Source organism: Aristolochia californica, unplaced genomic scaffold (genome assembly GCF_029961685.1).
Source record: "Aristolochia californica isolate CCGP_79_NKW_82.1479 unplaced genomic scaffold, dmAriCali1.0.hap1 SCAF_14, whole genome shotgun sequence".
Taxonomy (NCBI): Eukaryota; Viridiplantae; Streptophyta; class Magnoliopsida; order Piperales; family Aristolochiaceae; genus Aristolochia; species Aristolochia californica.
Window position 1 is genome coordinate 26,641,137 of NW_027181815.1, and position 72,089 is coordinate 26,713,225.

The following is a 72,089-nucleotide window of genomic DNA, read 5'->3' on the forward strand; positions in this document are numbered from 1 at the left end:
ATAATTCCTCGGAATGTCAGAAACAGGGTTTGCAGATTTCCCTAATTTGCCTCCTTTGACTACTTGGGGATGAGACTCTTTTTCATGAATTTCGACTAAATATATGATCGATTTGTTAGGGTCTACGCTTCTGCTAGGGTTTTGAAGTCTATCTAATTCCAAATACTGGAGGAAAATGGAGATGCAGAATCTCATTTCGAGTGAGCAAACTTCTGATAAGAGTATTAATAGCTATCTCGGCGATGATCTGTTGACGGAGATCCTCGCTTGTTTGCCTGTTAAGCCTCTATTCAGATTCAAGTGCGTATCCAAATTGTGGAATCGCTTGATATCTTCTGATCGGTTACAAAGAAGGCTGCAGCTACCACCTGGCCTCTTCTACCGATTTCAGGTTCGTGATTCTGAGCCTGAGGAATACAGTTACATTTCATTGTCAGATGCCAACTCCGATGATGGTGGAATTCAAGATATCAGCCTTAGTTTCTTGCCTCAGTATCCTAACATTGAAATCATTGACTCTTGCAACGGTTTAATACTTCTTCTTTGGTTGGAGATGGATGAAGGAACCTGTCAAATGGAGTATTATGTTTGTAATCCACTTAATAAGAGATGGGTAGCTTTACCAAAACCTCGTGGAAGGGTGGGTTTTGACTTGGCAAGATTGGCTTTTGATCCTACTGTTTCTCCTGATTTCCAAGTCATCCATATAGGGAACCCATCTGATTGGGAAGTTACTAGCGTGATGGCTGAGATTTTCTCCTCATCTACTGGCCAGTGGGTGGAGTCAAGACATCCGTGTGAACCAGTCAGCCCTCTCTTTCTCCCACAAATCAGTGTTTTCTTGAATGGAATTCTATATTTTCTGATTTTACCATGGCATATTTTGGGCTTCAATGTCAGAGGAGGAGCTTGTCGCCTGATCAGACTACCAGAAGAGCGGCGCCATCATGCATTTTTGAAACTCTCTAAAGGTTGCATTTATTACGTTAACAATGACAATTCTGTGATCAATGTGTGGACAATCGAGGATACTTCTACTTGTGACTGGAGTTTGAAGCATACTGTCACTATGAAGGCCTTGGAGCAACAGGTTTCCCTACCTATATGCGACCGCTGCTGGTACGATTTATATCACCACTCATTCCATCCATTTGATGTTCATCCAGAAAGAGAAACTGTTTTTCTGAAAACACACTGTAAAATATTTTCCTACCATTTCATGAGTTCGACATTGGAGGAGCTTTGTTGCGCTGAAGAGTGCACTGGTCTTTTCTCTGCCTCTGTGTGGTTCTTTGAGTCAGTCTCTACTTATAAACCATGTCCAAATGCATTGGACTGGACACTCTCCTGTTCACAGAGTATGCAATTAGTGGATGTTGACAAGCTCTTGTAATCTGTAAGCCTGATGTTTTTCAGTGACATATGAACTAAGATGTTTTGGCCCAGATCTGGATAAGTTGCTACTGTATTATCACTTAGAAGAGGAGATTATACCTGTTTGTGTTGAAATGGCTTCTGTATGCATAAGCTTGATGTTTTAGTTAAGATTGGATCAGTTCTGACCCATTCTGAGGGAAATTAGAAATGGGATTTGGTCTGTTATAGTTGAAATTTTTTTTTTTTTTTTTTCAGTTATATAACTTCTATGCCTATCTCAGAAAATGGAAATGCCTTGGTGATTGGGAGTGAAACTGCATAGCTTTTGGTGATTTTATTTTTCTGTTGTAACAGTTTGCAACATTGTATATTTATGGTGTGTTTGTGCCAACAGGAAAGTGTAGGAAAAATATCATCAGAAAATTTTCTTATTGACCAAAAATTTTCCTCTTGAATTTTTTTATTCCTTTTACTTTTAAGAAATGTTTAAAAGGATAAGAAAATGAGTTTCCTATTGTTCCAAGAAAACTAGTCATAGGGAATTTTTTTCAAAAAAAAAAAAATTAATGAGAAAATTAATCAAAGAAAAATGATTTTTTTTGTCATTTTGCTTTGGGCCTCTGCCTCTAGGTTTCTTTGTGCCTCTTTCTGTGCCACATAACAGCTTTATTTTTATCCACAAAATGGGTACAGATGGTCATTGATGTATCGTACTCTTGCTGGTTTAACATTTCTGAAGTAACAAGGAACAGAGTTAGAGAGTAGCAATCTTGATGACGAGTTCCTTGCCTAAACCAATTATTTTGTTTCTATGCTCTTTTTGTACATTAAGTATATAGAGTAGTTGTCTGTTCATGAAGTTTTATTGATAGCTTCTATATATTGTGTGGTGTCAAACCTACTTTATGATCGTATTTTTCTTTTTGACTTAGTTGAAAGTTCAAATCTATAGTTTTTTCTTTGTCCAATTGTGGCCTATTATCTATTGTTTTAAAACTACCCACTCCCCTTTCAAGGAGTAGGATATTGATTGATAAACCTGATTGTTGTCTAACCTAATCGACAAACTATGGTCAGTCACAAAGATTATGTAAACATGGTGCTTATGAAGCTCAGAGAAACTTTATGTTGAAAAAAAAAGTTATTTATACTTGGGAAGATTAATAAGCTTGTTTCAACTTATCGAAGGTTTTATCAATCTTATCTAACATGAATTCTACAACTTTAGCATAAGAGAAAAGTTACAAACTATTTTCGTACGCATAGTCTGCTTCTGTCACGAATTGCTTACCTGTTTCTTCCATCCCGAAGTATTACACTTTGAGAATATATTCAAATTCCCATACTCATTTTGAAACAACACATGGTTAGGGGTGGCATCGAGCCGAGCCCAAACCAACCTATGTTTGAACTGAGCTTGATTTAAATATTTCGAGCCGAACTTTGAGCTGAACCTCATCTCGAACCTAAAATTTTTATTGAGTTTGAGCCCAAAAATTTTAACCGAGTTCGAGCTTCAACATACATTTAAAATTTTTCAAAAAATATATATAAAATAAATTATATATAAAATTATGCATATATTTTTCATAAAATTGGGCATGACCTCTACATATAATAAATGTATAAAATTGGGCATGACCTTTACTTAAAATTGAGATTAATCTATGTATATAATACTTATATAAAATTCGGCATGACCTCTACTTAAAATTGGAAATAGTCTATATATATAATACCTGCATAAACACTCCATAAACACTCCATAAAATTATCTATACATTCCATAAACACTTCATGAAATTGTTTATACACTCCATACACTCCATAAAATAGTCTAAACACTTCATACAATGCATAACATTATGAATAAACTACATACAATAATCAAACACAACAAAATTAAATGAAATATCACTATCAATTTACAATCACCCAAATAAGAACTATAAATCCTTTAAATAAAATCCTATTACTATTAGAGACTTACTAGAAAATTACAAGAAATATTTTAAATTTTTCTTAGGAAAGTTAAATGGACCTCTTATTGTCTTTTCTAAGGAAATAAATAAAAATTAATAATTAATCTAATATATTACTATACTTATCGATAAATTTTTAATCAAATAAAATGTCAAACACAAAATTGCTATGAAAATTGCCTCATGCTAAAAGTATTATATCATCAACTGTCAAATACTTATTCAAAATTTTTCTATACGGTTTTCTAGCTCATATTGGCAAGAAAATCTTACTTAGAAAATTATATGATTTTTTAACAAAAATTTATAATTAGAAAAATATTTTAAAAAAACATTAGGCACTAATGGTCCCTATATTTCTACTAAAAATATCTTTTCAACATTTATTGAAAAAACCACTAATAGTCTCTAGATACGTATTTCTACTAAAATATCTTTTCAATTTCTTCAAGAGCCATGAGGAAGGGACAAATAATTTTTTTTTTCCTTGTTTATGATCTCGCACGTAGGGGTGGCTTCGAATAAATTATATATAAAATTATGCATATTTTTTAAAACAAAGAATGATAGGGGAGGTTCATGATTGAATTTCAATAATGGATTAAAATGCATCAATATTAATCTTTTTTACTCCAATTGTTGTCTAGCTTGTTTCGTAATTTTTGAATTTGGCCATAAATTTACTATGGCCTCCTTAGTGCCCCTAGATGAAAATTTATATTCTAGGAAAAACTAGAAATATTTTTCCTATGATACATATTCCCAAAAAAAAACCTTTAAATAAAATCCTATTACTATTAGTGACTTATTAAAAAATTACAAGAAATATTTTTAATTTTTCTTAGGAAAGTTAAATGGACCTTTTATTGCCTCTTCTAGAGAAATAAATAAAAATTAGTAATCAATCTAATATATTATTATACTTATTGATAAATTTTTAATCAAATAAAATATCAAACACAAAATTGCAATGAAAATTGTTTCATGCTAAAAGTATTATAGCATCAACTGTTAAATATTTATTCAAAAAATTTCTATACAATTTTCTACCTCATCTTGGTAGGAAAATCTTACTTAGAAAATTATATGATTTTGAATAAGAATTTTTAATTACAAAAATATTTAAAAAAAACATTTGACACTAATAGTTAATAGAAACTTATTTCTATAAAATGTATTTTAATTTTTTTTCATGAGCTATGAGGAAGGAGAGTTTAAGGAAAAAGTTTTTTTTTACTTTATGATCTCGCACGTGCGAAATCATCTTTGCGCGCGGGGGAGGGGGGAGATTATTTCTCCCCTAGTTTCTCCCCTGAACTTACTGGTTCTGGTTTTTCACCGAAACGATGCGGAGGGAAGGGGGTTATGGCGCCAGGGAGGACTTGTCGTTGGGGATGACGGTTGCAATGAAGGCGGAGGTGACAGCGAGGAGAGGAAGAAATCAAATGAACAACCAAAGAGGCTACCGACGAGCAGTTGTCGATGGCCGTAGAGGCGGCATCAACAGCCGACGGGAGGGGCTCGACAGTGACAAGGGGAGCAAAATTTTCTCGCTCACGCTCCTGCTCCCCCCGCTCCCGATCTCGATCCCAATACCGATCCTGACTCACCTCGAGCCGGCTCGCGAGTTGACGAACCGAACCTGTCTTCGGTTGAGCTCGGCTCATTAATTTAAACGAGCTGATTTCGGAGCTCGAGCTCGAGAGATAACGAATCGAACCTAGCTGATACCAAGCCGAACTCGAGCCGCACGCGAACTAGCTCGGTTCGAAGCCACCCCTACACATGGTCAAGTGGACATGCACGTATATTTAATATTCCAACACTCATTCTGAAACCATCTTCTTGAGTCATACCAACAACTATGTAGTATTAGTAGGTAATGTATGTTTAAAAAGTGCAAAGATAGCATAGAATATTTGTTGCTACAATTGTACAAGTACTTTATCTGAAACAAACGAACTATAAGAGTTAATTTTAAGTACTTTTTGCAACTGATATAAAGTAGCTTCTTCCTAGGGGTTTTCAATTAGTTTTCCAAATTTTCTCACATTTAGAATAGGCTCTTGCGTTTGGATTTCATCACCAATGGACTACCACATAAAAGTATAGGTCAAGATCCTTGTCATATCATATTTAGAACCAATAGAAGTGTTTCCCTCCTCTCAAGGTGTCTTATGAGATTCTCCATAAAATACGACATAGTGTATCTTATAGTAAATCTCTCTCTAATGATATGAAACTTGATGGTATTGACATCTGGTAGATACACTGAGCAACAAACCTAAAGGGGGATGATGCTTAGGTTTATTTTGTTGATAAATTCTGATTTTTATATTTTATTTATTTGTATCCACACTTTGACCGATTGTAATGTACAAGGTTGATTTCAAAGTCAAGTATAAAATACAAGTAATAAATCACACAAAGATTTATAATGGTCGCAACCCAAACTTTAGCTGTTAATCTACTCCTAAATGCCAAAGAGTTGATTTACTATGTTCAGGTTGTCAAAATGACATTTACATCAAATTATCTCAATAGCCAACTACAGTGTTGTCCACACAAGGACTTCTTGTTGACCTAGGTTGACTCATTTCCAATTTTTTTATCATAACAAATTTTGAGCAAGGGGGGGTTAGTGCACAATGTAAGTGCAAGGGAAAAGTAGAATGGAAAGTGAAGAATTTTCCTAGGGAAAGTGAGATGGAATGCAAATTACTGTTTGTGTTAGTGTGCGCAATGAAACATGTAATGTAAAGTATTTGTGTTGTGTTAGTGTGCACAATGTAAAGTACAGTGCAAAGTACTTGTTTGTGTCAGTTGCACAATGGAAAGTGTAGTGTAAAGTGTAGATAGATTATTTATTAAATAAAATATTTTGATATATCTAACTTTCAGAAAATTAAATTAATATTAGTTAATAAATAAAATATATTAAATATAATAATTAAACAAATGTTTATTTTTATATTATTAAAATTTTAATCAAATTTTAATTTTGTAATATCTAAATATGAAATAATTATACAAATATCGTAATAATAAAAATAAAAATAATACAAATATAACTCAATCACCTTTTTAATATAAAAAATTATATATGTTCATACAAAAGTACAACACAAAAAATATTTAGTGGCATTAAAACATAATAGTCAATAATTTTGCCACATCTGAATTGCTAAAACATCTTGATAATATGATGCTTTTGTAGATTGTATTGCGGACTCCCTCTGAGTACTTTTAGTATCCACATCATCCTCAACATCATCACTACTATCACTGTCTTCATTTTCACTTCTATTGTTATCTTCACAATGTTCTCCACCACAAACACACTCATTTTCACTACAAATGAAGCATCAATACTTATATAGTAAACAAAAATTACCATAGTGAAACTCCTTATTCCCTGTTCAGTCAAGCCAACCATGGATGAGGAGCAAGTTATTGCAAATTAGAGACATACCCCCATACATGCTTAACTATGTAAAATATATTGCTTTTATTAAATACTAATAATGATTTTTAATAGCTAATGCTCTAAACAAAGACCTACAAGATCAATTAACCATCGATGAATAGGAAATTTTTTTTATCCTACTTTCTTCCGAATCGAGTCGGAGAGGTTGCAGAGAGGAGAAGTCGTTGACGGTCGTCGGTGCTGGGGTTGACGAGAGGAAGAGAGTCAGGCACCGGGGAGAGGTCGCAGAGGGGGCGATTGAAATCGCCGACGGTCTCGAGCGAGGGAGGATCCGAAGAGGTTGTAGAGAGGGGAGAGATGTTGCCGAAGGTCGTCGGTGTTGGGGACGGCGAGAGGATGGGAGTTGAGCGCCGGAGACAGGTCGCACAAAAGGCGATTGAAATTGCTAAAGGTTGGTCGCGAGCAAAAGAGAAATTTTTTTTTCTCCAAACCTTCGTTTGACAAAACATTCCTTCCCGATAGCCCGAGTCCGATGTAATTGAGAGAGGGAAAGTGAATTCAAAGGAGCAAATGAGAATTTTTTTTTTCTCCGAAACCTTCGTTCGACAAAACCTTCCTTCCTGACAGCCCGAGTCCGATGTAAGTGAGGGAGGTAAAGTGAATTCAGAGCTCGACCCCTCTGAATTCACTTTCCCTCCCATTATGCCTAAAACGGGAGAAAGTGAAATATATTTGTATTTTACTTTCCCCGCTGGGCACTAACGACTTTTGGCTACTTTTAAAATACGCTGCGCAAGCTAATAAATTTGAAATTCATAGCTGAGATTGAGAGCCAGTTGAATGGAACTCGGCCGGAACAGAACAGTCAAGTCTCACCTTTGGACTCAACTCTCCAGTCTTACATCATATCTGACTCGACCGATTCACGAGCCGACTCGACCAGTCGGAAAACCCGAGGGCGTGGCCGCGTGAGGTTTTCTTTCTGGGTATGAACCAGGAGGTGTCTTCCGATTAAGGAGTGAACGAACTCTCAAGGTATATTGAATTTTGCTGTGTTTCTGTCTTTTCGCTCCCAATTCCAAGTTGGGCATTTGGTGATGGGCGAAGTCGAGGGTGAGGATGATTTGCTCCTCAAATCCTTCTTTGCTGAAGTTAGCGAAGTCGAGAGAGACAACGAAGTCGTACGGTGAGTGTAATCTTTTTTTCATCATGTTCATTCTTTAGCTCTTCCGGATAAAATATATTTGTTTTATTATCATGTCACATATTGGCAGTAGACGGGTACTTTTCTTTCTTAGTTCTGCAAATATCGTCGTGGAATGATGGACGAAGCGGTTGCGTGAACACTAACTTCTGAAAGACGGAGTTTTATGGGGTTAAGAATTACAAAATTTTTGTCTCTAGGGAAGCAAATCTTTATGGAAATTCTGGAGTTCTCGTGTCTCTGTTGTTGCACTCCTCAAAGCACTTGTTTCGTCCTGCTTTTCTCTTTACATTTAGTCTTTTATGTCATGTACGCTTCTGAATTCGCTCGTCTCAATAGCGACCCTGATGGATATCCACCTCCTGCATAAAGTTGTTTGCTGAAAATTCAATGGGAATGATGATGAATACTGCCTTGAAAATAAATTATGAGGTTATGTTTGTAAATAAAGAAGTACTGCCTTATTTTTCTCAATGCCGATTCCTCTAAGACAATGAGACAAATTATGGTCTCTTTATCACTTGAAAATTGATTTTTTTTTTCAGTTTCCCTTCCTTTACAGTTTTCAGCTGCAAATGTCAAATAGTAGCTCCGTTCAAGAAATAGATATTATAGAGTTGTTCCAAACTCTTCAGACAGTGACTCTTAGATGCTTAATCTTCTGTCAATTTTTATTATTTATTTATTCTTATTAATATTATTTTATCTTATTTTTATTATCTATTGCTTAGTTATTATGTATTTATTATTTATTATTTTTGGAACCATGATCAAGTACCCCATTTAGGTAGTATAGTCTGTTTTTCTCATATTCCTCACCAATCATCGTTGTCATTTGGAGATTCTGAAAAACACACTAAAAGGAAGGAAAGAATGTTACTGGACAGTTAAGTGTTTGAGTTAGTTAAAAGGCTAGTAAGAAATTTGGGAATGAGCGATACCAAGGAAAAAGACATCTAAGTAGTAGTTCAAGTTGTCCCTTCACCCACAACATGAGAGTCAAGCCCATCTGCTAATGTAAAAGAGAGATAACAGGTAAGAGTTATGCCGTGTAGAAAAAAGTTGAAGAATATTTGTCATATGAGCTGATGCACCAGAATCCCCTATTTTTGAAGGGGAAGCAAGAAAAACAGAAGCAGTTGGTTAGGTCAGAGTACCATTAGTTGTGGAAGATGCAACTCGCAGTCCAGATAACCATTTAAACATCTGGCAACATGCTATAATAGCTTAAAGTGATCCTCTTTCGTCACCATGACTGTATTTTGTCTCTACTCCAACGGTTAGATTCGTGCTGCTATTTTGGGCTACTTGATTGGCCCATGCTATTTTACCAAACTTATTCCAATAACATTTGGAATTAAGACTGTCTCTCCCTAACTCAATACAATGTCTGTCGCCTCTGCCTCGACCTCATCTTCCACTTCTTCCTCCTCTTTCATGATCATCGCCTCTCTGATATCCTCCATGATCTCTAGAATTCTGTGTGGATACAGTATTTTTAATGTAGAGGCATCAGTCTTGCTACCTAACTCAGGAGCTGAGATCACAATATTTTCTGCCCTATGAACCCTAGTAAACATTTTGTGATGAGGGTTCATCAGTATATGCAAAACATTGAGCTGGAATGGCCTCATATTCAGCATCTAGCCCATGTAGAAAATGAGCGACATTCACTTCTTGCTGTCCTCTCATATCTTCCTCATCCTCAGTAAAAGGACACATTTGCTGTGATATTGACTGTAATATTCCGCAATACATTTCGTCCCTCTTTTTAAACTAATCAGTTTCATGTAGAATTCTTTGATGTGAGGGAGGTCCCTTCCTGCTAGATACACTTATTAAGTCTTCCAAATGTCTCTAACAGTATTGCAACACATAATTTGGGTGCTAATAGTTGTTTCCATATTCTTAAGCAGCCAAGACATAACCAGAAAATTCTCCTTCTTCTGCTCTTTTGTCATTCAAGAAGGTGTTTCATCATTAGTGATGTTAATCATTAGCAATGAGGTATATCTTGGTTGCTCTATAATATATCACATAATTACTCCCATTTAACTTTATGGTGGTAATCTGAGCAATAGAAGTATCCTTCTCCTCTTTATGAACTCTTATGGGGGGTATGGCGATCTCACTAGCACCTTCCAGTACACCACATAATTATACTACACAGCAACATGAAAAGATAATACTAAACAACCCCAAAGTAGCACTAATTCAGTAAGAAAAATATTGTATTCTGGTTCAAAACACAATCCTGCACAGAAAAGTCACCATATAACCCCAAGATAGGGAGTAGTGCTACGCAGCAATTACAAGTAATTAATCCACTAAGCTCTGTGCTCCCAGCACTCAAAACATCTCTGCAGTGCCTCCGTCTTTGTACCCAATCATTGTAGGACATAAAAATGAACACAGAAATGTCAATTTCTGCACATAGATTCTTGCACACCTTAGCAATTTCATATGCAGCACAAATGGTTACATAACTTATTTTATAAAAAAAATAGTTAACCGAACTTACAGAGTAACAGAAAATCAAGTCAAATCTTTCATCAAGAATAGGTCTGTGCAGGTCCAAAGAAGAAAAAATTGAGAGAAATGGGAAAGATCTTATAATAATTCTCAATCACGCTCTCCTATGATGCAAAATTTGATTATAATTGAGATTTTGAGGTGAAAAATTAAAAAAACCAGGACTTTTTGATGCCAGAAAAACAAGCAGACTAGGGCAGAAATCAACCCCTCTTCCTCTTTATTTTCATTCACCATATTATTATTAGTGTTCTGCTATTGTTAATATTACTTGTTACTTCTTGTCAAATGATTGGAAATCCTGTCAATAGTTAAATGCTATCTGTGGAAGTTTAATAAATTACAATCTTGGTACTGGTTGACTTCATTAACAGTTATTATTATTACTGTTACTGTTTTAATTAATGTTATTTGTCACTTCTGTCAAATGATTAGAAATTCTGTGGCTGGTTAAATTTACACCATACAAAAATGGCTAGGTGATTATACAGGACATAAATTAGAAATGACAGAAGATACAAGGCATGACATACAATCCTTCCAAAAAATAAAAAGACTGATATGCAAACCCATTATGGTGAAGTAAATAAGCTTTTTTAATACACGCTAAAATTATCAAAGCTTCAAGCATCTCCTAGGGCTCAAACTCAGGCATAGTTGAGGGACTTCCATTGCTTGGCCTGAACTGCTCAGTTATCTTATGATATGTGCAGTACTTGTTAGGTCTGAAGGGAGTTTATTTGTTTATGGTGTGAAGCCCTGGAAGGAAGATACTTGGTTAGGTTTCACTACCTGTAGATATGCATGACTACAAATGATGATTTATTTTTTACAAGGCACCTTGACATCTTGGTCTTGAAATGATGGAATGTATATGTAATAAGTTAAGAAGTGGAGTATAAGTCTTTTTTTTTTTTCAATGTTGATTACAGACACACACCGGTAAGACTAGAACCCAAGACTACCAGTGAATCCCCCTCCCCTCCCTCCCCCTCTATGCAGCCATTGAGCAAAGGGCTGACCCACTTGTCTTTTTAGCTGAGAATCCCTTATGTTAGAACAGTTCATCTATTTTAATCTATTTATTTTCATTGACAATAATTGCCCATCACCCTATAAAATTTCTATTGTTATTGGCTGGATAAGTACAATCTTGACCCCCCTTGGAGGTTGTTATATTAATGGATGAGCTCTTGGGATTGCTGAGTCTTTTACTGTTACATGTGTAAAGTTGGGTCCAAGGCCCATCCCAAAATGACTAGCCAACTTATGAAACCTCTTTCCCAACTAATAAACTCATGATCTTTGTACTCACTAATCCATGTGAAACTATTCCTTAACACTCCCTCTCTCTTGTGGCTCTACAAGTGGATAATTTTAGGTGTATGCCTCTTTTGTGGCTTTACAAGTGGATAGTTTAGGTGTGGGCCTTCTTTTGTGGCTCTACAAGTGGATAGTTTAGGTGTAAGCTCTCTTTTTGTGGCTCTACAAGTGGATAGTTTAGGTGTAGGCCCACATATGAGTACCTGTTCTGATACTATGTAAATTTGGGTCCAAGGTTCATCCCAAAATGACTAGCCAACTTAGGAAACCTTTTTCCCAACTAATAAACTAAAGATTTTTATACTCACTAATCCATGTGGGACTATTCCTGAACAACTTGGAATTACACCGTCTGTGCACGTAACTATAGCTACAGTGCTGATTCTTTTGCTAAAGAAGGAACTAGTTGTCAACTCCTTGTAGGCCGTCCCCCTTTGATTGTTGTTTTTTTTTCTTTTGGGAGTTGGCTATAGCCTCCCCTGATATATGCTTGCTCTCTTGGGCAATGGATTTGTGGAAATTGTAGGTATCTAGAGAAGAGAGAAAGCTTGGATAAAGAAAAACATAGAGATAAGAGAGACAATGGTAGAAAAAAGAGTGACTAGATGGAGTTGAAAACCAAGTGTGGGACCAACTAGGGTTTGGATCTCCTCTCTCCTATTTATAACTTAAAACTTTAGTTAGAAGACTATAATAATGCCCCTGCTCTCCATTGCACCTAGGAAATAAGATTCCATAAGAAAATATCTTCTTAGAAAGCTAGGAAACTGAGTAAACTCGGATTACAACTTTTAACAAAGTTAATTCACAATTTGGCCTTGGCTGTGGACAAAGTTATGAATCTTCGAAAGGTTTCGTATCAAATGAAATGTCTACACATAAATTCATTTTTGTGTTGAATATTGAGTTTTTTATATTGTTGTTGTGTCTTTTTGTTTGCCGAACAGATTGCATCAAGTGACTTCGTTTTTTTTTGGATAATGTGCATCATGCAACATTAATGAATTCAATACGAGAATAACTTCTATTTCAGGGATAACGTTCTGATTGGAATCTATGCACCAAGATAGCTTGCTTTTAGAGCTACTTGAATGTTCTTATTTAAAGTGACTGTTGACAACCGCAGGATTCTCTCATGTTTCAAGTTGAATGCTTTTGAGCATCTTAACCTACCTTTTGATGCAACTCCAGAAGATGTAAAGAGGCAATACCGAAAGGTAAATTCTGTGTTTTAGAATCCCAAGATAATGCCTTTTGAACTCTAAGTGGATGTTTATGTTCGTGTTGCTGGATGTTTGCTAATGCTAAACTATTGTAGTTGTCGTTGCTTGTTCATCCGGACAAATGCAAACATCAACAAGCAAAAGACGCATTTTCAGGTATGTGTTGAGTTATATGACAAATTGATTTTTTTGTAGATAAGGGAAAGAGCCATAAACTCTTGAGTATTGTTGAATTTATGGAAAAGAGAAATACTTCATTGACTTCATTGACTTATTATAATCAGAGTATATGAACCACTATTTATAATAGAGGAAGGTAGTAGAGTCCAATTACAATAAAAGTACATTTGTCCCAATTACACCCAAACTCTAAGATTTAAGGATAAGCCTTAGCATAATTAAATAACTCAATATAAATAAAAGACAAACATAACTCAAACTAGAACTCTTCTATGACGTGACCATAAGATAAAAATGCCAACTCGTGGTTATCTTTGTGAGTCCTTCTTGATCTTCTAACCAACTTGTGGTTATCTTTGTGAGTTCTTCTTGATCTTCCAACTTATGTGATGAGGATGCCAACTCGTGGTAATCATGGTGGGTCCTACTTCTTATGTGCTTGGGCCCATCTTGTGGGCCTTCCTTGGTCGTGTGGCCCATCTTATAATACTCTTAGATATGTGGGCCTTCCTTGGTCATGTGGGTTAGAACCCATCTTCCAACAAGTATGTTTTGTGGGCTTGCCTTAACTATTTTGTGGTAATCTTAACTTACAAAATTTCAACAGAAATGATGTGTGTAAAAAGTGAGAAAATAAAAGAAAGTGACAGAAGAAAGAGAGAAGAGAGCAGGAGAGAGAGGAGAAAAGTTCCAACACTCATTGGGAGGTCAATAATCAACCTCTTTTCTATTCAATACTCAATTAAGTGAACAGGTTAAAAGTACATTAATGCCCCTTTACACTAAAAACACTATAACTCCCTATTACATCTCGATGTAAAACAAAATCGAACCATATAACTCCTATACAAATATCGACTTACTGATACTCTAGGGGAACAATATGATACATGTAAAAAGATCAAAAGACCCTTTTTTACATAATTCAACACTCCCCTGCAAGTTAGAGCATATATATATATATATAAAGAAGCCTGAACTCATTACAAGAACTTCCAAATTCTTGCTTTCTTAAGGCCTTAGTAAAAACATATGTAATCTAATCAGCAGATTTAACATATGGAGTGACTATTAGACCACTCATCATAGCATCATGAATGAAATGACAACTGTTCTCAACATGCTTTGTTCTTTAATGAAAGACTAGGTTACTAGCAATGAAGATGGCAACTTGATTGATATAATGCACACCCCTAACACCTTTGGTGAAGAAGTTTAACTACTGCAAAACTGATCTCACGTATTGAAGTTCATTAATTGTCTCAATCATTGCCCAATATTTTGCTTGGGAATAGATCAGGCCACAACATTCTATTTCTTGCTCTTCCAGCTGATCAAATTTCTTCCAAAAAATTACACAATAATTAGTGGTGAACTTCCGATCCAATTTGGACCCACATAATCAGCATCTCAATATCCCCTAATTTGCAAATGACAATGAGGTTCATCCAAGAAGCCCTTGTTTGGTTCTCCCTTCAGATATCTCAATATTCTATGAGCAACTTTTAAATAGATCTTTCTAGGATGTTTCAAGAATTGGCTGACCATACAACATCGAGATGTCAAACTGAGTAACTGTGGCATAAATAAGTTTACCCACTAACCTTTTATACACGGGTCTTATCCTTGAGTTATGCACTATCATCTTCATGAAGATTATGATTGACTTCCATGGGTTTCTGAATGAGCTTTGCTCCTAGCAAACCATACTCTTATAGCATATTTGTGATATATTTATTTTGTGTCAAAACAATTCCTGTGTTGCTTATTGCTATCTCGATCCCTAGAAAATATTTACTGGAAGTCCTTAGTTTGAAAATGTTTTGCAAGATTTTCCTCCACCTCTTTGATACCCCTTGCATCACTTCTTGAGAGCATTATGTCATCTACATGCACAATTAACACCATAACTCTAGAAGGCCTCTACAAAACAAACAATGAGTGGCCATTATGACTTCTACTAAAACCCAAGGACAACCACTTTGCTGAACTTATCAATCACGCCCGTGGAGCTCTATTTGAGGCCATAATGGCATTGTTCAATCTACACACTTTTTTAGTTTCTCCTTGAGCAATATACCCAAGAGGTTACTTCATGTACACTTCTTCTTCCAAGTTCTTATATAAGAACATTTTTTATGCCTAATTGAGACAAGGACTAACCCTTATTTACTGCCTCAAAAATTAAAGTTCAAACAGATGACAACCTTATTACATGAGTAAAGGTCTCAAAGACACCTATTCGATAGGTCTAAGTATAGCCCTTGTCTATCACCTTTCTATTGACCCATCAACCTTGTACTTCCAGTATACTTAGTTGGACCCCACCAAGGCAGCATCTGAGGATGGATCACATAATGTCCAGATCTATGGCCTACTTCCGTTGAGGAGACAAGTCATCCTACACTGAAGAAGAAATAGTACAATAATACAAGGATAACATAAAAGTCTTAAATGGACCAGACAAGGAATCAAAGGACACACACTTAGAGATAGGATGTCGAATACTAGCACAAACGCCCTTTGCGAAGAACAAACGGAATGCCCAAATCACTTACCTTAGGAGTTGGCAATGATGAGGGATCTAACAAGGATATAGGAGAAGGAGCTTTTAAAAGAAAGGTGAAGAAAACAATTCATAGTTAAGCATGAAATAGAGGAAGTCATGGGTTATTTTGATATCTTTCTGAAGCTGCATGAGTCTTATCTATAGTGTTGCTCTGTGTGCTAAATAAGTCACTTCTTTAAACTTGTTTTTTTTTTTATTGATTTGATGCCCGAATCCCAAAGTTTTGACAGATTTACCTTCTTCCAATTTGTTGAATTTACTTTAAACAAAATAAAATAAGGTGTACTGATTGCAAGATGAGACATCGGCCAAACAAGGGAGGAAACAATTTGATTTCCTCATTTATATGCTTCATTTCCTTGACTTTCACTACCCTGAATAGTCAGAATGACTTGCTTCACCCTCACCAGTCCAGTACACAATAGGTCTTTAAGCCCTTCAGCTAAAATTGGAGGATGTGGGAGGTAAAATAGTATCTTAACAGTCCTTTTAAGAGAGCTCAGACTTTTGCTTTCTTATAATTATTTAATTCAAGGGCAACAAAAAAGGTGTTTGTATTTACATTAGTGTATTTTGCAGTAATCTAGTACCTTCTAGTTAACTAACATAAATACAATACATCAAGGCTCCTCACAAATGTACTGAGAGGTGTAGAATAATTCGGTTCTGCACATTACTGCTTCGTGACAAACAAGTTTGGAATTATTTAGAATAAGCTCTTGAGTGGTATTTCCCTTTAAATATCGACTCTCGGGATGATGGAGGTGGTGGAAGATTCAATATTTATGCTAAGGCATGCTTGATTTTGAGGATTCAAAACAACCAGAAAGAGATCCTTGTGCAGAAGCTTGACAAAGAGTCCTGGTGAATTCCATGTAGGCCTGTTGGTTTTATAACCTTTTCATCTAACATAGCTTCTTGAGCGTCCTACCTCTAGTTGCTTGTCAGTGAGATTAGAAAGACGCTAGGGAAGAGGCTGAGTGTAAACAAACTTAATGTAGTTTGTCCATGATGGAACTTAGATCAAAGTGTCTGTAAATTTTCTTTTATAATATAGTGTTGAGTGATTCATGCTGTTATGTTATGTTTGTTTGAGAAAGAGTGTGCTTTATTAAGAGAGAAATCAGAATAAAAGCCGAGGGGAGATCCCATACAACAAGGGATTGGAGGATGTCACCTCTCTAGCCAAAGAATTAGCCATCCAATTAGCGGATCCAGGAACATGAATCCAACACAAACTTGAGAGCAAAGGTCATGAATTTCAAGAGAACAATTCCAAAAACTGGGGGGGGGGTCTCTTCTGACCGAACACCAAGAGATGACAAGCGTAGAGTCGCCTTCAACAACCAAGGAGCTTTGGAAATGGTCTTTGTAAAGAAAGATGTTTGAGGGAGAAAGAAGGAGAGAAAAGTTGAGAGAAGAAGAAGGGAAGAAGCAGCCTTGGCTGCATTGGAGTTTGTTCCTGAAAAGCATGAGCTCTCTCTTTTAGTAGGGGTTTGTGATAATTACAAGAAGGACAAAAACACCATTAGTTACCAAAAATCACATAACTCCTTCAATACAACCGTGTTTTGAATGAACTTGAAACATAAAAGTGTAATGTAATTATTTTAATAACAAACATAAGCTAAGATAAATCAGATAATGGGAAATGGCCAAAATAGCCCTGAACTGGTATTTTAACTGTCTTTTAAGGTCACTTAAATTCATGCCTTAAAGCATGTAGCTCGGCTGCGGTAGAATCCGTCGTGCCAAGAGGGCTTACATTAAGAGGCAAGAATGGACTTGGGTTCCCAAGTGCAGAACCATCAAAATTAAGTTTGATAATGCCTTCAAAGTTGGGGTGGGGGTGATTGACTATTCCAGCAGGTAGCTGGCTTTGAATGAAAGAGACTTGCAACAGCAGACCAGCCATTCTTCCAAGAACTGCCTCTGATGTCGTTGAAGGTCTCTGAGTGTGAGCAGCCAAGAACTGCCACTGTTATGCTATGTGATGAGCACTTTTCATTTTCCCTTTTGTGTAAGGTCAAACGATATGTGAAAGCAAATTAATTAGTTTCTAGAGAAATGCTCAATTCACAAGTTAGGCAGGAAACCAGCACAAGCTGTGACATATGGGAATTCTTTGTATCATTGATTGTTGTCTTGATCTCATTTTTAATCTGGTTCTTGGTTTCTAGAAAAATGCTTAATGCACAAGTTAGGCAGGAAACCAGCACAAGCTGTGACCAAGGACCCATATAATCTGGAATTCTTTGTATCACTGATTGTTGTCTTGCTCTCATTTTTAACTTGATTGTCTAGTCTAATTCTTGTGTGACATTTAGTTACTGACTGAATTTGAAATAACTGTGCGCAGCTTTAGCAAAGGCCCAACAACTGTTACTTGATCCTGAGGAAAGGCAGTATATTCTCAATCAAGTTAATGCAGCAAAGGGTGGGAACTAAGATTTGTACGCTTCTGTTCTGTTCTAATATTTATTTTTGCCATTATCATTTCAACAACCACTCACTTACTACTATAGAAGTTTTTATTTAACTTAAGATTTTATTTTGAGAAAAAAAAGAATTATATTCAAGGTAGAGGGAGAGTAGTCAGTTAAGGAGTTAGCTGATCTTGGAACATGATTCCAATAACAATCAAACAAAGAAAAATGTCTGACCTTCCAATGATGCCAAGGGGGGGGGGAGGGGGTCTAATTCTTAGGAGCACCAATTGATCATAACTTTGGAGTCACCTTCAATTAGGAGCTTGTCGCTCAAATGGTCTTGGAATAGGATTAACCCCTGAAGAGCTTGAGTTTCTGCTGAAGTCGAGTCTGACATACCTAAAGGACTAGAATATGAGATTAGGACAATGCCTTCATTATTTCTGATAGCACCTCCAATTCTTGCTTTGTCTGGGCTGCCAAGAACACACTCATCAAAGTTTAGCTTTAAGACAACACGGGGGGGAATCGGGTGTTTGCATTACTCAATGCCTTCCGGGTGTGAGGGACTAGACGTTTGAGTTATTGCCCGCCAATTGCCTCGAAGGGGGAGGTCTTGTAGGTATTTGAATTCCTTCTTGGTGTGGATCCAGGTTGTATTGACTGGATATACGGAGAACAACTTCCTCTATAATAGAAATTTTGTTGCTGAACCTTCGGCTATTTTGCTCCATCCATAGTGCCAAGGTATATGAGCTATACACGCTGAGAGAAGGGCTTTTCCCAGGCTAGGGAGTAGCATACCTTTGCTCATCATGCTAACAACAATGAGGTTGTTGGGGATGCAACACTAGAGACGATTTATATTGAAGAAGTTGGTCTGAATCTTCCATGTGAATGGACAGAGAAGAAGAAGAAGGTGATTAGTGGTCTCTTCCTCCATACCACTAAGGGTGCATTGGATGCTTGGGGCAGAATTTGCTCTATGCTTGAGATTATTCGCTGTAAGGCTTTTGTTGAGGAGGGTGCTCCACATGAAGAATCTAATTTGGGGGGGCCAAAGAGCTTACAAGATAGAGCTCAACTGTGAGCGTTAGAAGTGGTACTCCACTCTTTGATTTGGTTGTAAGCGAGGAAACTATGAATTTGTTACTATCATCACAAGTCCATATTAATCTATTCTCCATGTGCTCCCTGACTTTGAGGTCACCCAAAGCTACTAGTAATTCATTGGCTGCATGAGCCTCAACATCATTTAAACCCCACCAAAAGTGGAGACCCCAATTTAAATGAGGTCTCCACGAATCAGAGATAGAAATAGCTGAATTGATGGTGAGTACAAAGAAGACAGGAAGGTTCCTTTCAGGGGACCATTTCCCATCAACCAGTCATTCTTGAAGTCAAAACCTTGAGACATTCCCAACATAGTATCTCGTTGCAGCCACAAACTTAGGAAGGATCAGGATAAGGATTGCCATAAGGGGGAGAGTCTCACTCTCGATCCTCCAGCTATCCACCAACTAGATCTCCAATTGAGTTTAGTGACCACCATTTGTTTCCACATGGTAGTTCGCGGAGAATTGAACCTCCATATTCATTTGAGAAGCGTGGCCATATTCATTTCCTTGACACTTATAATTCCCAGCTCACATAATTGCTTAGGCTTCCAAACATCGTTCCAATTGACCACGTGGTACTTAAACCTACTATTAGTGCCTTGCCAAAGAAATCTTTTCTCCAAACTTTCAATCCTTTGGCTAATGAAAGTAGGGCATGGAATCCAAGGATAGATGGTAATTTGGAAGTACTGCTAAACTGGAGTTGAGAAGGACAATTCGACCAGCCTTTGAGAGAAGATGCCTCTTCTAGGTGGATAGTTTGCACTCAATCTTTTCAATTATCAGGATCCAAATGTTCTTATTTGGCCGACAATCAAATAGAGGGAACCCCAAATATGTTGTTGGCAGGTTGGCGTGTGAGCAACTCAGGTAGCTGACCATTATGTGCTTTTCTCCCTCCTCCATCTGGAACTCCATCAACACAGTTTTTTCCCAATTGATGACTTGGTTTGATACTAGTTCAAAAGAGATTGAGAAGGGCCATAATTTTGTGAAGTTGCTTTGAAGTCCCTTTGTAAAAGCTTATAGTATCATATGCAAATTGAAGGGGGGGAATGTCGAATTCAGGATTATCAACAACCGGGTTGATTCATCCTTCCTTTGCTGAGTAAATCATGGAGGAGAGGTATTCAACCATTAAATTGGCTCATCACCTACTCCGACCAAAATGGGGATTTCTGATTCCACTTCAACCAAGCTTTATGCGCTTCTTTAGGGTCTCATTATCTTCTTTGACCATCTCAGTGGTCTCCTCCTTATTGAAGGCGACTCTAAAGTGGTGACTGACCGGTACTCCTCTTCTAATCCTCCATGGCGTCATTGGGCAGTTTTCCATGAAATTACTGATATTGTACCTTTGTTTGATGTCCCTAGGTCGGTTAATTCCTTTTCTGACTCTCTTGCAAAGCAAGGAGCCTCCCTCCAATCACTTGTTGTAAAGGGGGTGCTCTTTTTATTGTTCCTTGGCCTTGTTTTTTGAAATAAAATCATCATCTTTTTAAAAAAAATTAATTTAAGAGAAGGGAAGTGATTGGGCCACCTTGTTTGATTGGGCCACCTTGTTTGATGCCCCTTGAGTTTCTAATGTAATCACACTATGCCATTTAGGAGGAGAGAATAGGAGGCTGACGAGACACAACTTCAAATCCAAAGTTGCCATTTGTCACTGAAGGCCATGGATCTGAGGATATTATCTAGCAGTTGCTAATTCACTCTGTAAAAGACTTTTTCAAAATCTAATTTGAGGATTGCTTGGGGCTTTGTAGATTGTTTAAATTAATCAGCTGTCTCGTGGGTGGCCATTGCTAAATCTAGGCTCCTCCTCACAAAAGCACTTCGGCAATTGTTGTTGTTGATGAAAATGAAAGTTTTGTTAAGAAGAGAAGGAGATACACAGGCTGGTGGGGCACTCTCACAACGAAGAGAGTTTGAAGGGAGGCACCTTGCTTAGCCAAAGAGTCAGCCAAAGAATTGGGTGAATGGGGTTCATGAGTCCAGTTACAATGGAAAAGGCAGACAATGTCCATAATTTGGTGATATACCGACCAGTGCCTCCTAGGTGGCTCCTTGAAGGAGGAACACCATCTCATCACAATTTGAGAATCACCCTCAATGAGGAGGGGCCTGCCGAGGTGGTCATGAAAAAGGATGAGGCCCTAGAGGAGCCCAAAGAGTTCAGCCTCTGTGGAGTTAGTAATGCCCATTGGACCTGCATAGGAGATGAGAGTAGCACCCTGGAAATTCCTGAAAATGCCTCCAAATCTCGCAATGCTGGACAACCACGAGCATTGCCATCAAAATTGAGTTTAATGAAACCAGGTGGAGGGGCTTTCCAAGCAATGTTGGTGGGAGGGTGGGTAGGAGCAGGCATGTTGGCTAGGATGCTCCAGTTGTTGTGAAGGGAGGTATCCATGAAGCAGGCAAACTCATTCCTAGTGTGGAGCTAGGTGGAAATCTGTTCAACAAGGATGCAACAGAGCTCTTCAACACTTCTGTATTTGTAATTGAATCATCTGTTATTGCACTCCTTCCATAGGGCCTATGGAATGTGGGCAAGACAGGCCGAGAGCAGAGACTTCCCCAGCTTGGGAAGCTGAGCTCCAAGGATGGAGTGGCCAGCCTCAAGAAGGCTATTTGGGAGGCATAGTTGGAGGTTGATTCTGTTCAGGATGTTGCCCCAAACAGTCCTGGCATAACGGCAGTGAAGAAGCAGGTGTGTGATGGTCTCATCTTCAGAAGTGCAAAATGGGCACTGCTGGGTGGCACTGTTGTTCCCTCTTCGTCCCTAGTTGTCAGCCGTTAGGATGCAGCTTTGGATGGCGTACCAAAAAAAGAATTTGATTCTCGTGGGACCCGATAGATGCCAGGCCATAGCTGTCCGATGGGGAGCAAGGTTCTCAGGCCAGCCGTCGATCATATAATAGGCTGAGGAAACAGAGAAAATCCCATTGTTCTCAAGGCACCATAGTATTTTATCCGGTGAATGATTTTGATTCTGACCTGCTGTAGTAGCTGGAGGAGGTTGGCCATGAGGATGGTTTTATCATCGGATAGACCCCTGTGGAAATACAGATTCCAGCTTCCAGAGGTGTCCCACATGTCAGCAATGATTTCTTCTTTTCTTGTACTGATTTAGAGGAGGGAAGTGAAGGAATTGCAGAGCAGTCCAGAGTCAAACCACCAATCATACCAGAATCGGAGTGAGGAGCCGTCACCCACATGAAACCTGACTCCATGTCCAAAGTGGTGGAGCAAAGGGAAGAAGGAGCGCCAGAGTGGGGACAACAAGTTCTGTCTTCGACCAGTAATCCACCAAGGGTTATGCCATTTTAGTTTGGAGGCAATCATTGGTCTCCAGATCACTAGCAGAAGGGCAACATTGAATCTGTGAACTAGTAAACAATCTATGATCTTGTAAGGGCTAGAAATTTAAACTAATTGGTTTGAAGTCCCAGGGGTGTTCCACCTCTTCCTTCTTTGGGATGAGGGCAATGAATGGGGCTCCCATGGCGCTACATTTGATCCCTTTGTGGTAGAATTTTGAAACCATGCATTGGATGTCAGATTTGAGGATTGGCCAACAACACTTGTAGAACTCCTTGACGCAGGTAGTTTGCCTCTATATTCAACACCCATTATTTTTGCCAATTGCATCATTTGGGTCCATGTTACTTCATCGTTTTTTGCCTTTCTGACTGAAGTTCAGCAATGAGTTGCTGCAATCTTTCCCCTGGTGAAGGAAATTGAATTCTGCAGATTTCAGGGTCAACCGAGTACTTTGCTTGATGACTAGGCTAAAACTTCCTTTGATGACTTCTACCCCTTCGCTTGTAGGTTTTAACTTCTGGGGATGGCGGGGAGGAGGAGGTTGGTTTGGTGTGGGTTGTTGTTGGTAGGTCTTATCTGATTCAGTTTTGTATTGGGTGTGGTGGATTTTGAATCAGAGTGGGAGCTATCTAATGTTGAGGAGATGGGAGGGGAATTCTGAGTTTGCATATGTTTTCCAGATTTGGTATAGGGTTGGTGCAGGTGTTTTAGTGGGTTTTGAAGGCTGTTTGGTTTAGATATGGCAATGGCGTGGACAGGTTTTTTGAAAATTTTCTCAATGGGGGGTAGGGGTAGGGGTTGGTGCTAGGTGTTTAAGGAGGCCTCGGTGGGGTTGTGGTCCCCCGCCACAAGGATGTCGACCAGGTGGCATTGGGCAGGGAGATTTGTCTTTTGGTGAGTGGTTAGATGGGTGGATAAAGAGGTGTTAAAATGGGCTGTTGATCTCAAGACTGGTGTTGCAGGTTTGATTGGCTTGGTCAACAGGGCGGGTGTGGATTGGAGAGGCTGGTGTACTTTTGTGTTCTGGATTATTGAGGCAGGGAATACTATGGTTTACGAGGGAAGGGTTTGACATTGTTGGCTGTGTTGCAGGCTTCGGGTGGCTGGGGTTATGGGTGTCACGAGTTCTAGGATCTGCTATCTGCCAAATGTTTCAGCATTGCAGGCAACAACGTCGAGGTGGGGGTGAAGATTTGAATTTGAATTTGAAGGTGGAATTGAGGTGGATAAGTTACTATGTTCCATTTCCTCAGGTTTTTCCCAAACCTGGATATCAAATTGGGGTAGGGACGGATTGGGTTTATGGGGGAACGGCAGATTTACAGGGATGGGGTGGGGATATCAAATTGTTCTCCTCTTACCCTCATTCTTGCTCTTACTTTTAAATTTCAAAATAGTTTTAACTTATTTTTTATAATTGATTTTTTAGGAACGAATTTCTGATTTATCTGAAATGAATTTAGTTAAAATCTATTGATTTTGATTGTTTCCACTAATTTGCTTTCTTCACTTATAGTCAGGCCATCTGTGAGTATTTTTTTTTGTCATGTCAGTCTTATAATGCTTATTCTTCTTGTACCATTGTTGAAGCTTTGCGTTGCACTAAGGTTTATTTCGAGTAGGTGTGCATCTAAATGGAACTTGTCTGCACCTTGTTGGTGCAAATGTGAGATATTGTTTTGCCTCCAGTGAAGTGTACCCTCCTGTAATGTATATCAGACTCCAGTAACATGCAATTTACCGGATTGGGCACCTTTTCTTCAGCAATATACTTGTCAATGTTTTATAGATACATATAAAAAATAAAAAAAAACTTATGCCAGTGACACTACATGGAAAAGTGCTTCGCTTGAATAAAAGGTGTTCAGCTGGGAAAAAATGTGTCACTGGCGCATAATATGGCTGGGACCTGGTATGCTTCATTGAAGCAGAAGGTGCTATGAAGTGACAGCTGACTAGGTGTGGAAAAGTCTGCGCATGAATATAAAGATTATACCTTGCCTCTTTCTCTCTTGTTATGATTTTTATAAATAATGAAGTGATATTCTTATTATCTTATTATTATTTATATTACTTTTTGAAATTAGAGGCTCTATTTTTAGGATTTAGTTTTTCCTTTTCCTTTAGTTTTAATTCTTATAGTTGAAAGCTTTTGAATCTGTTTGATCCGCATGTGTTTGCCGCCCGAAGCAGGCATATGGATTTTTTAGATTTTATCTTGCACACGCTTGCAATGTTATATGCTGCAATTCCAGACACTGAAATGCATGGAACTATTTATTTTATGATTGAGATATGTAACCTTGTCTGTGCTTCAGTTATTATTTTCTCTACTTTTTCATTGAAACATGTGATGCTAATGTTGCTTGGAACATGCATAAACTCCATGAAATGCAGAAGAGCTCAGGGCCAAGCGCAAGAAGCTGTTGAAGAAAGACAATGCTTCTAAAATAAAATCATTGGTTGATGAGGTAATGTGAAGTTACTCCACATTGGATATATCAATGTTCTTGATAAAAAAGACTGATAATCTTTAAACAGTTGCTGAGATTATAGTAAATAGGAGAAGAATTGTTGATGAGATCCACAGGCAAAGGAGTAAACTCTCATTCAAAATGTATGTGCCATTTTAGTTCCCATGAAGAAGAATAAGACATACAGTTGTCCTTCATTTACCAAGTCCGTCAGCTTTTGATTTTGCTCCATGGACCAACTAACTGGAATGTGGTAGCTACATCTTGAAATTCCTTAATTGAAGCTAGGAATAAGAACCGTCTGAATTTTCTGACTGTCCCCTCTGCTGTAATGGGCCAGTCCTTGTACATTCCCTTTCTCTGCTAATAAAATGTCTCACTTGTCAAAAGAAAAAAAAAAGCCATCTGAATTGAGTGTATCTTGACTTGATGAATGCTGCTTGAGATGTCCTGATTGACTGGAGGAAAAGAAGGATAGGAGCCTCAGCTAATGTCTCACACTGGTGGTAATGGAGCCTTGGGCACGTGGCCACATGGAAGGGCTTCTAGTGCAATGTCTTGGTTTCATGTCTCAACAGGATATATGATTCAATTCAACAAAGTATCTTTTTTTTTAATTTTTTTTAAAAAAATATCTATTCCCCAATTTTAAAAAGTACTGATCTTGGAGATTGTGCAATGTTTGGTCTTAAATTCATTTACATAGTAGTGATAGAAGAGTTTGTGAAGTTGGGTCTAAGACCCATCCCAAAATGACTAGCCTACTGAGGAAACCTCTTTTCCAGCTTATAAACTCAAGATTTTTTTACTCACTAATCCAAGTGGGACTATTCCTTAACACCCCCCTCACATGTAGGCCCTCTTTTGGCTTTACAAGTGGATAATTTAGGTGTAAACACTCTTTTGTGGCTCTACAAGTAGATAATTTTTAGGTGTAGGCCCTCTTTATGTGGCTCTACAAGTGGATAATTTAGGTGTAGGCCCTCTTTTGTGGCTTTACAAGTGGATAATTTAGGTATAAGCCCACATAAGAGTACCTGCTCTGATACCATGTTGAAACTTAGGATTCTATGATGTAAAATCACAGTAGAAGAGGATTAAAGGATGCGAAGAAGAAGAAGAGTTGTGGAGAGAAGGTTTTAGGAGGAGAAGAGGAAGAGTGCGAATTTGGAGAAAAGAGGAGGAAGTGTGACGAATTTGGAGAAAAGAGGAGGAAGATTAAAGTAATGGACTTGTCCGAATCCTCCCCCTTAAGTTGTATTTACAGATATCAAAAGTACTAATTTTACAGGAATACCTTTCGCCTTAGTAAGAGTGAATAAGAGACATAAATCATAAACTAATTATATTAGTGCCATTTTTATGAGATTACTCTTTATTTACCATCATGCCCCTACTGTGTGGGCTTGTGGACCTTCTCCTTAGTCTGTGGCCTTGAGCCCATCTTCCACACACTTGGACGTGTGGGCCTTCCTTGGTCGTGTAGACTTCCCATCTTCCAACATTAAGGGGTGGGGGGGTTAGTCTATAATGAAGCAGAGATGAATTACGTGCGCATTACTCCGTTCATTCGATTAGGCCGTTAGTGGTGAAAGAGCACCTCTTCATTTTAATCACGCCAGGTAATCTTTTCAGGAAAAATTCGGGGAATCGTGTTTCATACCTGCTTGGCAAATCATTCACATGAAGCGATCGCGCGGGATGCGTTTCTCCCTCCCCCGACTAATTTTTTTTCCTCATTTCGCTCTGTTCTCCCTCTCTCTGCCTTCACCCAATTTTTTTTCTCCCGCTCTCTTCTTCCTCTCGGCTTCTTCTCCCTTCTCCCTCTCTCGTCTGCTTCTCCCGCTCTCTTCTCCCTCTCAGCCTCCGTCGCAGAGCCGCCATCGCAGAGCACAGGAGGCCGAGCCTCTATCACAGATCCTCTCGGCCTCCCTCTCTTCTCCCTCTCTACATACTGTCAGAGAGCCGCCTCCGTCGCCGTTGCCTGCTGGCCCGCCGTTGTCACCCGCCATTATCAGCACCGTGAGGGAGACGACAATGGTTTAATTTTTCCTAAGTTAGGAAAAATTAAACCAGCATCATAACTTCATTATATTTATTTTGTAAAATAATCCATTATTTTTATTTATAAAATAATTGTTTTTATTTATTTAGTATATTCATTTTTAATTACTGTATTAAATTAGTGATTTAATAGTCGTAATTAAAATATTGTTAAAGTAAACATTTGATAAATTATTTTGGTTTAATTATCCCATTGCTATAATTAATTAAACCAATGGTTTTAAATTTTGTGGCAACATATTATTAATTAATAAAAATATATATTATGTTATTGATAAAATAATATATTTATTTATTTATTATATTTATTTTTTATTACTGTATTAAATTAGTGATTTAATAGTCGTAATTAAAATATTGTTAAAGTAAACATTTGATAAATTATTTTGGTTTAATTATCCCATTGCTATAATTATTTAAACCAATGGTTTTAAATTTTGTGGCAATATATTATTAATTAATAATACGTAAAAATATATATTATGTTATTGATAAAATAATATATTTATTTATTTATTATATTTATTTTTTATTACTGTATTAAATTAGTGATTTTTAATGTTAAAATATATCTTATGTTATTAAAAAATAATTTATTTTTTATAATTTATTCTAGTCACACGTAATTATTATATTAATTTATAATAAATTGTAATCATTAAGTAGTATAATATAGTCTTTCATTAATTAGTTTATTAATATATTTTAATACTACACATTAAATCACTTATAAGTGTAGTAACTATGTTTATTTTGGTTAATTATCTATTTAGGTATATGTTCTATTTAAGTATATTATAAAAAGTAACTCATTCTCTTGTTTATATAATATTTTTCATTTTGGGGCACTAACAATGGAATCTGTTTTCCAGTGCACTTGAACTCGTCTACACTAACTCCCAAGGATGAGTTGAAGTTGAATCAATTTATTTAAGATGAATTAAAATCTTAACTTCATTTCAAGTTCATTGTAAACTAACCCCCCTTAAGGAATAGTCCCACATGGATTAGTGAGTACAAAGATTTTGAGTTTATTAGTTGGGAAATAGGCTTCCTAAGTTGGCTAGTCATGTTGGGATGGGCCTTGGACCCAACTTTCACATGGTATTAGAGCAAATACTCATATGTGGGCCTACACCTAAATTATCCACTTGTAGAACTACAAATGAGAGCCTGCACCTAAATTATCCACTTTTGGAGCCACAAAAGAGAGCCTACATGTGAGGGAGTGTTAAGCAATTGTCCCACATGGATTAGTGAGTACAAATATCTTGAGTTTATTAGTTGGGAAAGAGGCTTCTTAAGTTGGCTAGTTATTTTGGGATAGGTCTTGGACCCAACTTTACACAACTCATTTGGTTTCCCTCTACTGATGGTGCCTCTGTGCCTTGGCTTGGTATGCTCAAGCCATGCCTGGTTCATATTCCCTTGGGTCTTTTGTGGGAAAGAAACCACTGTTGTTTCAGCATATTTGCTCTTAATTGATTGTGTTGTCGAAAAGATTTGTACTAGTATCAATTCTTGCTTTGCATTGAGGATATAAATGGTCTTCTTAGAAACAATTGGAAGGCAGTGGCAAGAGCTTTCTTGGCCAAGCATTCTTCTTCATTTTAGGTGCCTGAAAGATGGGATCATTAAATTAAACTTTGATAGATCTTCTTTTAGTAATCCAGGCCCGTCCGGGTTTGGAGGAGTTTTTAGAAATTCAAATGTGTCAAAGTCCTAGGCAAGAGTACTTCCCAGGAGGCCACCCATCCTACCCATCCTAGAATTACTCTTGCCCAAGCTCGTTTAACTTCGGAGTTTTGAGTTAGATATCTAACCAATACAACCCGAAAAGATTAGCCGTTTAAGGTGCAGAAAGCCAAGTACCTAACTCAGACCACAAACTCTAACAAGAGTGGACGGAACCACTCTGACACCCACCCCGCCCATTCTGGAGCTGCTTCTCACGGGATACGAATGCGGGCCGTGGCGTGCCTAGCTCTGATACCATGTCAAAGTCCTAGGCAAGAGTACTTCCCAAGAGGTCACCCATCCTAGAATTACTCTTGCCCAAGCTCGCTTAACTTCGGAGTTCTGAGTCAAATACCTAGCCAATACAACCTGAAAAGACTAGCCGTTTAAGGTGCGGAAAGCCAAGTACCTAACTCAGACCACAAACTCTAACAAGAGTGGACGGAACCTCTCTGACAAAAGGGAGATACTCTTGTGTCTTTTTCTGGCCCTCTTGGCATTTCAGACTCCACTTCTACTGAACTCCAAGCTTTACAGCATGGATATATGATTTTCCTTGAGCTCTTTCAAGGGAAGATTCATGTGGAGGGAGATTCCAGATCTATTACTGTTGAAATTTTAAGGGAGAATTTCTATACGTAATTCTATAGAATGTGAACATTGGTGCTCTATTTGTAATAGAGAAAACAACTTGAATCATAGTAAAACTAAACTACCCTAGTCCCAATCACACCCAAAGCAGAACTCTTAAAGATTAGACTTAAAACAAGTAAACAACTATAGGTATCTGGTAACACTAAAAAACTTCTAATGTGGGACTTCTTATCACTAGACTCATACAAAATTTTTCCTTGATTGTGAGATTGCTTGTCATGAAAGTCATGTGAGGTGCACTCTTATTTGGATCTACACCCTTAAACCGGAAAGGGGTGGGCCTCATAGAACATCGCACAAAATTAGACAATGATCTGATGCAGGCCATGGAAGACTTGAAGCATGAGATTCTCGGCAAAAGGTTGAGCCATCTCCCTGTTATCTTAAAACGATCTAATTTCAATAAACAGGGAGGATGTTGACAATAGACCGCGTATAAATGACACTTCAAGAGACAATTTTTATTCATAAACTCATTAAATGAGTGCATGCGAGGAGTAATACAATCAATTTGATTCTTCATAGCTATAAAATGCACTGTATTAAAGTCACCTCCCTACAGCAGCTGAACTGTTCAGTGAGACACTGGCTTGTTCCAGAAACCATGTGAAAGAAAGTTAAGGTCATATATCTAAAAGTCAAGGGAGTAAACCATAGGAATGCCCTTAATTACGGTTTATTATTGGATTGTGCTAATTCTTTGTAATTTTTGTATGAAGATTCCTTAAATATGGCACTATTTCTTGTTTCTATGCCTTATTTATCTAAATCACTATACAATCTATTGAATATGTAGATTGATATGACATACCAGCTTTTTGTGATGCAATCATGGTTTTGGGACTTGTCTTTTGAAAAGAATGGTACCCTTGCTTATTTTAAAACATTCGTCATTAAAAAACTCAATATATTGCATATGATGCAGAAGAGGGGATATCTAAATATGTGGGAACCGTGTTTACAATCAGTATCCCTTTAAATTTATCTTTCCCTAAAGTTGCTTGCATTTAATGCTCTTGGAACATTGAAAAGAAAAATGTTGAAACACTAAAAGTCAAATCACATATTTTATGTCATGTTTGTTGATTTGAGGAGTCACCTATTTTATGTCTTTTTTAGGAGTTAAACCAAAAAAAGAAAGTCTTATTTGATCTTTTGTGGTATGACTCACTGATGGATGGTTTATAGTCAAAGCATATTTATTGAGACGTAAATTCCTTTCTCTCATTAAAATGACAGATGAGGCTGTTGGATGTGATGGATGTAGATTGCACAATGATAATACTAAATTTTCAAATTTCTGTGGCCCTCCCTCTCATTCAATGGGATTAAAGTTTTGACTTTGTAATGACAGGGAAAGTATGAGCAGCAGTATGAGCAATCAGAAGAGTTTCAACAACAACTAAAATTGAAAGTACGTGAGATATTAAGGGAGCAAGAGTGGCGGAGGAGAAAAGTGCAGATGAGGGTATATACATGAGCTCTTGTTATTTGAAGGCATATAACTTGAATTCTTCTTTAAATCTTTATCAGAAAAAAAAAAAAATCTTTGACCCAGATTCTAGATATTGGCGTCTATAGTTTACAAAGAAAAGTTCAAAAGAAACCTACACCAGTTGTTAATAGCCAATTGAGATATTAGTTCTTTGAGAAGAAGCGTACTATTCAAGAAGCAGATTTTTGTCAGGTTTGCATCTTGAAAAGCATGAGTTCGTTTCAGATCTTGAAATTAGTCTTTAACAAGAAGCATATTTTTTCTAAAAGCAGATTTCTTAGCAGATTTGCATCTTGAAAGAGTATGAGATCATTGGGCATTCAGACCTTGAGCTAGATTTCATTTTGCTAGAATATGTCATCCGACTTCCATAACCAAAGATCCTTAAATTTTGCTCTTTTCAAGAGCTAAGGTTCAATGCCATTGCTAGATGGATGGTGATGTTAAATGATTTGCATAGATTTTGTTACTTGTTTTTTTTTAAATGAGAGTTGTTACTTGTTATTGGTGATATTGTCTCAGAAGTGAGAAAATCCTTGATATAAAGGTCATTAAGAGGAACCAACTTCCAATGAGCTGCCATTAAACCTCTGTTTGAGAAACCATGTCCAGAGTAGTACAAGTTTTATGTGGAGCTACAACCTCACACCCTGCTTTGTTCAGGCTTTTTGGATATCTTTTGTTAAAGGCCAAAAAAGCTCTTTTAGTGGGGTAATCTGATAGCTCTCAACATGGGGATACGCATTTTTTGTCCATGCAGTTCACAGCTGACTTCCACCAAACCCTTCGCCTGAACTTCAAAAATCAAGCTTTTAATTGTTTGAGTTATTTAAGGGTGACTCTTTACCTGAGGGGACAGCTTGGATTTTTTTTTTTTGTTTGGGGGGCGGGGGGACGGGGGAGGGGAGATGAGTGCTAACATTTAATTGTTTGAGTCATTTAAGGGAAGCTGGGTTGCACAATTTATGTTGAAAATTGTTCAGTTCACTGCCGAAGTATATTATGGTTGTTAAAGTTGGGCTTGGTCCTCCCGAAATAACTAATCAAAGAGGCCTTTCCCAACTAATAAGTATAAAATCTGTTCAAACTCAAACCAATATGGGACTATTCTGCCACACAATAACAGTCACTCTCAAGAAACTGGCTTTAGATGTGGAATACATGTACAAGTATAGTCTATCTCACTTTTTTAGCCATCAATAATCCTTGCATTTCCAGGCTTAAGCGTACAACCTTTCTCAAGATATGGAGAACATGCATATATGAGGGCAAGCAAACATAAAGGTCCAATACCATGTTAAAGTTGGATAAATTCTTTCCAAAATGATAAGTTGAAGGTAAAAGGCCTTTTACTGAACTAATGTTCTTTCCAAGAACTAGTTGAAGGTAAACGGCTTTTCCTGAACTAGTAAGTATTGAATCCTTTCAAGCTCAAGCCAATGTGAGAATATTCCTTCACACAACAACTCTCACTTTTAGACAACTAGCCTGAGATGTCAGGTCCTTGTAATAACTATAGACTAGTGGATTTTGTTACCCACCAACAATTGTAATTTGATAGAAGAGATAAAGGGTTTAATAAAAGAAGAGAGGCTGGTTGCATGGTTATAATTGCTTTGCTCAGGTAAGGTGGAGCATTTTTCCTTGAATGGTGAACAAATTCATTAAAAAGAAGCAAATGAATACAAGGTCATGGGCTATGGATATTTCCAAAAAAGGGCAGGCTATGGCCAACAACGAGGTGTTGACAACTAACACACCCTCTTGATGACTGACATGGTGGAGGCTCTTGACTAGATCATTAGCTTTGTTCCTGTCCCTGTTTCTTCTTTCTTTTTCTTTTTCTTCCTTTACTCTTGTTTTCACATAACTTTACACATTTATTTTTATTATATAACATTAAAAGTCCAGAAGCTGCACATTCCTTGTCCCTTGTCATTGTTTTAGTTATCTCATCAAGTCATCTTGCTGTTAATCCTATCGGACTTCTCCTTTGTCTAGGTACACCATAGAAATCATTCCCTTCTTTTCTATTTGAAATTTATGATTCACCTTAAGCATCTCATGTACCTCCAGTCTTCTACTTCTTCAGCATGCCCTCCAACTTCATTTTCTGAAGAGTATAGGTTCTCCACTTTGATGTTTTTGAGCAAGTGATAAGCACAATTTGGCCATGCTAGGATTAATTGAAGAAACCAACAACAAATCAGTTGTCTTGGAGAGGTGGTTGCTGGGATTAAGCACTCTGCTAGGTGGACCATTTGGAAGAAGTTTTATGGGATTGTGTCAGGGCATTGTTGTTGAAGGCGATTAATTGAAGAATGCGTTCCTTTAAGATTTTCAAATTATTTGTGGGGTAATTAGGAGCTGAAAGTGTCTAAGTCGAGGAGTATATTAACTTATTTATGAACTGTGTTGTGAATTGCAGACAATTTTCAGCATTATCTAGTTTTAAATTGGATTTTGAGGTCTGTGTTGGCTATTGAGATGAGTTCTACATGTGTTTGATTGTTTCCAGATATCAGAAGAGGAAGGCAGATTGAAGAAGGAAGAAGAAGAAACAAAGGAGATGTGGAAAAGGAAACGTGAACACGAGGAGCAATGGGAAGGAACAAGAGAGAAGAGGGTTTGTTTTCTCAACTTTTGCTTGTTCAGTCACAGTTTTTATTTTTTTATTTTTGTGCTTTACAAGTTTATCAATGTATCCTATGATTTTGGAAGGTGTGTAAATCTTGGCAGTTCTCTTGCCTATTATTAACCTAACGTGAGATACTCTTTTGGTCATTGTATAATCAAACAGCTGAGGTAGTCCATCATGAAATGCAAAATATTTGATTTTTTTTTTTGAAACTGATGAGATATTTAGTGAAGAGAAGAAAAATGAAATTCTAGGGCGGCCACTAAAAAGGCAAAGTACAGACAGAAAAAAGAAAAGATAAAATACCCAAAAAACAGAAAGAGGCTAATGATGAGTTCAGTTTTAAAACTGGGATACAGAAGTTATATTTTGGCTAATACTTTATATTAAAAGCATGGTCCTTGTTGTCCAGAACAACTTGCTGAAGAAGTTAGAATGATTTCATCATAAGCGTGTGAGGAATTCCAGTTAAAGCCAACCGCTTGCAGGGTACCAAGGGGCTATGGGTTACACCATCCCAGCTTGTATGACCTTCCTGATAATGAATAGAACATTGGGTTATCCTTGTTGAGTCCCTCTTTTAGTTTTCTCTTTACAGAACACTTGAGATTGTCCCCCCTGAAATCTGACAATTTGGTGGGAGTTATCTCTCTCCATTAGTGATGTCGATTTTTCGGGGTATTTTCGTAGTTCTGTTTGCTTGTGGGTTGAAACAGTCTCATTTTATTTAATTCTCCAGGAACTAGCCTGCATTGACAAAGTCTTCCTATTTTCTCTTTTCTTTTTAGAAAATGTTGTTCCTTCTGCAAGCTATCATTGACAATGGATTGTGTGGCTTTAGCCTTATCCTCCTTAGTTCAATAGCGGTGGTTTTGCCTAGATCCTAGTTTCCTTTTGATGTTCTGTGAATTCTTTCTCCTGAGTTCTTTAACAGTCACTGATTTTTCTTGTCCGTTTATTAGCTGTGTCTAGACCTACCATTAATACTGACAAAAGGCTGTGATCTAAATAAGTCGGTTTTGACTATGGTCTGTCTGCATATCAACTGCCGTACATCTCTGCTGAACTAATTCCAATTGTTCTCCATTTTTCTCGTCCATAATTTTGTCTTTCTTAGTTTTACAAAACAGAGATTTTGTGGTCAAAATTAGGAATATTGAAGTTACAGGAAAACTTGGAAGAACACTTTGAATGATTAATATAGATTAATATAACCAACAAGCATGTAGTTGAGAGAGCTTTTCAAGGATGATGTTAATGATGGTTGCTTGTGCAAGTACACAAGAAAGATTTAGTAACTTAACTTATTCTTGTAAATAAAATGTTTGTGGCTTATTTGGGGTTAAGTTATTTTTGCGAAAATCTGGTTCCATGCATAATTGGTGTATTTGGGATTTAAAGACGAGATATAGAGGCATATATATTTTGGGCAATCATTTTTGACTTCTCAACATTGAGTTATTCCTTTTTCTGCATGAGATTATTTTACATACAAACCCTAACAAAATTGGCCTGTGTCATAAGCCACATGGATTAATTGTGTACTTCTGAACAGAGTTTTCTTCTCTTATTCTCTTGCCCTAGAAGGAGAGCATATGGGTTTCTTCCACTTGTTCAAGACCATGATTTTTTCGCAGCCAAAGGGTTTTTACTAGTGATGTTAATTGTATAGTTTACTTCAGCTGCTCGTCCATCTGAAAAGTAAAGGTACATGCTAGTATCTTAATTTTCTGAAAATTTCATGAAATTTTTTAGTCAAAAGTGTCTGTATTGGTGGTTGGTGTTTTGGATTTAACTGAAAGGACCTCAAGAGTAACTACTGAAATCCTGTTAAATTTCTCTGGGGATGTTGTAAGCATATTGTGTTCTCAAGAGATGAAGCCACTGGGTCAAGGGTCATTTGCATTTTCCCTATTTTCTGTAAATGATATATGATTTTTTAAATCCTCTATTTGCATTCTCAGGTTTCTAGTTGGAGAGATTTTATGAAGACCGGCAAGAAGGTGACCACTTTCTAAGATTTCTGCTGCTCTAACAAACTCAAATTTCTGCACTAAAAGATTTTAGTTGGACTGATAATGGCTCAAACATTTCTTTGCAGGGTAAAAAGGGGGAAATCCGACCTCCAAAACTAAAGACCGAGGACCCTAACAAGTCATACGTGCAAAGACCTGTTAATCGAGGGTAAGAAATCTGGCTGAGTCTATCTGCCTTGGTGGTATTGAATACCGATGTGGCTAGAAAATCGGTCCATAATGAATAGTTAAACAAGGCAGTTATAGATGAAGGTTAAAATGTATCCTTTGTATCAAGTCAAATGGCAAAAAAACCATTCTTATTACTTTGTAATTTACAAATGCAACATGTCATGCTCGTTTTCCCAATTAAACTTGTGAAGTTGGATCCAAGGCCCATCCCAAAATGACTAACCAACTTAGGAAGCTTCTTTCTCAACTAATAAATTCAAAATCTTTGTACTTACTAATCTATGTGGGACTATTCCTTAAAACCTCCTTCACATGTAAGCCCTCTTTTGTAGCTCTACAAGTAGATAATTTAAGTGTGTTATTTTTTGTTGTTTTACAAGTAGATAATTTTAGGTATAGGTCCTTTTTTGTGGCTCTACAAGTGGATAATTTTAGGTGTAAGTCTTTTTTTGAGTACCTGCTTTGATACCATATGAAGTTGGGTCTAAGGCCCATCCCAAAATAACTAACCAACTTAGGAAATCTATTTCTTAATTAATAAATTCAAGATCTTTGTACTCACTAATCCATGTGAGATTATTCCTTAATAAAGTTGAAAGATCTTTTGAATGTTAATGCATAATAGAGTTATGAACAGGCAAAAATGTGTATTTCTAGAGTAACCAAAGTTGTACATATGGCACTTGGATAGACCTGCCACTAAATAATTTAATCATAGATTCATCTTATATTACTTTTCCATGTTTGTCTTAGTTTTGCTGATCACTATAGATTTGTGATTGTTGATATAGGTAGGGCATTAGGGATAATGTTTTGCAGTTTGCTCCAACTACATAAACCTTGTGGTTGTTTTTGTTATTTATTCCAATGAATAGATGATTCTAACAACGACGAACTTAAGTCGGATTGTTGTGAAGTTTTATAAACATTTTGATGCAAAACTGGACTCTATTGAAACGAGAAAACTCATATTCCCATATTTTTCTATGAAATTTCTATGTGAACTAAACTTTTATTGGTAGTCATTGCATAGATTACTGAGTAAAAGTGTGACTATTCAAGTGAATATATGGATTAGGGATGGTAGTGTGGCCAGTTTGAATAAATCCAAACCTTGTTATAACATCACCTTGTTCCACGACATGGTCAGTTTTTAACCCCATCTTTGTTTCACAACTCTATTTTGCAATTCTATCCAGTTGTCCCATAACAAGGTTACTATTTGAAACCTATTTTGCTTTTCATCTATATGTATCTCACTATGGATTGTTAATTTTGTCCACACATGAGTAGCTTACAAATAAAATTATATTAAATTAATAAAACTTAAAATTTTCAAAAATATTAAAATTAAAAATTTTAGGATCATATCTTCCAAAACCTTCCTGTGTGGGGTTTTTAGCAATTTTATCCGTTTACCTGATTATTTGATTGCCCATTTCATCAATTTGATCACAAGAGGATATGGAAGAAAACCCTTTACCAGTTTATAAATTTGGATCAACTTACCCAATTACTTGTCACTTGGTTACGAAACGGATATGGATAATCCATTTTTTGTGCATAATTACCCATTTATTTAGGTATGAGAATGGACAAACATTGTTTTTTTAGTATTATGATGATGTATAAGTTTTATAATCTTTTATAGTTTTTGTATGAATCTAATGGGATCTTGTAGCTTTATTTCAATTTTCAAATATTTTTATTTGTTGATAATTTTCAGCATTATCATGTTTATATAATTTTAAAACAAAATATGAAATCATCTATCAACTTGTTTACCCATTTACCCATGAGTAAACAAGTAAGAAAATCAGAAAAAAATAGGCTTTTATCCTTTGAGCAAAATGGAAAATGAAACAAAGGAAAATGGAACAAGTAGTTGAATGCCCATTACCCATTCTTCCTGTTACCCATTGATACCTACTGGGGTGAGACCTACTGGGGATGTTGGAACCTATCCCCACTATAATCTATGTGGGCTTTTAGACATCATCTTACTCCCACCTAATGGGGTCTGGTAGCAACTCAATCCCGGCATTTAGTGTTGGCTCACATGGCTTCTCCAAAGTGGGCTTCTCTCGGCATTAAAGTCAGAACTTTGGTTCTTATATACAAAAATTGAAGTTTTTGATTTTCAGGACTCCATAGAGAAAAAGAGAGATGATATATGGGGTAAAAAATAAGAGGAAGAAAGAAGTTATGGACTTGTATCACTCTCTCCCCCTGAAGCTCAATTTATTGATGAATAAATTATATTATAATAATTATGTTCTTGAAACTTAAACTAAATATATCAATGTCATATTTATGGGATGACTCTTTATTTACCATCATGCCACCAATGTGTAGGCCTTCCTTGGTATGTGGGTTTGAGTTCATCGTCTACCTCTCTTGGATGTGTTGGCCTTCCTTGGTTTATGGGTTTGAACCCATTTTCTAACACACTTGGATGTGTGGGTCTTTTATGATTGTGTGGGCTGGGGCCCATCTTCCAACACTCCCCTTCAAGTTAGGGGTGAGAGAGCATCATAAATGGCCAGCTTGTTGGCAGTCCACTATATCTTCAGCATTCTCCCTCAAACTAGTGGTCTTTTTGTTTTTGTTAAGAGACCTAGCTGGCATAATAATGGCGATAGAAAAAATCACTCCTAGTTGTATGACAAAGCTTCATACTCCAGTCAAATGGTCATAGTCAAAAATACTCTTTGCTCAATTTCAAAGGCGAAAAAGTAGCCCAACTGTAGGGCACAAAGTCTACCCATTTTCTCAGGGTAGCTAAAAAAAACACATTTTGGGTGAATAATAGACTTGATTCACATTTGGACACACTCCTATCCTTTGTAAGTAGTGGGTCTATAGGCATTGCTCATAAGTGATAATAATAGGGTAATGGGAAATCATCGGAAGATAATATGCTGGGGCCACCATGTGTTTTCTTTTTCATCAGAATAACCAATACTAACAACAATTAGCAACTGAGAAGTCCTTCAATAATAATGTCTCAGTTAAAGAGACACAATACCAACAACAAATATGGGGCTGGTCCCAAATAACACAAAACAAATAGTTAAAGTCCTTAATAAGAACACATGAAATAATCTTCAGAGAGTCCATCCGAAAGTTGTGTAGCAAATAATACGTTGACTAAGTAATAATAATCTGACTCAATCAATGAGTGATTCCAACTCATGGGAGAAATCAGTAGAGAACCCGGGACTTGGACCCATATAACAAAGGCAAAGTGCAAGTGGACCGAGTTTAGTTGACCCAAATCCGAGTTGACTAGGCAGAGTCTAGTGCGGTAGAGTGACTTTGAAATAAGAGCTTACCAGCTCGGGACGCTGGTTCGTTGGTTCAAACCAGCACTTTTCTTCTCGGTAGAAAGTATTTTGGCATCCCTCCTATTTCTGTAGCGGAGAAAAATAAACCAGTGAAACTGCAACAAAATTAAACCAAGATCAATTCCAGATTGACGGTAGATTATGGGAGCAATAGCTGGAGATCCTTTCGAACAAAGCAAGATTGGAAATAATCTTCCTGAAATAAAATAAAAGAGAAACTTCCACAGACGAGCATGAAATTGGTTGACACACAGACGAACGAAACTTTCGCCTGGGATGAAAATCGGACAGCGGAGACACTCTAACAAGAATTACGGGAAATTAGCATGAACTTCTGGGATTCAAAATCATATCGAAATCTCAGGCTAGAAATACTACGTTGTTAATCAGAGACAATCGAGAAAGGAATGATGAAATCCGAAGATCAGTCACGACGCAGTAATCCTGAGAGAACTTTCCAAACGTGTTTTCGACTTTGAATGGAAACAAGAGGTTAATTTTCGACTTCTGAACCAGTTGGGCATTGAGATGGAAACCACAAGCATTCGGTCGGAGCTTCTTGGAATTGATTCTTCCGGTGATCGTATCTGGGTCTTTGTTGATCGAAGTGTAGGCGCCAATTCCACCCTCGCTTCGTCATTCACCAGAGGGCGTCCACCAGAGGATCCAAATAGCTATCGTCTTTAATTTGATTGAACACCCAATGATTAGCAGCCTGAGTATAATGAACTCCTTTGGACTTTTAGATTCTTACATGATCTCCCAACCAAGACAGTGATACTGTTTACCTCAAGCGTCGATTTGTAGCCCAGATTGCCTTCGTTTGTCTCACCCTTACAATTACCAAAAGAAATCAAAGACGAAAGAACATTTGAATGAGGGCAAAGATCAGAGGCCTGCTTTCTTCTTCTTCTAGCATATGGCCGTCTTTGTTTTTGGCTGTTGATCGAGGAGAGTTATAGTGCAACGTTATTCTTACATGCCCAGTTTGTACACTGGGGCCGACTATGGAATTTGGAGAGGCTTTACATGGTCATATTCTGAAAATTGGGTTTTGGGTCACACATGGTGGTAATTACCCTAGTAGCAATATGAGCGAAAGAAGAAAAAAAAAATTGGTTTCTAGAATCCTGAAAACCATACATGTGAGTCCTGAAAATCAATGCTCTGATACCATGTTGATTTTTAGGACTCTATGGATTAGCTCATGGGGAAAAGGAGACACAACATATTGAGAAGAAAACATGAGGAAGAAATAGGTAATGGACTTGTGTCAAACCCTCCCCTTGAAGCTCAATGTATAAATGAATGAATTATACTATTGCCATGAACCCATCTTCTACCACACTTGACGATTATAACATCATACACCACAATAGAAGATAAAAAAAATTGTTTTTGTTGTTCCCCTATTGGTAATCACTAGCCAAGAACCCTTGCACAAGAAAATTTCACTAATTAGCTTTATTAGCTTAATTTTACACAAATTAGATGTTAACTCTCTTTTATGTCACGTGTAATGACCAATTACACGAAATTGATCTCTTCTTGAGATTTTACAACTAGATTACAATTCTGGTAAGCCACCCCCCCCCCCCCCCCCCCCCCCCCCCCCCCTTCTAGTTCAAGGTTCTACAATACCTTTGAAAGAATAAAAAGAAAATACAAAAGAAAAAAAAACTTACACCCTTTCTATATGGAGAGATAACCTTCTCCTAGTGATATCTAAGCTTCCAATCCTTTTATGCAAAAGAGATAGAATGGTAAAGCTCGAATGCAAGGATGTATAGTGATTTTGAGAGAGGAAAGGAGTTTTTGCAAGAATTATAGCTCTATTTCTCTCAAAATGGATTTGTGAATGATTTTTAAGTGAACAAGGTTTTTGAATGCAATAAATTATCAATACATGCTCACAATGTTGTTCCTAAAAATTTTGGAAGGGTATTTATAACTTTGCCATGCAAAGTAGCCATTTTTGAATCATTTACAAGAAGTTGTACAAAGTGTTAATCGATCAACCATATGTAACGGATATATTTTTTAGATTCCCCAAACTTGTTGATCGATCAGGGCATCAACCAACGAGTTTTCAATGTTTCAAAAAACTCATTGATTGATCAACCCAATTCGATTGATCGATCATGCGTTATAGGCTCAACTTGTAGCATTCTGTATGATCGATCATTTCATACTAGATGGTTGGTCATGTTTTATACTCTGTCAATCTACATTCTGTATGGTCGATCATGCCACAAGGTATAACTGATCATGCCTTATGCCAGTGTAATTTTGAGTTTTAAGCATGATGAAAACAAGACTAAGGGTTTAACAAGTTTAAAAACAGTTATATGATTGTTTAAACATGATTTTGAAAAATGTATATACCCCTGGCAACTAGTCGAATTTTAAGACGAGTAAAACTGCCATCTACATTATGTTTCACAGTAAAGACGCACTTCCATCCAACATGTTTTTTTCCCCGATGGTAATGTTATGAGATCCCAAGTGTGATTGGAATATATAGTTGTCATTTCTTCTTCCATGGGTGTTTTCCATCTTGAATGTTGAGGGCCTTTTGAAAATACTTAGGAAGAGTGATGGAAGAAAAGGCTGCAAGGAATGATCGACAACTTGGAGACAAACAATGGGTAGATAGGAAATTGGATATAGGATGAGAAATAGATGGTCATATAGGAACACATAAGTATGTTGATTTTCAGGACAATGGATTAGTTCATGGAAAAAAAAAAGACATTGGGGGAGAAAACAAGAGGAAAAAAAAAGTTATGGACTTGTGTCCTCACCCTCCTCCTGAAGCTCAATGTATAGATAAATAAATTGCACTATGCACGTATGGGTCTTCCTTTCGTGTGAACTTGGGCCTATCTTCCAATAAAAGTAAAATGATTATAACATCATACACCACAATAGAAGACAAAAATAATTTTTGTTCTCGTTATTTCCCTATTGGTAATCACTGACCAAGAACCCTTGTACAAGAAAATTTCAATAATAAGCTTTATTAGCTGAATTTTACACGATAGATGTTGGCTCTCTTTTAAGTCATGTGTAATGACCAATTACACGAAATTAATCTCTTCTTGTGATATTGCCAAACAACTCTTTATATATTTAATTATGCTGGGCTAATCAATCTTGTGATTTTTTAGAGAACCCCCATTGCTCTTTATTATGCTTATATTGGTATATGAATACCCTACTCCCTAATTACAATAACTCACATCAACACTGGCGTTTGTTATAAATCTCATCCCTCATATAAATTGATAAATTGAAGGAGAAATATTCATAAATAAAATGAATGTGTTGTGTGCATTTGGTTGGGATGAGATTTGGTGTTACTAATGGATAAAGATGAACTTGGTGTAAAAGCACCATAACAGTGTTAGCAAGGTGAAAATTTTATAATTAATTATTTTTAACATTTAGATATATAGACATTATTTAAGAACTAAAAGAGTGTGTAAGCAGTTTTACTATATTTGAGATAGCAAAACTTGGTTGTAGGAATCATATATAAGATGGCAAATATAGTCGTTTTAGATGGAATTCAGTGATATTAGAAAGAAGCAAAAGAAACCTAGAAAAACACAGGCAAATCGATAGAAAGGTGTTTCAGCTCAGGTTTGTGTATAAAACATAGATAAATGATGCCACCTTGTGGGTAAGTACTTTCATGTACAACACATCAAAACTCGTTAGGTCAAGCCAAGAACCGATCAAACAAACTTCCAAAGGAGAAGGAGAAGCTGTTCTTATTCCACCGGCTAGATTCTGTAGTGCTCTCACTGGAAGGCACCTTTTTCACATTAAGCATCACGGTTTGCCCAATCTCCCGTCGAAGAGTTTCAATGATCTTGGAATCCACCGGAATTCCAGATGCATCTCTGACATAGAACACACTCATTCCTTGATCCCCGATTGTGGTCACCCCTGCCCTTGTGACAGACAGTCCGTTCTCACGAAGTACCCTAGTCAAATCCGATAGGAGGCCAACTCTATCCCTTGCGCACACCTCCAAACTCACTCCCTGTCATCAATCTCCAAGTTAATCCAAGCCTATACATCAACTATATGGAGAAGTCAAAGTTAATCAAATTACTTACCTCAGAAACTCGTCTTAGAATTGCAGCTTCAATGCACTTGATGACCCTCTCCTTCTCACCTTGAGTGTCAAGCGTGCAGCCGTCCATGTGACGTATGTAATACTCCTGCATGGCATTAACAGAGAGCACCCAATACACGATACTGTTGTAAAGTTGGATCCAAGACCTATCCCAAAATGACTAGCCAATTTAAGAAGTTTTTTGTCCCAACTAATAAACTTACGATCTTTGTACTCACTAATCCATTTAGAACTATTCCTTAACACTCCCTCTTTACCTTGTGAAGTTAGGTCCAAGACCAATCCCAAAATGACTAGCCAACTTAGGAAGCTTTTTTTCCTAATTAATAAACTCAAATCTTTGTAGTCACTAATCCATGTGAGACTATTCCTTAACAACTGCAACCAGGTTAGGGTTAGGTGAGTGAGTCTTTCTAGTGCATACCTGTATTGCGTAGGGTCCTTCAACCCCAATGGAAGCATGAAACACAACATATTGCATGTCTGTGAGGGTGCAAACGATGTCAAACAACAATTTGGAACGGTCTTTGCATTTAACGTTCACCACCGAGTAACCCTTCTCAGCCCACCGCTCTATGGTGATGATAGGCTTAAAATCATCTCCATCCAACCCTCCTCCACTTCCCTCATAGTCCCTGTCATCGAACATCATTTGGTGGAGACGACGGTCTGTGTGGGTGGATCCCATGGAAAAACTGGTCCGAGCCCCCTTGATGTCGTCACCACGACCACGGAGGACGTTCTTGAGCTGCTCCTCCATGGCCAGCAATCTTATGGGATCATCGACGGCTCGACATGTGATATCATCGTTGACGTAGAGGACGCAGGCGACTCGCATGTTGTGTGTCCAGACTTCTGCACCTACGACATTACAGTGGAGGTTGGCAAGAACGGCAGAGATTTCTGAGAGGAGGCCGGGCCTGTCAGTTCCGATGAGCTCAATCGCCGTGTAATCACCGACGGAGTGTACACCCACTCTCTTTCCCGGCCATGGCTTTTTCTTTCCTTTGAATACGTTCCCTTCCGGCCCCAGCGCCTGTAAATTGAAAGCATATCAGTCTTTTTCCCTATCGTTACGTTTAATGGTTTTAAGGTTGAGCTCCAGAATGTTTCTACCAACCTTTTCGATAAACTCAATCGTGTTTCTGTCTGTGATTTTGTTACCCTTCTGATCAGTTACATGGAACACTGCAAGCCCTCGAAGGAGAAGAAAACAAACATCAGGGAAATACAGACAGAAGTGAAAGAAAGCCTGCAGATAGATAGTACCGTCCATGAACCATCCTCCATCGGAAGAAATGTAAGCTTTGGAGATTGCAAAATCGAGATCAATGAGGACTTGCACCACCTCCAGCAGGGTTCCTGGTTTGTTCACGCTGTCAACCTAAACCAAGGTTCAGTCGAGCAAGCTTCATGGAATTAGAGAAAATGGAGGAGAAGATAACAGAAATTTATCTTGAAACAAAACATGGAGACCGGTTAGTTTTACCTTTACTACTGTACAATCACTGCAAGTAGTATTATCTACAGATACCCTGCATTTTGGCATATAAGTGTGGCTAATCAGAACAAAGAAAAAAGACATGTAAAGTCCTACCATTAGATTGTCTTGAACCAGTTGGGCATTGAGATGCAATTCGATATGAAATTAAGATAAAGAAAAAATATAAAAGAAAGAGAAGAAAAGGCTTGCCTTGGAGGGTTAATTCTTTGGCTCAAGTTCTCGTACTCTGGATCAAAGTAAGGCCAACTATGAACGCTCTCCATGCATGTACGTGACAGACTTCAACTTAAGAGCGATGACCTGAAAACAACTGAACATGGATCAACAGGCAAATATACATAAAACTAGAAACTTGATTGACGTCAAAGACAACGATAATAACACAAAATTAATCATAATTAGAGGGAAATTTGTGTCTACTCTTAACATTCCATTAAAGTTGACTAATAAATATAGAGAATCCAAGCATGAAAGTTGACTCAACAGAGTTATTCCCGTTCTTCAATGGGTGGATTTGGTTTTATCGAATTCTCGATGGACCTAGAGGCGGGCACCGGGTCGGTTTTTGTATGGAACCTGACCTTACACAATCTAGAAAATTGGGGATGGATTTTACATTTCACCTCGTGGATCGGAGATGGGGTAGAAAAAAAAACTTTGTTGAGTTTTAGGGCTGGGTCAAGTTTCCTTGAACCCGATCCGGATCGATGCTCTTTACAAACCCTGTTTGGGTTTTTTTAAGGTATAATCGTTACCAATTTCCATTTCATTTAATAAAATGGAAAGAAAATTTGTTCCATTTTCATTCCATTTAATAAAAAATAAACAAAAACTTGAGGAAACCAATAAAATCGACACCTTTATCGGTGTCACATAGTGAAAGTTTTAGTAGAACATTATTTTAAAATTTAAAATTAAAAGAAGATCCATTGTCTTTCCATTTATCACGAAAAAAAAGAGGAAGGAAGACCCACCAATAGAATGTTTTCCTTAAAAATACAAGCAAAGCAATAAAAATTGAAAAAAATTAATTTTCGGGAAGAAAATTGCTCATTTATACGCATAATTTATCGCAAATATTTTCTTCCTCACCACCAAGCAACGTAGTGGCCATCATATCGGTGGTGAGGGTTGTGCCCCCATTTCACCCATCTGCAATAAAATTGTAGGTAATATCTAATAATATTATAACGAGGAAAAGGAGGTCAGACTCAAGTCTAGCCAATATTGACTATATTCAACTTTTTTTAATAGAAAAATCATACTATTTTATGAATATTATTTACCTCATTATATTTATAATAATATTATTGTCTGATTTTTTTATCGTAAAAATAAAAAATATCTCAAATTAAATCACTAATGAATGCATGAGATAAGAAATAAATGTCGAATTAAGAAGAAATCAACCTTTAAATACTTCAATTTAAATTCGATAACGAAAACAAAAAGCTATACAACATACCGTATGAATTGTTGGCAGGCGGAGTCCCCCGGTTCACATCTATTTATCTACTCCTGCATTTTCAAGTTAATCTTATCGTTATAAATATCATAATCGACAATATCTTAACAAAAGTACATAAAGAGAAGGGAAGGAAATGGCCAAAAAAAAAAAAAAGATAGTTACAAGTGTTAAGGAGGAGTTTTAGTGTATGAAAATGTATAATGATAGATAAGACTTATTCTTTTCATGTATAATCGGAAGGTATTGTATTGTACTAGTAATACCAAATTTGTGGGGGCCCACTAAGGTAGCCAGCCCATCAATGGCTTTTTCTTATGTCTACTCTGGGCTTTGTACCGTAAAAGAAAGGGAACTACTATAAGTAGGACCCACGCAGTCAAGCACCACAAATTGGTGTGGCCCACTACAACAAGTTGAGATTCTGAAAAGATTCTCTTTTTCCACTTGTATGAGCTTCGTTTACGCTAAGTCTGAACTTGAAACTGTTATCGTTCTCTCTTTCATTCCCCCTCTCCTCACTGAAATCAGGAGAGAGCTGAAAACAGAAATGCTTCCTGAATCTGAGTATCAAGCAGCTACTAACAGATAATTTGGGAAATTTCGCTTCTTCCTTAGATAATAATCATAAAGAACAGATAAAATAACTCTCATCTCTTGTTTCCGGAACGAAGAGAATAAGAGTAAGAATTCAAGCAATAGAACTAACATGTTAAAGATGACATTGAGCTCATATCGCGGAAATCTCTGTAAAAGGAAAACAGAAACCTGAAGAATTTTTACTTTTTCTCCAGTTATGAAACGGCATGGATGCTGAGAAAGATTAAACTACGGAGGGAAAAGAAATTGAAGAAGTGAACCGCAGGATGAAGAGAAGATTTGACTCACCGTAGAAGAGGCGCAAAGATTTGAGTGGCTGGTGGTGGAGGCGGAGGCAGGGAGAGGGGAGAGGAGGCTTGAATTGGAGTAGGCTTTTATTTTCGTAAGATACCCGAGCAGTGAACAGCTTTTTAGTGTTTTTTAGAGGAAGTGGAGAAGTTACTATTTGTAAAGAAATAAAAGGAAAGCACCGGTTGCAGCAAATAAGCACCAAAACTGTCACGCTCATTAAATATTGACCAAACTACCCTCATGCTGTGTCTCTGACTTCTCAAAAGCCTATTCTTGAACCTTCGAGACCACAATCAAAGCACTTCCATCCAATGTCAATCAACCACTTTGATTGATCTCAGATAATTTTAGATGGAGGTCTTGAATTCAAGTCTCCCTTTGCTTCGAGTATTGGAGATTTGGTCTCAGATAATTTTAGATGGAGGTCTTCAATTCAAGTCTCCCTTTGCTTCGAGTATTGGAGATTTGGTCTGGGTACTAGTCTGATTGGGGTCGGGTTTACCAAAATCCGATATCCACCTTCGAAACCCAACCTGTGTCAACCATGTTTTATATCATTATTTCGTATTTGGGTCGGGTTTGGATCGGATTTAGAAAAACTTGTCTTCGACCCGAAATCTGGCGGGTTTTTTTTTCTTCACCATGTCCTTGACCTGCAAGGTGAAAAATATTAATACTAATTAATTTATAATAAAAATATTATAAAATATTTTTTCATCATTTTACATGAATTAACTGTTTACAAAAATATTATAAAAACTGGAATCATCAAACCCAAACCCACCCCAATCACTAGCCTCGTAACCCTGTCCCCGCCCCATCTCCGTAAACTCGACTTAATTTTGACCTGTCTCTCCCTCATCCCAGTAAAATTTGACCCGTCTCAACCTTGTTTTATATCTTTGTTTCATATATAGATCAGGCTTAAGTTGGATTTGAAAAAACTTGTCCCTCACCCAAAATCCGACCATTTTTTTCCTAGATCAGAATCCTCATAAAAACCGACCCATGCACAAAAAAATATTAATATTAATTAATTTATAAAATATTTTTGGTCATTTTACATGAGTTAAAACTGTTTACATTGAGATAAGCATAGTGACACATGAACTTGCGTCACTGAGTCACTATTCCCACTCATTTTATTTTTATTTTTTATTCTGTTAAGTTCTGAACCTCGTATCCATCGCACTTTGGGCTTCTTCAATGCATTAAAAATGTGAACTTTTTGTATATATAACAAAGGATAAGTGCTAATGTGACAAGTTGGGCATATTCCCCCGTGGACCCAAATGGTCTCTCCACCATTGAAAACCCAGTGTTTGTTAATGCGCCCCTTTACAAAGTGCATCTCTTCCCCCACATAATCATCATTTAGAGTTATTAATAGCAAATGAAACTTTGTTTTATAAATGCACAAATTAGTTATTATTCAAGAAGAATTAGATACATGGTATAAAGGTGGTTGTTCTTCTAATAATAAAAAAAAACAACCCTATATAGCATAGCCATAGGTCTCACCATGGTAGATGCATATCAAAATACCCAAAACTTTGGTATAAATGTGTATATGATATTTTGTTTATCGTTTATTAAATATAATAATTAAGTAATCGGGTAATTCTTTTCCGATATCCGTTTATCATCTATTAAGTGAAATGGAAACAAGTATGGGTTATTCCAAACCTGACTACCAAATTAAAGATAAGAGTAGTTTAGTGATTTTATTTTATGATTTAAATAGCTAGAAAATTGTATTTTAATTTTTATCCTTTTAATTTCTTTATTTATTCCTTGAGTGTGTTCACTAACTCAAATAATTCAATGCGTTATGTAAATGTTAAATCGAAGTTCATGCACAACTAGTCAAAGTAAAGGTGGAAATAGCCAAACATACAATACATAGGATTTATATTGATTCACAATCCTCTCAATAGATTGTTACTTCACTCTCAAGGTTTTTTGTACTTTAAAGTAAATTCTCTATGTTCAAGTTGTCAAATGACATTTGCAATAAATTGTGTCTTAGGCTAATTACCGTGTCTCCCTCTCAAGGACTTATGCCACTCAATTGACTAGAGCAACCAATTTACAATATCTCATTTTCATTCTCACATGATCGACTTAAACTCCCAACTGAAGCAAATAAAGGGTAGTAGGAGTAAGTTTGTCAAATAACCAGGAAGATAGGATATTGAGGCCACCACTTCTTCAATAATAATGTCTCATCCAAAGAGACACAATAGCCGCAACTAAAATGGGCCTAGGCCCATATAACACGAACCAAAATAATAAAAATCTTTATAAAGAACCCATGAAATAATCCTTTGCGAGTATTTTCACTAAATAATATGTTGACTAAGGAATATGGTGTGAATACCTCAAAATAATAATCCAGTCGGAGAAATAGAATCGAGTCGAGCCGAGTCAAGTGTTACCAATAATAACCACAATTATTACTACGAGTTAGGATTCTTGGTCTTCAATTTTCTTTGCTGCAAAAAAAAATCTTCTTAGATGCAAAAGCTTCATCTTTTGTGCTTCCCCTTTCTTGAATATTTTGGTCACATAAAACTTACCGCAACATATGGAATGAAATACCTCTTTCTTGTACTTCTTCTACTTCTCCCCCTCAAGCTGGGAGGTGATGGCAATGTTCCTAGCTTGAACCAAATAACATAGATGTAGTAATCGAAAAAGGGGTAAGTGAGATATTTTCCTGATATAGTTGATCAACAACAACAACTCAAAAAGTGTCGCAAAATAATTGGCTTAAATTCAAATTTTTCAATGCAACAGGATACCATTATGACCTTTGATTTTTCCAATGCGAATATATCCTTAAATATAGATCAGATTGACATGAAACTTTCTCTTTATGAAACTGGACTTAAATAACTTTTATCCAAGTATAAATTCACTTCATAACATATACTTCTATTGAGATATATAATCTTAGAGATTTCAGTGTCTGCCAAACTTAAGTACTCTTTCCCCTTTTTCCAGCTTGACCATTAATTTTTCCAAGATCAATATATCCAATTGGTTGAATAGGTAAGAAAACAGACTTAAATATCTTTCTTTTGATATATAATTCTCCATATAAAGTTTCGTTCTTGATAGCATAAAATAGGTTGAAAGTTTAAGCTTTCTGCTACTGCACTAACCTCTTTTGCACTCTGACCTTTGCTACTTCAAATATCAATTTCTCTTTGTAAATAACTCTGATTGCAAAAAATCATTTTCCTTGGAAATTAGACTTGAATATATTTTCGTCATTATATAATATACAATATGAAAAGCTCAGTATAGGGGTTAAAATATAAATCAAATAACAGGTATAGGGACTGAAAAAAGAGAAATACGAACCCAAACTGCTAGAGATAATAAATCAGAAAAGATCACTTTACCTTTGTAGGTTGATCGAGTCAACTCACAGAACCTGCTCTAATAATATCTTGAATTTATGAAAAATAAAAATACTTCATTGACTTATTCTAATCAGAGTACAGGAACCTCTATTTATAATAGAGGAAAGTAGTAGAGTCCAACTACAATTAAACTATTTTTTTCCCAATTACACCCAAACTCTAATACTTAAAGATAAGTCCTAGCATAATTAAATAACTTAATATAAATAGAAAACTAATATAACTAAAACCTTTAAATTGAAACTCTTCTGTGAAACCTCCTTCCATAATAATTGTGGCTCTATAAGACTTCTTATTGTGCAAAGACTCATAATGCCACCTCACGTGATCATGGTGGGTCCCACCAGTTCGTGTGATCATGGTGGCTCTATATCTTATGGGCTTGGGGTCATCTTCCAACACTCTTGGATATGTGGGCCTTCCTTGATCTTATGGGCTTGGGCCCGTCTTCCAACATACTTGGATATGTGTGCCTTCCTTGGTCGTGTGGGCTTGAGTCCATCTTCCAACACATTGTAAACACCTTCCCACAACTATAAATACAGCCTCAAGGCATGGGGTAAAGCATTCAAGCCTCTTCTTCTTGGCTAAAATTTGTCTTTTCTTTACACCTCTCTCTCTTCCTCTTCTTTCTCTCTCTTGGTTTGTTCTCTCCTCTCTCCCAAGAGCTAGATTTCCTCTCTTCTCTCCTTCCCTTGAGATCTTTTGTGTTTATGTGTTGGCCCTAGAAATCAATATGGTATCCGAGCAGACAAAGATTTGACATGAAAAAAGAGAAGAGGATGGAGAAGAAAGGGAGGAAGAAAAAAGAGGAGTTTCTCATTTTTTCCTTTAGTCTTTTTTCCCAATTCATATTTTTTATTTGATTTGTCACTCTCTTATCGTGATTTTCATATAGAAAATTATATATCGTTGGAAATATCTTTGGGTCAAGTTTCCAAATAAAGAATTGTTGCATTCAGATTTTAATAGAAAGAAAAATCGGCATATGAAGTAGAAAAGGTCAAGCAGCAAAAAAGTTTCACGTGGTAGTAAAAAACTTCAACTTTCTAAATGGTTTGTACCTATATGACTGAGAATTTATATTGAGAATTACATCACAAAAGAAAGTGTTATGGGCATCCTGTGCCATTGAGGGATTATGGGATCTTTGTTTATGTACCTATGTCTTCTGCTCCTGACAGGACGGTCTACCCAAAAGATCAGCCTGTCAGGAGCGGAAGACATAGGTACATAACCCAGGATCCCATAATCCCTTAGTGGCACAGGATGCCCATAACATCACACCCCCCTTTGCGAGCCGACGGCCGTGACGGCTCACTCGTCGTCATAGCGACACAGGCTCGACCCGGGTTCCGTTACCTGGTGTTTCCCCCGACCCTACCTGTATTTAAATCCAGCCTCTGTGCATTGGCTCGCTGCCACTGGGATGATTTAAACGCGCGACGGAGGGACAAAGCTCTGATGCCAAATGTTATGCACCTAGCCAATACTACCCAAAAGACCGGCCTGTCAGGAGTGGAAGACATAGGTACATAACCCAGGATCCCATAATTCCTCAATGGCACAAGATGCCCATAACAGAAAGATATGTGAGTATACTTTCTATCCCAATAAATCGTTCACAATTTCACAATCTAATCTTTTTGGAGAGAGATATCTATATTAGAAGAATCAAAGGTCATGAAGATTGTTGCAGGCGAAAATCCTAATTTAAGCCAATTCTTTTGCTTTACTTTTTTTAGTTGCTAATGTTGGTTAAGTTTCCTATTTATTTTCAATATCTACTCAAGATTTTACCAATTTGAGTATCATTTCTTACTTAAATTTTTATTTTCTTTGATCTCACATTATATTAATTTCCTTAAGAGAAGTCTTTCCCTATATGAGTTTAGTTTCCTTGTTGACAAAATAAAAAAAATTTGAATTACAAAGTTTTTTTTCCTTATTCTAAATTCCAAATATTATTGAACTAAATCTCCCCTATTCTAGAATTTATTTCTTGAATATTTTCTTTCTGAATAGGCCAAGTTGTGTTAAAAAGTAAAGCCAATTATTTTGTCTCACTTTTTTGAGTTGCTAATGTTGGTTAAGTTTCCTATTTATTTTCAATCTCTACTCAAGATTTTACCAATTTGAGTATCTTTTCTTACTTAAAATTTTATTTTCTTTGATCTCATATTACATTAATTTCCTTAAAAGAAGTATTTCCCTATATGAGTTTAGTTTCTTTTTTGAAAATGTCAAAAAAAATTAATTAGAAAGTTTTTTTCCTTATTCTAAATTTCAAATATTAGTGACCTAAATCTCCCTTATTCTAGAATTTATTTCATGAATACTTTCTTTCCAAATTGGCCAAGTTGTGTTAAAAAGTAACTATTTTGTATGAGAAGTCTATGTTTAGAAAATTTCCATTATGATGTTTTATTTCAAAATTTTCCTATTGGAGAACTTTTTTTAATTTTCCTCAATCATCATGTTCATAGAGAAACTATTTTTATCCCCCTCTTGGATACTTCTTGAAAGTTGAGTGTTGTAGTGGTTGCACCTCTTTCCGGATTCTATGTTTGAGAAGAAGAAGTATAATCTACAATGAAGAATTTCATGTATTGTAGTAATCAAATTTTATATGACTAGAATACGGGGGGAACAAGATGAGAACAAGATGAAGAGTACCAGCAAGATATGAACAAGAACAAGGTGAATCAAAGCAAGGCAATCAATTTTTTTTTCAAACACACATGTTTCTTGACCAAGATTATTTACAAAGTGAAGTCACAAACACCAGCTTAAGGGAAAGTGTTAAAAAACACCCACATGTGTAGGGGTGGCATGATTAGTAAATAAGGAGATATTTCATAGAGATGGCATAGAATTGTATATATGAAAGCCATCATATATCCTCTTATGTCTTTTTTTCTTTTGACGTATGTTGCCCTAAGGTCATTTTAGTCACTGTAAACACCTTCCCATAACTATAAATATAGCCTCAAGGCATGGGGTAGAGCATGTAAGCCCTTTCCTCTTGGCTCAAATTTGTCCTTACACCTCCCTCTCTTCCTCTTCTTTCTCTTCCTTGGTTTCTTCTCTCCTCTCTCCCAAGAGCTAGAGTTCCTCTCTTCTCCCCTTCCATTGAGATCTCTAGTGTTTATATGTTGGCCCTAAAAATCAATACTTCATAAGAGCGGGACTACCATATTAGATGTTGGTACAAAGACACTTGAAGCGTAGCGTGTGAAGGTAGTTGCACAAGCCTTGCTTGATGTTCCACTATGGCAACTAGGTCCTGAGAGTAGACATCCACGAGTTCTTTACATAATTTTTTTCAAGACATGTCGATGGTGGCAGTGATGCAATAGTTGAAATTGTGAATCAAAGGGTTTGTCCTCCCTAGCTAGCTTCTACAAAGGATCTCCTTAATACTGATAGTACCAGTATGTTGTTGGAGTGGTCAAGGTGCATAATCTTGAGCTAATTGAAGTAGGTGTTGTTGAAGAAGAAAAAGAAAGTCTCACTATTTTATCCAGTTTTCAAAGCGCATTGAAACAAGGTAGAGTTCTCTTGGTTGTGCATTGTATCTTAGTTGCTGAACTAGGCTATGGGAATGGCTGGATATCCATTGGTCTTGAGAAAAAAATGAAATACTTCCACATTCATGGTCTTGATATAAATCCTTGAGCCTTCAAAGTTGCATGGATATATTTATACCATAATGATTTGGATGAGAATATGCAGGCCATATATGATATCTAGAACATTACTTAGTCTGACAGGGTTGAATTTTATGAGTCAGATTTGCTAGCTTATTGTAGAGATCACCATATGGAGCTTGATCACATCATTGGATGCATACCGTTGCTACTCAACCCAAGTTCGGAGGTCATGTCAAAGATTATTACAAAAAATTCTAATAAAAAATTCCTATTTTCCTTAAGTACCTATTGCACAATTCACGGTTTCCTAAGGACCAATTTGGCCTCAAATTAATTCTAGATCAATGAAGGCCTATTTCACACCAAACCTAGTGGTATTATGAGTATTATGATCTTCAATGTTTGAGGACGTCCTAGATAGGGTGTTTGTAGACTCTTGTTTGAGCATCGTGGCTTTCATATTGCAAGGATTTGTATTGAATTTCTTGGAAAGAGAAATAATTCATTGACTTGATTATAATTGAGTATAATAAGCCTCAATGCATGATTAAGGAAACAAGTAGAAAACTAACATAACTAAAGCACATTTCAATTGGGACTCTTTTGAGAGACTTCTTCCAATGAGACTCATGTTAGACTCCACCATATTAATACTGGTACTTATGAGACTTCTTATTGTGAGAGTCATTTATGACTCTTTCGTACATGTTCTTCAACATTCCCCTCAAGCCAAAGTTTTTAACTTCAGCTTGTAATAAAAAATATTGGTCTTGAGGACAAAATTTTCATATTGTACTCTCCTTCACTAAGATATTCTATTCAAATAAAATTTGATTGCCAAAACACGTGGAATTCTTCGTTATAGATTGTACTTCTTCTTAAATGAAAGGAACATCCATATTTATACCCTTCACCCTAGTAGGAGTGAAGATGAGACAAAAAAACATAAACTAATTACATCAATGACACTCCAGCATATTCATATCTTCCAACATTATATAACTATGTGTGAGTCATATTCTTTTGTTATACCTAAAGATCAACTTTGAAAATGCTCTAAAACAAAAAAAAATATGGTATTCATATGGGTCAAAGTCATTCATCTAGGCACACCATCATATGAATGCATAATATCGTTGACGTTTTTTATTTCTTTTCCTTTAATGGTTTATGGATCGAACTTCATTTTATGTTACACTTGTGCGGCATGGTCAATAAAGTCAATTTATTCAAGATTACCTACTCTAGATAGGCCAAAGGATGGGCAATTGAGGAAAAAAGACTGCCAATATTAGTACTACATATTTTATTTATTTTAATTAAATATAAACAAATCATTAATATACTATGTACAACTTTAACATAAACAAATGTATAGTTTAATCTAGGACGCCCAAGTTACAGGTGTAGAGCCCAACTATAATATTGTATATGATCAAGTGATGGGTTTTTCCTAAGGGGACAGGATCCAATCCCTCCCCCCCCCCCCCCCCCCCCACACACCCCCGAGTTTAGGTACTACCATTGCAGCCTAGGCACTTGACTTGGAGAAAACAAATGAGGAGCTTGCACAAACGAGGGAAGTAATCAAACAATAGTCACAACAATTAGCAAAGTGCCAAAGTGGTATGAGTAGTTTTCAATCTCATATGGCTCAAATGATGCCTTTGATGATTTCTCATAGCATCATGCCTCCTAGTGATTTTAATAAATTGTCTTCACAATAGCACAGCTCTAGTTCCTCCCACCCTGATCCTTCAATATATCACATTAATTTTTGTATATTTTTATTCTTATTACTTTTTGTAATATTTTTATAGTTTTGACATTATTTTTTGTGTACAATGTTGTATGTTCACCATATAAATACAATTTTCAATTCATTTTTTTTAATATGTATTTTATATTATTAAATATTTTAAATAAGTATACAAGAAAATAAAAATTAATGAACATAATTAAAAACATAATAATTTATTAAAATTTTGTCAAAAATAACTTATAAATAAAATATGTATCATCAAAATATTTCATTCATAAATAATTATATTAAAATATTTTAAAATTATTTTATATTAATACTAAAAACAAAATTATCACTAGTGAAATATTTTTTTTTATTGCAAAAATTATTTTGAAATATTTAGAAAAATAAAAAATATTTTCAATGACACTATTTTGCCACCAAATGTTTGATTATTGGCAGTGAAATTTGATTTGTGTTGAAATTATCTATCATCGGTAGGTTATTAGCGACAAATTTTATCAGCAAAAAATTGTGCACAAGTTTGTGTTGTAAAATTTTATCTTTTCTCAAAAAAAAAAAATTCCATTGAAAACTTGCTTTCTTGATGAGGATGCTTTAGAGACCTACTTAAAACTTACTCAAAAGACACAATTAGTTTCAAATGTTTATTATCATTTTAACATGGTAAAATAGGATCTTAAGACCAACACCTACCAACAAAACAATATGCTTGAAACATAACCACCTTTTAACGCTTTATCTCTTTCTTAATTTTTGAATTTTTAATGGGCAATCCTCAAGGGAGGACTCTCTTCTCACAATTAAAACTATCCAAAACACAATACCACAGATTATGGACCAAAACAAGGGAAATGAAGGGCATTTCAAAGTTGTCTCTTTTTCAAGTTTTGATAGAAAAACATGCATTCTAAGAATGCAACAAACATGTTGATGTTTTATCCAAGTATAGCAATCTTTTGAATATTAAAATGGAAAGTACTTAGACTTGGCATGAGAAAATTTATCACTTCCCTCTATATCTAATTTAAATTCAGAAAAAGGACATACATATGCCTATTATATCTAATTCTCCTTATGTTCTCAAATAGGACTTTGTTTTGCCTCATTTAGGATAGAGCTTTGCTTTGTTTTTGCCAATTGAGCTCCTGCAATACTCAAATAAACCTAGTCATGATAAGGGATTAGCATAATCCCTTCAGTTATCGAATACGATCACATTGTATTTATCCCATGTTGTAATTATATTCTCATGTAAAGTTTATCTTCTTTATTCTAAATTGTATAAATACCTCCCTTAATCATTTGTAAATGTGTGGTTTAGTTCAATATCTAACATGGTATCAGAGCATATCGATCTTCTGCATCTACCATCCACCAAAATTTTTTCCACTTCCTCTGCCTCTCCACCCATAAATCACTCTCTGCCACACTCTCCCAAGCTTAACCAATTGTATGATGCACTCTTGATTCCGCTTGTCTCGATCTCTCCCATCGCAGCACCGGGTCTGACCTTTGCCTGTCGCACCTCTCTCTAGCACTAAGCTCATTCCTTTTTTTCTGAAATTTTCATTGTTGTCGTCATCACCTCTCATCGGCGGCTTCTTTATCTCCCGCAAATCTCACATTGTGGGCTCGTTGTACCGCCAACCCAAAATCCCATCCTACCATCACCCCTCATCCGTCTGACTCCTCTCCCATTCCTCCTTCCGTCGTTGTCCTTCAAATTTCTTGTCGACGACGTATCCCCTGGCCGCTACCAATGTCGTTGCTCTTCCACATATCTTCATCAGCTGATGCATTGTCTTCAATTATATCCACCACAACTGGTACTAGTGTCGTTGTTCTTCCACGTCTCTTCACCAGATGATGTGCTCTTTCTTATTACGTCTGCCCCAGTTGCTACCAGTGCTGCTGATCTTCCACATCTCTTCATCGGACGATGCGCTCTCTCTAATTCCAATTGATGTTCTTCCCGTCCTTTTGCTTCTAAGAACCCTCGAAACAAATCTCCTTACATAGTCAATGCCAAGTTCACAGTTTCAGTTACTAGGAGACAAGATTGATCTCTCTAATAGTGGCCTATCTTGAGGGGGCATGATAAGTGATTAGCATCCTTTCAGTTATCGAATGAGATCTCATTGTATTTATCCCCTGTTGGAATTATCCTTCTCATGTAAAGCTTATATTTTATATTCTAAATTGTATAAATACCACTCTTAATCAATTGTAAAGGTATGATTCAGTTCAATATCTAACAAAGAATATCAAACAATGAAATCTACTTCTATTGTCTTATTGCAAAGTCTCTTGTTTCTTTAAAATCAGAAACTCCTCCTGCTCAGTACTCTAATATCATTAAAAAGGTCTTGACACTCTCGTACTAGAGCTCTTAAAATACTGAATCAAGATTTTTGTGTTTAATAGTTCCTATAAATTTTAATCCAAGTTGTCTACTTTGTTTTTTGTCTTAGTAATTAAAACTAGTCCATGGTCAGTTCTGAACTTTTATGTAGGCTTCGATGGAGGAATGTGATAGAGATTGAAGCTAGTGGTGACGACAGTGAAGGATCAGTCGAATTGATTTTGACCTTTTTGCTTTATTTGAAAGGCTTCTTCTTCTTACTTGGAGCTTAATATCAACAAAATCGATGGGTTCCAGATGAAAAGATCAATCCTAGACAAGATGACAGGATTAAAACTATCAACTGATTGAAAAACGCAGGTTGGAGTGATTCTAATGAACTCCTTCTATGTTGTCTAAGAACAATTTAAAGGCCTTTAAAACTTTAGCGCTCTACTGAAAATACTGAAACCATGATTTTTTATTTTAATTTTTTTGTCTCTGCATGTCAGGTCTCTAACAAATCCAAGTACTGAGCAAAATATATTGACGATTTCTACTTTCTAGAAAATGACTTATATTGAGTAGCAAAAAATTTAGTCATTTTAATCCCAAAGAAGGGCATGTTAGTGCGCAGCGTAAGTGAAGTATATTTCACTTACGCTGGGGAAAGTGAGCCGAAACGCATTAGTGCGCCCAGTAAGTGACGGGGGAAAGGAAATACAGTTGTATTTCACTTTCCCCCATTTCAAACATAAAACGATGGTAAGTGAAATCCGAGGGGTCGAGCTTGGATTTCACTTACCATCGCTCAAATACATGTCGCGCTCGAGGGAGAAGCTCTGTCGAACGACGTTTCGAAGAAAAAAAAATTCTCTCTCGCGACCTTCAGCTTCTCTTCTCTCTCGGCCTCCCTCTCTTCTCCCTCTCGACCTCCGTTGCAGAGCACGGGAGGCGGGAGGCGGGAGGCCGAGCCTCTCGGCTTTCCTCTCTTCTCCCTCTCGGCGTATAATCGGAGCGCCGCCTCCGCGTCACTATTGCCCGTTGGGGACCGCCTCCGTCACCGTTGTCCGCTGGCCCGCTACCGTCGTCGCCATTACCCGCTAGCCCGTCGCCGTAGTCTCCCGCCGCTGAGGAAGACGACGCGTACAGGAAGACGAAGGTTTAATTTTTCCTGAGTTAGGAAAAATTAAACCGTTGTCAAAATAATAATTTATATATTTTACTTATAAAATAATTATTTTTATTTATTTAATATATTTATTTTATAATTACTATATTAAATTAGTGATTTAATAGTCATAATTAAAATATTGTTAAATTAAATATTTGATCAATTTTTTTGGTTTAATTATCCCATTGCTATAATTAATTAAACCAATGGTTTTAAATTTTGTGACAATATATTATTAATTAATAATACATAGAAATATATTATGTTATTGATAAATATATATTTATTTATTATATTAAATTTTTTATTATTATATTAATTTAGTGGTTTTTAATGTTAAAACATATCTTATGTTATTAAAAAATAATTTATTTATTTATTATATTCACTTATGTTATTTTTTATTTTTTTATTTATTTTTAATAATTTATTCTAGTCGTACGTAGTCAAAGGGAGTCCGCAGTACAATCTGCAAGAGCATCATATTATTGAGATGTTTTAGCAATTCAGATGTGGCAAAATTATTGACTATTATGTTTTAATGCACCAAATATTTTTTTTTTGTACTTTTGTATGAACAGATATATTTTTTTTATATTAAAAAGGTGATTGAGTTATATTTGTATTATTTTTATTTTTATTATTATGGTATTTGTGTAGTACACTATGTAGTACGATATTTGTATAATTATTTCATATTTAGATATTATGAAATTAAAATTTGATTAAAATTTTAATAATATAAAAGTAAGCATTTGTTTAATTATTATATTTAATATATTTTATTTATTAAATAATATTAATTTAATTTTCTGATAGTAAAATATATCAAAATATTTTATTTAATAAATGATCTATATGCACTTTACACCACACTTTCCATTGTGCACAGTAACACAAATAAATACTTTACACTGCACTTTCCATTGCGCACACTAACACAAACAAGTACTGAAACCATGATTTTTTTTATTTTTATTTTTTTGTCTCTGCATGTCAGGTCTCTAACAAATCCAAGTACTAAGCAGAATATATTGAAGCTTTCTACTTTCTAGAAAATGACTTATGTTGAGTAGCAAAAACTTTAGCCATTTTAATCCCAAAGAAGAGTGTTTCTTTTAGGGGTGGGTCAGTACTCTCTCCTTCTTCCCAACATCCACATGCTTCTCCCCCTCTTCAGTCCCAGAACATAATAGCTTGATTTAGACTTTTCGTGTAGTTTGTGATAGAAATATGGACGCTTCTTCAGGTCTTCATCACAAACCGTTGTGTCCATTAAATAACATTAATCTAAGGCCAGTTAGTTTTCTGTTGGAATCAGGAAGAAACCTACATGTGGGTTCCAAACTAATTGGTAGGTTTGGATTGAAAAAAGTGATGGAGACTGAAGCTGCTGGTGATGAGAAAGATGGATGGGTCCTGTTGATTCTGATTTGATTATGCAAACGTGGTGACGACCTGTTTCTGGGTGAACAATGAATACTGCAATTGAGTTGTTGGCAAGTCATGTCCACCATGTTAGTTCATAATTAGATGGCTTCAGGGTAGAGTGTCTCAAAATTATCCATACGAACAAGTATTACTTTTGATGAGGATTATTGGATTTCTCTCTCTATCTTTTACTGAGAGAGTATATGAAAAATGATTGATGAGATAGGTCAAAAGTTTGACTAGAATGTCACCCACTTAGAGATCGGAGTTACTAAGCATACTCCTTACCATGTTTATTAACTCCTCACCATGTTTATTAATGTTCGGTTTATCCTTTCAATCTCACCATTTTGAGTTTATAGTACTACAATACTTTGATTTTTTTTAACTAAATATTCTCAATCTCATGGAGGGTCCTCTTGACTATGGATTATTGTACAATTATTTTCTTAATCCTAATCTTCATACATCTGTTTATATACACATATTCAACGATCAAATTGAAATTTAATGAGTTAAAAACTTAATCTCTTCTTAGTTTAATCTTCATTCATATCCCATGCATACATTATTCGTTGTGTTTCGAGATCTTAGCTTATTTTTATTGATTTTAAATAAAAATAAAAAAATATAATTTTTTAATTATAAATATAATGAAGTAAATGATATTTGTATAGATAATGTAACTTTTCTAAGAAAGAAAAATCTAAGTATTGATAGAGATAACGGATAATACTTATCTGTAATATCAAAGATAATTATTATCTTGTATGATAGAGAAAACCGATAACTCTTATCATGTAATCTTATCAATCTGTAAACTATAAATACTTGTCTTCATGAATGTAAAGCACGATGAAATATTTTCTTCCTTCTAATTATTCTATAGGGTATCAGAGCGATGGATCAGTAATTCCTTCCTCTCCTAGCCGGCATTATGGTTTTCTTATCAGCAGGTTCATCCCCTCCCTAAGTCACTCTCCTCTTCTACTATCTTGTCTCTTCACTGCATTCCCATGCGTGCATGGCCCATGTAGAAAGAGACAATTACCCTTTAACGTCTCCTGGTTATGGTCATGAAAAGATTGTTGATGGAGAACTGAGAAGGAGAAGTTAGAATTAATCACAATTCCACCTTCTTTTCCATGCAAATGTTACAAACTTCAAACGTTGGTCTCATTATTATTCGACAACATCTTTACATCTTCTTCCATTGCTCTTCAATAAGAATGGATGGATGAACCAGAGTCCACCACTATCTATGGAAGAGGAGAGCTTCAACCCCCCACCTTTTTTGGTTTACCATGAGAGAGACAAGTGATCTAACTAGTTTGGTGGGATCAATGGATTGAAACAATAAACTAATCACTTGGAATTAGTATACCCATTTCTAGATCAAATTGTGATACTTGTTTAGTCCATTAGTACCTTTTTTTCGTTTTTTCGCTTACTTGGAAGAATCGAACCGACTATTCTCTAGTTCATCGATCATCGTTATAACCATTGATCAATCAATGTCCTTAATAAGTGAGAAAAAAAATGTAAAATCTAAGGTTCTAATGGACTAAACAAGGATCAAATAGCCTCTAACCACATAGGGGATTAAGTCCGATTAAACCTTAAGAGTCGATACAGAGCTTTAAGAATTTTGGACACTTTAGCAGACAAAGTGAATGGAAGTTGAAATATCAAACTTCTCCTGTCTCTCACAAACTATCCATTGACAAGGAAAAATAATGCTTGGAAGTTGTAGTGTCTCATCATCTTCTCCATAAAGGGAACATCCATTCAATTCTTTCTTTTAAATGGGTGGTTTATATGCTGCTTCCTTACCTCACTATACATATCTCTCGGACGTTAGGCTCTCCATTTTAATTTTTTTCCCAATTTTATATATGAAATAAAAGAAGTAGGTGTCGATTTTACTTTTTTACTTAATTTTATCTCTAGGGCTTGTTTGGAACCCAAAAAAAATGAAAAGAAAAGGGGAGAGAAAGTTATTTTTTGTTGTCAGGCAGTAGAGAATCATCGAGAGAAAAGAAAATAAGAGAGAACTTAGTTAATAAAATTTCTCTTTCAAAATAATGGAATTTGAAGAGAAAAGAAAAGAAATAGAAACTCGAGAGAAAATTTTAATAAAGTGAGAGAGCAAAAGAGAAGGAAGTCGATGTTAGGGTGAAGCATCATTTAGTGATGTTAAAAGGGTATACATTCAATATATTTTCAGGGTATGTTTGTAATTTCGTGTTATTTAGGGTTAGGGATTTACGAGTAATTTAACTTATAGATAATCATCTTTTTTTTTCATTTAGGCATTAAAATTGTGGTTTTTTAGAACCGGTGAGTCGATTGATTAGGGAAAAAAACTCGATTTTTCAAGGGCGCCTTGAGTAGGTAACCTAACCTAACTTGGGCAACTTGACCTAAATTTTCAAAACTAAGTTTAGTTCGCGATTATAGGTTGAGAAACCTGGGATTAAAACCATTGCCAATATCTCTAATTTATTCTTAAATTCTTCAAAATCAATCAGGTGAAACGAAAATAGAAAAAGAGAGAAGATGGGTGCAGCTGAATTCCTATATTTTTTTAAAAAAATTTCACATTCAATTCCTTTCTAATTACAAGAAAATAAGAATGAGACTTTTATAGCTGCTGCTCCCTTTGGTTCAGCAAATTCAATCCAATTTATCATCTTTAAGAGTTGACCCATAAAGTATGAGGTCTGGAGCTGCAAAACACCTAGTTTTGTCTTTGAATGGGGTGTCATAATTGATGCAATATATAGGTTGATAGAGATAGAGACAAACTATGATAGAGATAGGTAAGATGTTAATGGACTTTCTCAAATAGCTTGCCCCAGTTCATTGGAGGCTGCATTGAATCCCTTCACCGGTCTGTAAGTCTCTGAAAGTCTCTGAAAGTCCTCAAGGAAGACGAAGTGAGTTTTCTTTAAAAGATCAGTTGTGACTTCTCATGGTGGGTGAGGTTGGTAAGTTCTTGGCCGGTTCCAAACTCATTTCTAGACAGGCTAACGTTTTCTTCATCAAAAGTGGAGCATTGAATGAAAGTTGAAATTGAAAACCGTGAGTAGTTTTCATTAAATTTGGAAGAAAGGTTGATTAAGACTCCATTCTATTTGAAGATTGGTAGCAAGGAATGGAGAGGTCTTGTCTGCTAAGAATTGATAAGTCATTACCAGCACCTCTTTTTATGTCATTTAAGACAATTGAAGGTCAATAGAGAAAAGAAAAGAAATGCATCTTCAATGAGATAATAAGTTGTATGAAGTTCTTCAGGCTTTGTTTGTGGCTTTAGGAGTCGGACAGCTGAGATAGTCTTTTCGTATGTTTTGCACCAAATAGTCTTTCGTGTTGGATCATCCATGTATTGGACCTTATCACATGATAAATATATCTTTTCATCCCTTTTTTTTTATTTTTTATCTTTTTTACTATCTCTTCTCAGTCGGACCCTATTAAGTACTTAATCAATACTACCCAAAAGACCGGCCTGTTAGGATCGGAAAGCATAGGTACTTAACCCCAGGATTATAACAGACCCTAAACCCTAAACCCTCAAACCCGACTCTAAAAACTTAACCTCCAACCTCAATAAGAATCCCCAACCCCACAACCTCATCCCCACCCCTCCTATTAAACTCAACTCATCCCCTCCCCATCATATTATGGCGATTTATTTTTAAATCATATTGAATTCAGCTTTTGCATTTAAAATTTTCGATTGATTGATTTTCTCATAAGACTTGTTTAGTTGTTATTTATTGTGATTTCAATTTCATATATGTGAAAAACAACAAATTTTTTAGATTTTTCAAAGAGTACAAAACAAAACAGAAAAACTAAAGTGCTCTCAGAATCTCCATTTCCTTCTTGGCCTCAATCACTAACCTTGCAACCACACTTCTCACCCACTCTTTCCACCTACCTTTATCCCTCACATGTCCACTTAACAAAGATTTTTCTACAAATAGAAGCCTTTGTTTCCTCTCTTGAATCTACACTTGTCCACACTCTTTTCTATTTTTTTACTTCCAATATCCCTAAGTTCTTAAAAACTTCGAAGGTGTTTGTACCTCAAAGTTAATTCACTATATTCAACAGCTAAACTATAACTACAGTAACAAGCTACAAACGTCAGCTACCAATTAGTTTGTCGAAAGCTTAATTGATTAGTTTTTCATTTTGTTTTCCCGTATTAGAATGTTGAAGTATTGAAGAGCAATTATGAAAGAGTTTTACATGACTCTCGAAAGAAGAAGTCTCAAATAAGGAAAATTAATATGGAGTCTAACAGGAGTCTCATGGGAAGAAGTTTCACAAAAACGTTTCAGTTTAGAGGAGTTTTTTTGTTATTTCAGTCTTCTATTTACATTACAGTTGTTTAATTATTCTATAACTTATCTTTAGGAGTTATTTTTTGTGTATAATTGGAATATGAGTAATTCAATTATAATCGGATTCTACTTGTTTCCTCTTTATCGTACTCAACTAATACATCAATCCCTTTCGCCACGCCCTACCGTCTCTTCCATCGAATGCTTACCCACTTTTAATTCCGATTTAGACTTTTGCTGCTGAGAGCAGTTGAGTTTATAAGGCACATAACATGTCTCAACTAATCCATTTCAGCTATCCTCAGCCGAATCTCTTAACATTTCTGTGCAGGATTAATTTCAATAGAACGAGTACTTTCTTTATAAATTACTCAAAACTAACTCGTCGGACTTGTTTTTGTTTGTTTCTTGGTATCGAAAAGCTTGAAATCTGGTATGTTAATGGTTGACCCTGAATCAGGCCAGATGCTTCTGGGTTGTAAAAATTATTCTTGGTTGGGTTTAGACTTATGTGCAGACTATGGAGGAGATCCGGGGAACGAACTGACCAGCTTCTTCTTCCTTATTTAAGCTTCGACCTTGATGTTTTTTCTTAATTGTTTTTGATAGATGTGAGAGCCTCAAAGAGCTCGTTCAAAAGAGAGAGAAAAACTATATTTGAATCAGCCAACGTGAATGGTTTCTGGATTTTTTTTAATGTTTTCGTGATTCATATCGATTAATTTCCATATAAATATTGTTTAATGGGGATCAATAATCAGGTCGGGTGTGGATGAACCCATTTAAGAATAAGTTTACAGAAATCTCCTGCTTCTTGCAGCTTTTATGTTTTCTTCTTCTTTTGTTGCAGCAGCTAATAAGTTTCAATACGAAGACTCAGCAGATTCGTATCAAGAACAGTTCTTTAATTGCTCTGACTTATTTGATCTCTCTTTTAATTCTCATCTACCCTATTTACAGATAGCAGAATGAGTGATTTTCGTGATATCAATCCGACTTTGATATGATAGCAGAATAACGTAATCAGAGAAGAAAAATCATTTTGGAAGCTAATCTAACTCCTTCAGTGAGCTCATTAATGTAGTTGATACAGAAGGAAGACGATTCATATCACACTTAATAGAAAATTGAAACGGAAGACCATCGTTTATCCATCACCTGCACTCCATTAACAGAATTTGGATGATCAGCTAAGTATTTTATATAATTTAAAATAAAAAATAAGATTTATATAAGAAGATAATTACAAGATCTTCGATATTGTTTTTAATCCTGGTTTGAGCTCAGTTGATTAAACACAGTGAGGAAGCGAGAGAACGTGTAAAGAAGATTGAAAAGAATAATGGTGGAAGTGGGGCACAATGTCTGTGCACGGCAACCGTAGGCCCCACCGCCGGGCGGAAGAGGAGTCGGAGACGGTGAGGGCGTCGTTGTCAAGAATCAAGACGAGTACACTCGCGTAAATAGCAAAAAAAAAAAAGACAGCGGCCGGATTTCACTACAGAGGGTGGAAAAAAGAGCCGGATACTGTCGGTTGTTATCGCGGCAAACACCACGATCCCCATTTCCCCATTCCTGGTTTTTCAAAAAATCAAAACAAAGCCTCTCAATTATAGATTCACCCTTTTATATTTGGTTCAGACACGATAGGAGTTCAAAAATGTCTGGCAAGGCGATGATGAAGATCACAAAAGGAGGAAGACGGGAGAGATACGCAAGGCACGAAACTGGTAAAAGACGGACCGGACGAGCCGGCCTACTTTCCCCCCTCTATTATAGACTCACTGCTGCGGCGCTCTCTACGCACTACAGTCTCTGAGTCTGCACCAGGACAGCGCCTGCCTTCTTTACTGTTCCTCGCCTCCCTCCACGCATCCTGTCTCGACTCTCGAGTCCCTCTTGACAATCGAAAAAGAAGAAAAAATAAAAAAGATAGCTACTCCCTCGCTCCCTAGACTCTGAAAAATACTGCTCGAATTAGTCTGATTCTCAACAACCACATTGATTCATTATTAACTAAATCGTGAAACCTGTTGCCTCCTTCCTAAAATAGCGAACTCCCCCTTTTTATTGGATTGCCTTCTCTGTCGCAACGCCTCGCTGCACTCACTGCCGGACTCTAGCTTCCCACTTTTGTCCGGCTGGAATACGGCGGTAGATTACTACGCGTGCTCTACGTATCCGACGTCGGAAGAGTGAAGAGTGAGGATTCTAAAGAAAAAACCAGAGTAAAAAACATAAAAAAGAGAATGTACGGCGACCGGACTCTGGAGAGTCTGGCACAGACTTTGACCTCTTAGGCACGGCTCCCAACACCTGTCTCCGTTGCTTTCTCTCAACGGGAGGACCCTTCGGTCAAACAAGGGTTCCCCCCTCCCTTGTCCGGGTATCGGGATCGCTCGTTACACCCAAAAAGATGCAAAAGAGGCCTGGGACGGAAATAGAAAAATGGGGTAAAGACACTAAAAGAGAAGAGGCAAAGAAGAAAGAGAGGGAGAACATCCCCACACGTCTTTCTCTCCTTTTCATGCCCGACACTGTTTTTCTCTTGTGGGATGGAAGCTTTGGCAGTTTTGGCTTCTGCACAGGGCCATCAAAAGTAACCGAAATAATCAGAGTATTGTATATACAAGAGAGATTTTCAAAAAAGACCCAGAAAAAAAAAAGAATTTTTTTCAAATTCATGTTTCGTCGCCTTTTAAGCTGTACATTTCTTATTCCTCCTCCACAACTCCACTTGAAATCTCTCGGAAGTCGAGAACTCTTGCTCTGTTATGAGTGTCTTCTCACTCTGTTCTTCTTCTTCCGAGTGACGTTTTCCTTTTTTTTGTTCTTGGCTATAAAACCTCCCAAAAAGACACAAAAGAAAGAAAAAAATTGAAATCAGAATCCAATTCACCCTTCCCACCAATTCACCCGTTCTCACATTTACAAATTTCCCAAGGCTGAGGCTCCAAAATTCAGCAACACCGACTCCCACTTCTCCTTCCATTGGTATCATCCAAACACCATCACCAAATCTGTACCTGCCGGAGTAGAGGGTTGAAATTGCAGTAAACTGCCAGCAGCAATGATTTTCCGCGGGGGCATCGCCCCTATGGAATCACAGGGATTGCACCCCCCCCCCAACTGTTTCGTCTTTCTCATAGGGGCGTCGTCCCAACTGTGAACAAAACGACCATTTTCTGCATTTCTCCTGTACCACGACTACTTGTCCTCAACGAAGGTCTTCCGGATGAAATCTCTAAACCTCTTTGAGTAGAGCTTAGGATCCACAGCAGAAATGGAGCTGGGGTCCACTTGTAAAGACTTGTAGGCATGTTCAAGCTTCTTACTGATGTCATAGTCTTGGAGGATGTCTATGATTCCAAAGTAGAGAATCACTTCAAAGATTCCACTGCCACCACCACCACCACCACCACCGGGGGTTGAATCTGCCCCACTCGATTGGTAGTGGGAGCATTGATCAGAATAGCTTCTTCTTCCAACCTCCTGCACCCTTGCCGGCATGTTTGAACCTAGTCGTATCAAGGGCTTTCTGTTCACAAACCATATTCAATTTTATTACCATATCTTAATCAATAGAAACTACAAATTTTTAAATGATAACATCACTAGAACTTATAAAATAGTTCTAAAGCTTTCGGCAAAAAAGGGAAAAAGACTGGTAGAAAAATGACAGAAACATAATGTATTTCAAACAGCTAAAAGCCCAAAAAATCCAGTTATTCTAGTTTCCAAGTCAAATCAACCAGAGGATGAAGCCAGATGTCGGATGACATCTATTTTGGTAGTAAAACTCGATTCACGTATCAGAATGACAAAAGAAGAAAAGAATCTTCACAAACGGGTCTACAACAAGATAACTAAAACTTCATATTGATGGACCAGTATATATATACTCCCCAACAAGTAATATTTTATTTCAATGCACAATGTTCAACTCTCAAAATCCAGGCAAGAGACCTTTGAAATATGGGCATAGTTTTTCTTTTCCTGTTACTCTGAAAGTTGTGATGGGTTCCTTTCAGACATTTCTAAAGATACACAATACCCTTCAAATTTTTCCAAGACAACCAGCCCATGACACACATTATACCATATTTTGGACAACCTATTCTGGTGTGAGAAAAGGAAGGCAGATGCTATCTTAGCAGACAAAAATTCTTCTCCACAACAGCGAAGGAATTAAAGGCACAAAAGAGTCAAGGAAACAAAACCAGCTGAATCTTACCGGCTAGAGAGAATCCGACCCACTTCCTGTGCCCCTTCAGCACCAAAGAAACCATCACCTAGCGCAGGTTCACCTTTGCCTGAGAAGTAACCAAGTACCCAACCAGTCAGAGACAATGTCAATCATCTAGGCTATTCTCAAACCCAGTAAAGGAAAAGGGAAAACAGTGAGAGACCATTCAAAACTTACCACTAGGTAAAATAACAAGTGGTTGACCCATCTTGTCAGCTGTAACATCTTCACGGAAGTGAAGTCCTACCAATAAACTGTAATCCATAATCCTCACAGCTTCTAAGAACTCACAATCTCGATCAATTTGTCTGTAACAGCCATCAGGAGTATTTTCAGAGACCATGCACAGAATGATAGCCAGGTTTGCACTTGAAAACCAAAAATTAGTAAGATAAAGAATACTTGTTACTCAAGACACCTGATGAGTTCTTGGTACCACGATCTCTGCAGTCGAAAGACATAATTAAGGTCCAAATCCTTCAAGGTGGTTGTTTCATCAATTTCCTCTTCAGCCTTATCAGTCATGCGGCCATGAGAAGACCCCTTCAGGTCGAATCTTTTATGGATTCGATACTCTGAACAGAACAGATTGCCCATCACAACAAAGCGGACCTAGTTAACCAATCAAACACAATGAGTATAAAAATATGAATGACCCTTCAAATGCTAACAGAAGAAACTTAACATCAATAAGAATTCCAATACGTGTCAGTAAGTATACCTTAGGACCACCGACTGGTTTAACACAGTGGACGCCAAAGAACTTTGTCACAAGGGAGTTCTCGTAGCGGCATACATGTTGGTAATAACTTGGAAGCATCCTTAGAAGTACCTGTGCAAATTACGAGCACAGAACAAACTTCAAATCATGTTTATAGCATCATATAATCAAACTAAAAATCCTAGCACGGTTGGGAGGAACTTGTTTTAGATTCAACTACCACCTATCAAATCGGTGTCTTTGGTGTTGCTCAAAAGTTTTGAGATGAAGAAAATCGTTCCAGGAGACATTAACTCACCTTTACTTCGGACTTCTTAACCGTTTTGATCATGAAGCGATCATCCTGAGTAAGGTAAAAGATGCTTCCACTCTTCCCTGGAGATGACAGCTCTCTCAGTGCGTCATTTCCGCAAATGGCAACCATGTAATCAGCCGGATCTATCCCAAACAACCGCCGGAGATGTCTAAACAGAACAAACGGATACACACGGTTATCGCATAAGACAACCGAAGCCAGAGCCTTGACAAGGAGAAACAGTACCGAGAAATGGTTACCTGAAAACCATCGGACAGTAATCTTTCCATCTAAACTCTGCCGACTGGTGAGGAGGAGTAAGCTTTGATCCCTCCGGAGGAAACCTCGTCCAAAACTTCTCCCGAGGGTCAAAATCCCCAGACCTCAGATCCCGCACCTGGAGCGATGCTGGCTTCCCTACAGAATAACTACAAAAGCAAAAACCAAATTCAGAAACTCATGAAAAATCTCGTAACAGACAAAACCATAAATCGGTCAATTATTCCAACTACCTGATACCCAGTTGGAGATTAAGCATCAGATCATAATTCTTATGGCCCTTCGATATTGTCTGTCCAGGCTTCTTTGCCTCGCCCGTGAAACAGCAGGGGTTTCGTCTTCTGGGAGGGCCGACCATTACCCGATCCGGTGTCTTGGTTCCATCACTATAAAACATAGAAGCTTCCACATTATCGATAATATCACAAGTAATATCCCCCGCATCTCCGTCCGATTCCCAAATGCAAATTCGGGGGAAATTCCTCTCCGCCAAACTACCTCTGCCATCAACCGATGATCTCTTCCTGGACGGAGCGTAATTCAAATCCAGATTGAGATTATCTAAAGGGCCCCTCCGAGAGAACATCTCTTTGGCCGTACCCGGATAAAAGGTCCCATTCAGCTGGTAATTAGGATAGTTACTCCAACTCCCCACATAACAGCTCCCATCTGGCCAGGTGAAGACGCCATTTCCCTTCGGAACGCCGTTCTCCCACTGTCCATCGTAGCGGTTACCGTTAGCCCAGATCAGAACTCCCCGGCCGGAAATGACCCCGTTCTTCCACTCTCCAACGTACAGGTTGCCGTTTTTCCAAACGTAGCGGCCATGCCCTTCCTGTACATTTCTCCGCCAGGTGCCCTCATAGTAGTCCCCATTCGCGTAGAATTTGTGACCAAAGCCGTGCTTCCGATCGGCAACCCATGAGCCAACGTAGGTGTCGCCATCGGATCCGGTGAAAGTCCCAAAGCCATCCATCCGGCCGGACTTGAACTCACCCTCGAAGGTAGCTCCCGAGGGCCACGAGAATTTTCCCTTGCCAGATGCCTTCCCTTTCCGCCACTCCCCTTCGTACATACACCC

General features: G+C 36.9%; 4 protein-coding genes across 6 annotated transcripts in view; 2 read left to right on the plus strand and 2 right to left on the minus strand.

Annotated features, from left to right (window-relative positions):
• LOC137950453 (F-box protein At5g07610-like) overlaps positions 1-1,509 on the plus strand; it is a 1,804-nt gene extending 295 nt beyond the window's left edge. Inside the window, exon 2 of one of the 3 annotated variants that reach the window (XM_068796923.1) lies at positions 21-1,509. In XM_068796923.1, coding sequence (XP_068653024.1) covers positions 176-1,393 — 1,218 coding nt within the window. In that variant the 5' untranslated portion in view covers positions 21-175 and the 3' untranslated portion in view covers positions 1,394-1,509. The remainder of the gene's footprint in view (positions 1-20) is intronic. The other 2 variants (XM_068796924.1, XM_068796925.1) reach the window with 2 other exon arrangements.
• Positions 1,510-7,815: 6,306 nt separating this feature from the next.
• LOC137950363 (uncharacterized) lies at positions 7,816-36,272 on the plus strand. The gene is made up of 9 exons (XM_068796781.1): positions 7,816-7,972; positions 12,972-13,062; positions 13,164-13,224; positions 18,177-18,254; positions 25,089-25,162; positions 30,975-31,088; positions 33,634-33,741; positions 35,718-35,756; positions 35,855-36,272. Exons 1-9 carry the CDS (start codon positions 7,884-7,886, stop codon positions 35,939-35,941), a joined length of 741 nt encoding a protein of 246 aa, XP_068652882.1. The 5' UTR covers positions 7,816-7,883; the 3' UTR covers positions 35,942-36,272.
• Positions 36,273-42,877: 6,605 nt separating this feature from the next.
• LOC137949863 (ACT domain-containing protein ACR3-like) lies at positions 42,878-47,455 on the minus strand. Its single transcript, XM_068796077.1, has 9 exons — positions 47,312-47,455; positions 46,424-46,476; positions 45,148-45,258; positions 44,944-44,989; positions 44,724-44,838; positions 44,575-44,642; positions 43,879-44,490; positions 43,435-43,539; positions 42,878-43,358 (listed from the first exon to the last, which is right to left on the minus strand). Exons 3-9 carry the CDS (start codon positions 45,219-45,221, stop codon positions 43,032-43,034), a joined length of 1,347 nt encoding a protein of 448 aa, XP_068652178.1. The 5' UTR covers positions 45,222-45,258; positions 46,424-46,476; positions 47,312-47,455; the 3' UTR covers positions 42,878-43,031.
• Positions 47,456-68,123: 20,668 nt separating this feature from the next.
• Positions 68,124-72,089, minus strand: part of LOC137949658 (phosphatidylinositol 4-phosphate 5-kinase 2-like) — a 4,602-nt gene continuing 636 nt past the window's right edge. Inside the window, exons 1-8 of the mRNA XM_068795778.1 lie at positions 71,242-72,089; positions 70,990-71,157; positions 70,733-70,898; positions 70,435-70,545; positions 70,132-70,325; positions 69,891-70,021; positions 69,702-69,780; positions 68,124-69,005 (exon numbers count right to left, since the gene is read on the minus strand). The exon at positions 71,242-72,089 is cut by the window's right edge and continues 636 nt beyond it. Coding sequence (XP_068651879.1) covers positions 68,675-69,005; positions 69,702-69,780; positions 69,891-70,021; positions 70,132-70,325; positions 70,435-70,545; positions 70,733-70,898; positions 70,990-71,157; positions 71,242-72,089 — 2,028 coding nt within the window. The 3' untranslated portion in view covers positions 68,124-68,674. The remainder of the gene's footprint in view (positions 69,006-69,701; positions 69,781-69,890; positions 70,022-70,131; positions 70,326-70,434; positions 70,546-70,732; positions 70,899-70,989; positions 71,158-71,241) is intronic.

Bases quoted from the DNA above. Each gene is read 5' to 3' on its own strand.
- LOC137949863 (XM_068796077.1), bottom strand. From the start codon at position 45,221: ATGGAGAGCGTTCATAGTTGGCCTTACTTTGATCCAGAGTACGAGAAC. The intron at 43,540-43,878 runs GTATGCACTAGA...AATGCCATGCAG, and splicing joins AAGGACCCTACGCAATACAG to GAGTATTACATACGTCACAT. The intron at 43,359-43,434 runs GTAAGTAATTTG...GATTGATGACAG, and splicing joins TTCTAAGACGAGTTTCTGAG to GGAGTGAGTTTGGAGGTGTG.
- LOC137950363 (XM_068796781.1), top strand. From the start codon at position 7,884: ATGGGCGAAGTCGAGGGTGAGGATGATTTGCTCCTCAAATCCTTCTTT. The intron at 7,973-12,971 runs GTGAGTGTAATC...TGACAACCGCAG, and splicing joins AGAGACAACGAAGTCGTACG to GATTCTCTCATGTTTCAAGT. The intron at 13,225-18,176 runs GTATGTGTTGAG...AACTGTGCGCAG, and splicing joins AGCAAAAGACGCATTTTCAG to CTTTAGCAAAGGCCCAACAA.